Source organism: Schistocerca nitens, chromosome 9 (genome assembly GCF_023898315.1).
Source record: "Schistocerca nitens isolate TAMUIC-IGC-003100 chromosome 9, iqSchNite1.1, whole genome shotgun sequence".
In the NCBI taxonomy this organism is placed as follows: domain Eukaryota; kingdom Metazoa; phylum Arthropoda; class Insecta; order Orthoptera; family Acrididae; genus Schistocerca; species Schistocerca nitens.
In genome coordinates, this window is record NC_064622.1 from 322,321,541 (window position 1) to 322,393,629 (window position 72,089).

Genomic DNA, 72,089 nt, shown 5'->3' on the forward strand with positions numbered 1-72,089 from the left:
CTTTGTTTAAATTTTAAGTGAAGCTCTCTTTGCTTTCGTACCTGCTTCCTAACACGGTTGTCGAACCGCGGCGGATCTTTTCATCTCTCACAAGTTTGCTCGGCATATACCTGTCTAAAGCGTATTGTTAAATGCTCCCAATTGTGTCCATTGATGCTCAACGTTGTCAGTGCTGGAGATGAAATTTTCTTGTTGACATTTCATATAATGTGAATTTTCTTTGACAAACTGCCTATTGGCTTCTGTCTCGGGTTCTTCGGCCGACGTTCATCTAATGATTTTTCTGACGTTTCGCCAGCACGACAGGCTGGCATTGTCAAAGCTTCACCCTCCATTGCCGGTGGTGAACTGGAGCCGAGCTCGCGGCCGCAGACTATATGTACCTGGCGCGCCAACGTCCGAGGGCTTCTCCGCGGTCATTTCCGGTGCGGTTCTCCTCTTGCTACCTGCGACGGTCGTTCGCTGCAGTACGGGAAGCCAGGATCCGTTTACCTTAAGGCTTTCCTCTTTCTTGTTGAAACTGTTCGCGTGTTTTTGGATTTCTACAGCTTCTCTGAACAAGCGCGTGTGATAGTGCTTCTCTACAGCCAGAACTTCCGTGTCGGCGAATTTTATTACGTGGTCGGTCTCATTCAGTGACCGACCACGTAATAAAATTCGCCGACACGGAAGTTCTGGCTGTAGAGAAGCACTATCACACGCGCTTGTTCAGAGAAGCTGTAGAAATCCAAAAACACGCGAACAGTTTCAACAAGAAAGAGGAAAGCCTTAAGGTAAACGGATCCTGGCTTCCCGTACTGCAGCGAACGACCGTCGCAGGTAGCAAGAGGAGAACCGCACCGGAAATGACCGCGGAGAAGCCCTCGGACGTTGGCGCGCCAGGTACATATAGTCTGCGCCCGCGAGCTCGGCTCCAGTTCACCACCGGCAATGGAGGGTGAAGCTTTGACAATGCCAGCCACTCGTGCTGGCGAAACGTCAGAAAAATCATTAGATGAACGTCGGCCGAAGAACCCGAGACAGAAGCCAATAGGCAGTTTGTCAACAAGTGGCCACGAAAGCCTTAACAATTTTGAATTTTCTTTGTTGTCCCACTTCCTAAACAAAAAGATCTTCCTACCTTTTGTTCTATGCTGAGTCGAAAAGCTCGAGTCTCTCACCCGAATCGGCTCTGTGGGTAACTGCTCATGAGGTAATTTTTGGACAAAGCACTGAGGACAATTTCGTACGTTTCCTTGCTATTACTATACCTCTTAATTACTTGAGTCTCGCACACTGTAGTTGGTTAAGTTGAAATCGTCTCCTAAAACTCTATCGTGACCAGCAAACTTACGCGAAATGTTCTCCAAGTTCTCCCTCAAACGTTACGCCACTATTTCTGCTGATGCAGGGGGTCTATAGAAGCATCCGGTAACTATGTTTGTTCTACCTTGAACACATATATATGATCTACATGTATATATCTATAAACACACCTCCGCCTCCAGCGTTCAATGTATCTTTGCAATACAAATTAAAATCGAAGTTAATATTTCGTTTCTGGAAGGATATGTTATGTTTTGCAACACAGAACTTCAAGGTTTCTAAGATACTTGTCGCATGAACCATTCGCAGCCATGTAACTAGACACATTCTTTCGATCGATCTGTGCTTCAATGAAGATTCCTTGCTTACTTCTGGTTTTAAATCTTGCAGTATTGAAACAACACTACAATCCTTCAGTTCTTCAGTAGACAGTTCCTGGATAAGTGGAATAATTGCTTCTTTCATTTAACCCAAAAAACTTTGCAACTTACCTTGTGATTTTGTCATCGCAAACTATTTTTCTTATCAGTAACAGAGATGAAGGCCACAGAGTGAGGTTGAAATTCTTCGTATTACGTAAAGCAAAGTCTGCTGTTCGACACATATTTCCTAGAAAAACATTGTCACAACTATAGTACGGGTCTCTATGACGCTAAGAGGCAATATAAATCATCATCATCATTGCCTTGGGCCTTTGTCCACCTCAACGCGTGATCGGCCATGTTACTATGGATTTGAAGATGTTAGTGTCAGAGGGTGGCCAGATGCCCTTCCTGACGCCACCCAATACCCCTCGGGACAGAATTAGTGTACCCCAGCTGTCTGTGTCTAGTGTAACTGAGGTGGGACTTGGGGACCAGCCTGGTATTCACCTATTGGGATGCGGAAAACCGCCTACAAACCACATCCAGGCTGGCTGGCACACCAGCCATCGTCGTTAATCCGCGCGGGCGGATTCGATCCGGGGCTGGCGCGCCTACACGAGTCCAGGAAGCAGCGCATTAGTGCCATCGACTAAATCTGGCGGGTTCTGTTGGCAATATAAATACTAATAAGAAATGTATAACTTGAATTTGCAAGTGTGTAAAAACTCATTTCATTATTTATTGAGAAGCAGTGGCATGTATGAGCGAACAATACCAAATTAATTCTTCATGTGTCTACATTGCTCGGTACACTTCATTTTCCGAACTACACGCATTTCCAGATTTGTCTAATACACTCTAAGACATAAAACGGAAATATCCGAATCTGGTGGAAATCGTTAGATGTGATGTACATGTGCTGACAACAAATAATTACGATTTAAGCAAAATCGGGTAATTACTTCAAGAGAAAGAGCCTCGCAAATTGAGTAAGTCAGTAACGTGTTCATCCACTTCTAGCTCTCATACAAGCAGATATTGTGCTTGTAATTGGTTGATAGATTTCTTGGATGACCTCCTGAACGATATTGTGCCAAATTCTGTCCAATTGGTGCGATAGATGGTCAAAATCCCGAGAGGGTGGGAAAGCCTTGCCCACAATGTTCCAAACGTTCTCAGTTGGGGAGAAATGTGGCGACGTTGGGCGCCGAGGTAGGGTTTGGCAAACACAAAGACAATCATTAGAAATTCTCGCCATACATGGGCGAGCATTATCTTGCTGATATGTAAACCCAGGATAGTTTGCCAAGAAAGGCAACAAAACTGGGCGCAGAATATTGTCGTATCACTTTAAGGGATCCACGGATAACAAACAAAAGCGTTCTGCTATAAGAAGAAATAGCACCCCCCGACCATCACTTCTGGTTGTGGGGTTATATGGCAGGCAACAGTCAGGTTGGAAGCCCACAGCTGATTGGGACGTCTCCAAACAAGTCTTCGGACGGGAATCTCACTGAGAACGGTATAATCCCCTTCAGTGATGAAACCCGCCTAAAATTTAGCACCAGTGACAAGCGAATCCATGTCTGGAGACACTCCGGACAGCAATGGGATACCAACTGACTGTCGCTCGCCACACCCTGACAACCAGGAGCGACGATCTGGTGTTCCAGTTATTTTCATGGCATGAGCCATTTAGATATCAGCGGCGTCATCCTTACATCACAGCGGTACGTCGACGATATGCAGCGCCCCGTTTTGTTGTCCTTCATGTCAAGCCATTCTTGGCTTACATTTCAGCAAGATATTGCCCCCCTGTCCACGGTGAGGGTTTCTGCTGCTCGTCTTCGTGCTTGCCAAAACCTGCCTTGGTGAACAAATTCGCCGCTTCTATCCCAAACTAAGAACATTTTGAGTATTATGGGCCGAGCCTTCTGACTCTCTTGGGATTTTTACAATATAGCACCCAAGTCGAGGAGAATTTGGTGTGATATCCCTGAGAAGGAAGTCCAACAACTCTGTCAACCAATGCGAAACCGAATAACTGCTTGCATAAGGGCCAGAGGTGGGCCAATGTTTTACTGACTTGATCGATTTCTAAAGCTCTTTCTCTTGAATAAATCATTCAATATTTCTGAAATTTTAATCATTTGTTTGTCAGTACTTGTGTAACAATTCTACCGATTTCTGTCCCATTCGGATAATTCTTTCGTGATGCATCCTTTTTTTCTCTTTTTTTTCTAGTGTAGTTTGAATATCGAATAGGCAAACAGACAAGGGCTGTTAGAAATCATTGGATAACGTACGGGATATTGAATATGAGATATGAATTTTAAATCTGAACGGAAGTGAGAAGGAAGTGCAAAAAATGCTTGAAAACAAGCAGACAAAAGAAAATAGAGAGTCTAAAAATGAATATGACAAGAAGTCCAAATTGTCCACGCAGGCTGTGGAAGCATGTACGACTATAGACAAGCTTCACTCTCTGATCGAAAGCATCCAGAAACCACTATGTAGTGCTCAGCTGACCAATAGTCCTCACTAGGGCCGTAAGTGTAAAAAGTGACAGGGTGTATTTTTCTGGTTGGTTGGTGGTGGTTGTTAGTGTTTAACGTCCCGTCGACAACGAGGTCATTAGAGACGGAGCGCAAGCTCGGGTTAGGGAAGGATTGGGAAGGAAATCGGCCGTGCCCTTTCAAAGGAACCATCCCGGCATTTGCCTGAAACGATTTAGGGAAATCACGGAAAACCTAAATCAGGATGGCTGGAGACGGGATTGAACCGTCGTCCTCCCGAATGCGAGTCCAGTGTGCTAACCACTGCGCCACCTCGCTCGGTTGTATTTTTCTCTAATTAGATATGCAGTAACAGGAGATTAGGTCGGCCAGGAAAAGTCTTTGAACCTTGAGCAGTCAATGGATGTGACTTGAGTAACAAATCCACCAGACATATTCAGCCCTAGTAAAGCTGCCTAAGTCGACTGTCGGTGATGCGACTGTGAAATGGAAACGCGAGAAAACGACCACGCACAGACCTCGTGCACTGACGGACAGCGGTGTTGGACATTTCAAAGTGTAGTTTTAAAACGTCGTATGAAATCAGCGGTAAGACTGCTCGTGAGTTTCAAATTGCTACTCGCAGCCCTTTTAACACAGTGACTCAGCGTAAGAGATTAAAGAGAATGGGGTGCATCGGTTCAGTTGCATTACATACTTGTAGGCAAATCTGCTCATTACCGCTGAAGTAAGTTAGGTGTCATATTCACCTTCTTGTTATGATGTATAAAACTCTAATATAAGTTGCGAAATCGACCTGCATTTATTCCGCCACTTTACACATGGAACAGACTCAGTTCTCTGGCTCAAACAGAACCGATCACTGACTACCACCAATGTTAATCAGTTATACCTATACATAGCTCATCTGGCGTATACATAATGTATCTGCAAATTATTTTCACACAGCTACTAAAACGATGCCTTACATATGTAACCATAATACGGAAGCTATACTGAAAATAACTAGTTACACATTGCTCCATACAAGCAAGCCTTCCTTAGCAAAATTTCAACCTAGGCCTTGCTTATGACACGTATTTTTGTGTGCTGTATAATTTAGCGGATAAAATCATTAGCCGAATGTTCACTCCTTTATTTAATGGTTGCAACCAGTGTCACATCGTCTGATATTAATATTTTTTAACCGTATTGTGTTCTGCAATCAACACACATCGTAAAATATTAAAACGTTTGAAACTAATTCACCCTTAAAACAGGTGAATTTCACATGTTTACCATGTAGTTAGAACACTCATGTTAATGAATGACATACCTTCAACAAATTTAATACATTGGCTGATCAGAAAGAAGACGTGATTTACACTTTGTTATACGGAATATCTTCATTGCTTGAATTTGTGTAATTTTAATATATAAGTGACCCAAAATTATCGTAGTGTGTGTTACATTTAGTGGCAAATTGTTAATCACAGAAATACAGCGCATCTTCGTTTGCTCGTTTCTCCTCACGACTAGTCTGCATGGGAGCAGACGCCACACCCTAAGGTATTGTATTGTATTGTATGTGAACCTGGGACCTAGAAACGACGGAGAGGCTTCGTCCCCGCCGCAGCCACAGTGGTCCATAACCCCACGACGACTGCCGCAGTCCACTTCACCCCTCCGCCGCCTCACACTGAACCCAGGGTTATTGTGCGGTTCGGCCCCCGTGGACCCCCCAGGGAACGTCTCACATCAGACGAGTGTAACCCCTATGTTTGCGTGGTAGAGTAATGGTGGTGTACGCGTATGTGGAGAACTTGTTTGCGCAGCAATCGCCGACATAGTGTAACTGAGGCGGAATAAGGGGAACCAGCCCGCATTCACTGAGGCAGATGGAAAACCGCCTAAAAACCATCCACAGACTGGCCGGTTCACCGGTCCTTGACACAGATCCGCCGGGCGGATACGTGCCGGGGACCAGGCGCTCCTAGCCGCCCGGAAAGCCGTGCGTTAGACCGCACGGCCAACCGGGCGGGCACACCCTAAGGTAGGCGGAATGGATTCTGAGAACCGCCTATGCGACAGGCGAACAGTTGCTGGGCTGTTTTAATGGGCTGTCTCAGCTTGCAGGGATGCTAATTCGCTTAGCTTTTATTTCAGACATTCCATAACGATACCAGGAACTGTAGGTTTCCTCGTAATTTTTCCTCTATTTTTATTGTATCCTTGCTGTGGAAGGCAGCAGCTTCCTTGCGTATTCTATTTCATTGCAGATTCGTTTGTCCACAGCTGTATTTCCGATTCTTGGAAGAATGTAAGGTGACATGATCATACCTTTCCTCAAAAAATACGGTATGAATTCATTGATTTTTATTTAAAAACATGAAATCACGGAAGAAAGAGAAGACTGTAAAAGCAATACCAGGAAATTATGTACGTGACAGCAAGACAGGCGAAGAGGAAGCAGATGGTGAGAAATAAATAGGTGCTGTAGTTTGAGATTTTTACTAAACGAGGCAGTGTTCTCAACATAAAAACAAAGCCGCAACTGTGCTACGATACTTTTAGGAACGTGATATTCAACTCACGATGGTGATTTGTACACCAAATCACACTATCTGAATGTCCGCAAATGGCCTCCAGTAATTTACGGGAATTACGTGACCTTTGCGTAAACACCTGGTGCCACTTAATTTCCGGAAACTAACCGGGGACTTGCCGAAACCGTAACACGCAGAACCACTGCTGTATTGAGTTCAAAAGACGGATCAACGCGTTAGTATGCATGCGGTCGAAATGTTCACCTGTGTCAGTGTGTACGTAATACAATTTGCTTCGGAAATCAAACCAGTTCACTGCAGGTCCTTCCACTCTTGTTACACATTTTTAGCACAGGCCGGAACAGAATCCATGTTCGAGACAATATTGATGTCTTTAATTTGACTAATGCCAGTGTGCATAGATTATTTGTGGCGATTTCTGTAGAGACAGTGTGGCCATACCCTTCTTACATAAGTGATAGATTTGATTTGACGATTATGACCCTTTACTTTGTATTTCCCGATGAGAGGACATTGGTGACACTGGTGTGACATAGATGTTTCCATTTGCTGTGTCTCTCACATAAAGAAACATGACTATTGCGATACCATTACCCGAATCGATTAGGTCATTCTAATTTATGTTCAGTCACACATACAAATTGGGGACTCAACAATGCCTAAATTTCTGTGCTGCAAAGACATTCTTCTGGTTACCTGCATATGCCCTCATGTCAATTCCGTAAACCACGAGATACTTTGCAGGAAAGGAGGAAGATATTCTAGAGTACAGTGCTAAACACCCTCGCTTTTAAGTCCATCGATGTCATCACATACATTCACATTCCGGGTAAGTAAGTACCCATCTATAATATGATGCACACATTATTTCGTTTCTCATGGTTGCTTGTTGAGGGAAGTTCACGCTATGCGACACCCCAACAATGTGAGTCAACAAAATGTTGTTCTTGTTTAGAGCATTAGAATTTTGGCTGGTTTGATGCAGGTTGCCACAACTTCATCTCCTTTACCAATACCTTCATCGTAAAGCAGCATTTATACCTTCAATAACATTTTTTTACTTTTTTAGAAACATTCTAATGTTTGTCTTTTCCTACAGTTTTTACTGGCAATGGCTACCTCTGTTAACACAGGAGTAACCTCCAAATGTATTAACATATGTCCTCTTGTAACGTGGGACCGAATGGAGTCCATGCTCCATTCAATCTCGTTCCTCCTTTGTACTAATTATTGAGCAGTTAATTTAAGAAGATATAGTAGGAAACCATTGCTGAATATTTTGTTTGCATGTAACTAAGATCCAGTCATTCACCACACTAGGATGTATGAACAAAAGCATTGGCATCCAACATGGCCGACTTTACTCTGGCGACCGGTTTCTCCATCTGGAAGCTTCCAGAATGTTGGCATCGTGGTAATGCCGCGAGCTTCTTTCAATTACAATGCAGTTTCACAGATAGCGTCTCTCTTCCCTATAAGACTGGGCCATCCATTTAACCGGGAGAAGAGGGAGGGAGGGATGAAAAATAGTACCTTTTTGCATTTTACATGTACTGTTCTTAGAGGTGGAGAGAAGGACGCATGGTAAAGAGCATATTTTAAAACTGCTTATGTTAAGAATGTCGAAGCTCATAAGTCTACTCAGTTTTCATTATTTTCTTTCTTATTATAAAGATATGTTAAATGCTTCGATTCTTTTCTGGTTTTCTTTCTGTCATTACGCCCATGGAAATTTCTTCTTAAGTTTGAGGATTATGTTACCTACCAGTTAAATATACTTAGCGAGAAATTTCCTGTCTTCCTCTGTTATCCTGTCGATCATCTCCTTATTTCTTCTTCTAATATGTTAAATTTTTCTTCTAAGGTAGCAGAATTCCTTCTCTACATTTACTGCATGGTCTCCAGTTTTTGACTCTACATTCATCCTTTTTTAGTTAAGTACCAGTCCACATCCTGAACTCAGACGCTGTTTATTACATTAAAAGGTCGAGAAATTTATCTTCCCTTTCAGCGAGAGTATCAATGCCACCAAAACTTCTTATTGCTAAATTCCTTCTACTCTGAACTTTATCTCCACTCTTCAGTCTTCATTTTATTACTGTTACTGCTTAAACAGTACGAAATATATTCTGCATTCTTGTCTTTCGCCCTTTTTAATCGGTGTATTTCTCTGGCGTTCCATCATTCTTATATTCGTACTCCACTCTCAGCGGTTTTAGATGCTGGATACTACTCGTCTTTCCCCAAAACCTTTATCCATTTCTTCAACAATTTACTGTATCTTGCAGCATTTTATTTTGTCGGATGCTTTCTCTGAGTTGACATATCTCATAAAATTTCTTCACTTCTTCAGTGTTTCCCTGCATTATCAATAGTAACGTCAGAACTACGTTTCTAATGCCTTTTAATATTCATAAAACGAAGACGTGTAATTTTAAAGTTTTAATTATCGCCTCGGAAAAATAATGTCTCAGGTAGCATCTGATAAAGATAGCATGTCACGTTGTAGAAATATGGTGCAAGAATGAGGCAGATATCTAGCAGAATACACGACAAAAATAATGTTACCTATTTAATGCTTTGTTTAGTTAAGAATCGAAATCACCACGAGATAATGGTGTGATGTGTCACTAGAGCATTGAGATCGTTGATAAAACGGAGTATGATGCGGTAATTCGTGTAGTGTATTTTCCGGTGAAACAGTCACGCTCAGTTACAGGGAATACATAGTGACAACACACCATCATACGGCACTGGGATTAGCTGATATAGAGGCTTCCAGCCTGGTCCAACAAATCTGAATAAAAAACAGTCATACACCATTTTTCATCTTGCACGACATTTTGAACATGACATTTGTTTCGTGACTGCTTACGCTAACTCAAAAACCACGCGGAATTGAGGCAGCTGTGAGAATATGCAGCAGTGCCTAGTCTACATACTGTAGATGATTTCTGTAGCCGCCTATTCCCTACGCAGGATTATTTTATGCATCACACTACCGCCCCGAAAGAAAGGAGCAAAGCAGGTAGTGGAAACATAACGATTCAGCAACGCCGAAATAGGTCCAGACTACCATTATCGAGCAAGGTTAGGTTGATTGCTTTTGGAACTGCTATGTTGTGATGCTAACATATTTTGCCCATAAAGAGCGAACAACAACAAGAGCGCATTACCGAAATCTCCTGATAAATTTACTGGGTGCAGTGAAGACGAAGTGTCGTGGAAAGCTGTCCAAGGAGGTGTTTGTGATCCACGATAGCGCCGCAGCTATTGTGCACAGTGCAGTCAAACACGTTGCCCCTTTGCCGCATCAGATTTTGTTTCACCCCTTGTATTCTGCTGACATGACACCAATTGCCTTCTCCCTCTTTCCTTGTATGAAGAAACCATTGACAACGAGACGATTTCGAGCTGAATCTCTATCTGGAAAGCTGAACTGCATTAATAGTGTGATTCCGAGTGTGATGCAAAACTGTTGTTTCCACATTTCCACGAACGACCAAATTGGTACCTTCGGGGCCTGCGGTGTTTTCGGTAGTATGTACTCGCTGTCTAGACTCCAACTCCAACACAAAGATGGTGAGGCGATGGGTAGATCGTTATCGTCTATTGTCGAAGACTTATAAATTGAACACTTTGAAGCAAAGGCACTAAAATTGTCAGACTGAAACCAACGTGTTTCATTCGATGTGGACGCTACGTTGCTGTTGTGGCCACAAGGGGTGAAAATTTAAGAGGCAGTCAAACGAAAAGCGAACATCTGCTATACCACACAGATGGCGCGACAGATGGCCCTAGCGTTGTTATGTTTCGATGCTGTCACCGTTAGGATAGGAAAATGGCATAGTGCCACACCAAAGGTGCACACAGTCGTTGCGCTATGACCTTGGTTATTGGCGGATTGGCCTAGTTTAGTCGTCCAGCTGACATGGTATCGTATGGCTGGCGCCCACGATTCGACTACACTTCAGACAGCTACGTAGCAGACGAGGCCTGCTTTCACCTCCTCGCTGTGTGGGGTCCGGCGATCATATGGAAACAAATTCCTTAAGTGTGGAAATAAAATCAATCGAATGCTACGTTCCAGCAATTTGTTTGGGAACCACTGCAACATCTTCCGCACAGCCCGAATCTTTCACCGTGCGATTTTCATATCTTTGGCGACCTGAAGAAGGACATGTTAGGGGTCGAGCGGCTCTAGGCGCTAGTCTGGAAACGCGCGACCGCTACGGTCGCAGGTTCGAATCCTGCGTGGGGCATGGATGTGTGTGGCGTCTTAGGTTAGTTAGGTTTAAGTAGTTCTAAGTTCTAGGGGACTGATGACCTCAGCAGTTAAGTCCCATAGCGCTCAGAGGCATTCGAACCATTTGACAAGTATGGGCGTCGGCTTCAATCAGACAAGGGAGTGCTAGAGTGGGAGCGGTTGTGAATTCCTTAGCAGCCGACCGGGTTCTAGGAAACAAGAACTGACCTTCTCGTCTGCCAGTGGGAGAAATATCAGTGCGTGTGATGATAAATTTTGAATGGAACCACAACCATTCTATGGTATCGTGGCGGACGATCAGTTTTCATTTGACTGCCCCTCATACTTGAACAGTTCAAATGGTTCAAATGGCTCTGAGCACTATGGTGCTTCTGAGCTCATCAGTATCCTAGAACTTAGAACTACTTAAACCTAACCAAAGGACATAACACACGATTCGAACCTGCTACCGTAGAGTTCGCGCGGTTCCAGACTGTAGCGCCTCAAACAGTTCCTGGAACCTTTAAACTCTGTCATCATAAAATAAAATTCAATATTTAATCTGAAAAAGAGTGTCAGCAACATTCCCTCGACGTGTTAAGAGAACTGAAGTGTTCAAGAGTCAGGCTTACATAGTCGTAGAAAGCCTCCACACACTGACCTGCATCTTCAAGCCTCGGCTCATTGCTGTCCGTCACAAATAAATCCATACATATCGAACTCCTCCAAACAACGATAGCCTCGCCGAAGAATTACACCACCTACGTATTACGTTCGGAAAGAATGAGTATTCAGAACATCAAACTGAACGGGGGTGAAATCAAAGTCGCTTGAGAAGGAGTTTGAGACGGAGACCGAGGAAGAGAAGCTGAAGATCGTTACTCTACCTTATGCCGCCTCAGTATTCAAAAAATATCGGTAGACTCCTAAGAAACCGTGTCATCCAGTCTACCTCTTTCCCTTCATGTTAGATAAAAACTTAAAGGCTATGTTGGTCTCTGAAAGCCGGAAGTGTGTCGTGTTCGACGCGAATGTGGCATTTCTTAAGTCTGGCAGTCTATTTGAACGATCTAAGAGAGATGGAAGGAACATCACCGACACTCTAGACTACATCAAACAAGTAAATCATATGTCGCTGAGCACTGCCTCGAATATAATCGTGAAATGAAACACGATGAGATCAGTCTCGAACAGCATAATTATGGAGTTTATGGAGATAAAGATTTCAGAAAACCTAATAAAAAGGGACGGAGACTTCAGTCTAAAAAAGATTTGGGGTCCGGCACTCAGTTTATTAATGGCCCAATCTCCACAGTATGCCTATAAAATAAGCGACTTCTGTGATTGTTTGGGGAAACTAATGGAGCAATCAATCTAAAGGTTCCCGCAAATTGTTTATTTGTTCTTGGACGTAGTTCTCTGATTTTTTAAAGAAATTCGGTCATCATTAAGGTATCCTAGGGGTTAAAGTTGCTGTGTGCGAAATGAGATGTGTCCATGACGGATGTCCTGCAATCTGGGAATTTTATTTTGAGTCAAGAAACAATTTTCTCATTCTATAGGACACTGCGCACTCAGTAGCAGCACTCTTTTTAATCTGAAAAAAAAATGATAAAGTGGCGGACATTTGAAACAAAGATGTAGCTCTTTTGTGTGTTTTTGTTCACGTTTCTTACAATTGCCAATGATACAGTGTGTTCCAAGCTGACGAAATGGAAAGCGGGCACACTAATAAAGATATCTTTCTGAAATTTCGCTGAATTACTCCTCGGGTATATCCGCAAGGAAGAGGCTAGTTCTTATTTTTAGTCATTAGTTATTACAAGAAAACATAACCAAAAAAAATACGACAAAATTACATATTTGTTTCAAACGTCGGCCATTTTATAATTTTCTGTTTTTCAAATTTAAAAAAATCTGTCGTCTGTGATAAAATCCGTTCCAGTTTTTACTTTTTTTTTTCTTGAACGAAAGGTGATGTGTCCTGCCTTCAGGTACACATAAAACGCCAGTCCATAAAAGGCGAATACAGAAAGGTAAATTAACTTTAAGTCCAAGAATCAATAAATAATGTGCAGAAAGATTTATTCTGATTGCTTTATTAAGATCTCACTGGTCATCACAACTTGCAGAGTTGGAAAACGCTCAGAGAACATGCGATTCACGAATACCAGTGAGGACTCTGACATATAAAAGAGCATCGAAGGACATAGTGGAAGAGAGCTCAGCTATAAATGATTGTAATCAAAACATTATCGGCCGGCCGAAGTGGCCGTGCGGTTAAAGGCGCTGCAGTCTGGAACCGCAAGACCGCTACGGTCGCAGGTTCGAATCCTGCCTCGGGCATGGATGTTTGTGATGTCCTTAGGTTAGTTAGGTTTAACTAGTTCTAAGTTCTAGGGGACTAATAACCTCAGCAGTTGAGTCCCATAGTGCTCAGAGCCATTTTTTGAACCAAAACATTATCATCGGCTTTCGTATTGCGGGGGAACAAAGACGGAACCTCGCAGGCCCGTTGACGGCTGCCGCCACAAGCAGCACGTGGGCGGCGCGGTGGGGACAGCGGATCGGATCCCGTGCCATCTATAACAGAGCGGAGGCGTCCCTTTGATCTCGGCTGTCAGGCGGCGACGCGGCGCCCCCGCGCGTGTCCTGGCTCTGCACTTTGCCTGCGGCCGGAGTCCGTCACTGACCGGGATGAACTGACCATGAGACGGACACAGCTGAACGTCCTCTCTGACGTCGTTTCACTATTCACTGGGCATGTGGTTGGTGCACCGTCTGATGGCTGCTGCGAGGAGGAACTAAAAACTGTCGTCGTGACGAACTGTCAGACCTGCAAAAGCATTTGTTTGGAGAAATATCATTCGAACTTTCAGGAATATTGATGGTGATGCTGACGTCTACACGGATTTAGAAGTTTCTGGAACGCTGGAATGTATCTTTGTGGGTGGAGGTGATGGGGGAGGTAAATTGCTATTATTTCTATTACTGTAGTACTCGATTCCAATGTTTATAAAAACTCTCGACACTAATTTACATCTGAATTATACGGCAATGTGATCACAGGTAAGTAATTATTTCCTTCAGCATGTAACAAATAACAGTATTTCATTTGATCTATAGTCAAGCGCAGAGTGTATAACAGAGTGATATATTTAAGGTAAAGAAAATAATTAAAAACGAAAGAGTGTACTATTGATCCTAATAACACTATGTACTTTCTTTACACTGTCGATTAAGTACCAAATGTGTAATCAGTATGTTACAGAAACTGTCGAATTTTTAGTAAAGATATTTCGTGTAAAACTTCATTAATCAGGTTTTAGTTATTAGTATAATAGTGTAGTAAGTTTTATTAGATCATTTTACGTAAAGGAATACGATAAAACTAAGATATCTGCAAAGTACGTGTCACCTATAATTTCTACGCTGGTGAAAATTATTTGCATTACCCCTCACATATCTCAATTCAAAGTTTCTTTTCTCCGCCTTTGAAAGACAACTTTTTTCCAAAAGCAACATATTTGAGAAGTTACTGATAGCAAAAACTTCCGCAGCCCACAATATTCGTTCGTAAACTTTAATAACATTTGAATAACCCCACACTATATCCTTTAACAGTAATTATCAAGGTTGTAAAAACGTATTTTTTGGTGAAAAGTACTGTGTTGATATTACAAAATTATCGAAACTGAAAAACGTTTGTGTCTCGAGAAAATAAAAGCGAGATACTAAATATGGGCGTTGCTCGCCATTTCGAAGAGCCTATGTTCAGCTTTCTACCTGTAAAGATACTCTTTGAGTGTCTGTGATTATCTTCCTACTTGAAAGATACTACGCCAGTCGTCTGAAGATCTTTGACATTTGACTCACTTCTCTGTTGCAGATGTATGGTAAAAAGTTGATCAGCTGTTAAATGAATGACAAAAAAGTCTAAAATTAGTGTTTTGAGTCATAGCATAACAAAACCGAACTGATCTTATACAAAGAGCAGAAAGCAAGAGATAAAGTAAATGAAACATATTTTGTTCGTTATCATATCTTCCCACTAGTAACTTAGTACTGGAAAATGGTGAAATACCCAAAATACCACAGCTATCATTGTGAACAGGTCATAGTCTCGTGGTTGATTCTTGATCACGGGATCCTTGGTTCGAATCCTTGTCGGGTCTGGGGTTTCTTCCGCTCAGAACTGTGTGTGTGTGTGTGTGTGTGTGTGTGTTTGCGCGTTTTGTAGTTATCGTCATCATCGGCGCGCAAGTCGCTGGATTGGCGTGCATCAGTCGGGGTCTCCAGCTAAGCCATACACACTTTTACTTATTTTCGCTTCCTTCCAATGATATTTAATTTTGTCACATATTTATTGGAATGGAATATTATAATGTGGATATGTGTAGACCTATGAGGTGCATATCTGCATGTACATCTAGAATCAGCAAGTCCCCTTCCTTGTGACTTTGATTTGGTTCTGAAGATTAAGGAATCACTTCGTGGCATTCGCTTCAGAACTATTCCAGAGATTCGACAGGCAGTAAACCGCTCCATTCGCACCATCAACTGAACAGGCTCTGCTCAATCCTCAGAAAACTATATTATCAACAAAAATCGTTTGATGTAAAGTACCGGAAACTAACAAAACAATATCTACCAATAGAAGGACAGGGGTATGTATAAATAAGTTAAAGTGAAACTAATTTTGGAGACGAACCGAGCAGGTGGTTAATGGCATTGGAAAACACTAGTTAAACGAACGCCGAGCTTCAGCGCAGAAAGGGATAAGTCCAGAACTATACATTATTCCTTTTAACGTAAATACGGCGGGGACCGAGGGTAAGTGGCTGTATGGCTTTAAAAGGGCTAGCAGCGACCCTGCAAGAAAAATAAAAAGGAACCTCTAACGAGACGGCGGTTGGCTGAAGCCATACTGAGCGACGCGAACATGACATGGTGGGGAGATCTTCATTACATAAAATCATATTAAGAACTAAAAATTTCTAGATCTCTTCCATCTCGCGGCACGGGCTGCCATAGGATAGATTAAAATTTCTCTTTACTTTGCTGTCATTACTGTGTAGTCGAGGCTGTCAAGCTATTTTCAAATGACTGTGTGAAAAATATATCAGATGTGAAATACACTCCTGGAAATTGAAATAAGAACACCGTGAATTCATTGTCCCAGGAAGGGGAAACTTTATTGACACATTCCTGGGGTCAGATACATCACATGATCACACTGACAGAACCACAGGCACATAGACACAGGCAACAGAGCATGCACAATGTCGCCACTAGTACAGTGTATATCCACCTTTCGCAGCAATGCAGGCTGCTATTCTCCCATGGAGACGATCGTAGAGATGCTGGATGTAGTCCTGTGGAACGGCTTGCCATGCCATTTCCACCTGGCGCCTCAGTTGGACCAGCGTTCGTGCTGGACGTGCAGACCGCGTGAGACGACGCTTCATCCAGTCCCAAACATGCTCAATGGGGGACAGATCCGGAGATCTTGCTGGCCAGGGTAGTTGACTTACACCTTCTAGAGCACGTTGGGTGGCACGGGATACATGCGGACGTGCATTGTCCTGTTGGAACAGCAAGTTCCCTTGCCGGTCTAGGAATGGTAGAACGATGGGTTCGATGACGGTTTGGATGTACCGTGCACTATTCAGTGTCCCCTCGACGATCACCAGTGGTGTACGGCCAGTGTAGGAGATCGCTCCCCACACCATGATGCCGGGTGTTGGCCCTGTGTGCCTCGGTCGTATGCAGTCCTGATTGTGGCGCTCACCTGCACGGCGCCAAACACGCATACGACCATCATTGGCACCAAGGCAGAAGCGACTCTCATCGCTGAAGACGACACGTCTCCATTCGTCCCTCCATTCACGCCTGTCGCGACACCACTGGAGGCGGGCTGCACGATGTTGGGGCGTGAGCGGAAGACGGCCTAACGGTGTGCGGGACCGTAGCCCAGCTTCATGGAGACGGTTGCGAATGGTCCTCGCCGATACCCCAGGAGCAACAGTGTCCCTAATTTGCTGGGAAGTGGCGGTGCGGTCCCCTACGGCACTGCGTAGGATCCTACGGTCTTGGCGTGCATCCGTGCGTCGCTGCGGTCCGGTCCCAGGTCGACGGGCACGTGCACCTTCCGCCGACCACTGGCGACAACATCGATGTACTGTGGAGACCTCACGCCCCACGTGTTGAGCAATTCGGCGGTACGTCCACCCGGCCTCCCGCATGCCCACTATACGCCCTCGCTCAAAGTCCGTCAACTGCACATACGGTTCACGTCCACGCTGTCGCGGCATGCTACCAGTGTTAAAGACTGCGATGGAGCTCCGTATGCCACGGCAAACTGGCTGACACTGACGGCGGCGGTGCACAAATGCTGCGCAGCTAGCGCCATTCGACGGCCAACACCGCGGTTCCTGGTGTGTCCGCTGTGCCGTGCGTGTGATCATTGCTTGTACAGCCCTCTCGCAGTGTCCGGAGCAAGTATGGTGGGTCTGACACACCGGTGTCAATGTGTTCTTTTTTCCATTTCCAGGAGTGTAGTTAAATTACAAAATACAAAGCAACTGTCGGTTGATGAATGTTCGATTAGAGGAATGACACAAAGTGCTTCTTGAAAAACACTAACGCAGTATGCCAGTTAGGAATGTAACAGTGTGCTAGTCTACTTCAAGTGGAACCTGGTGGCCAATTGATCAGACAGAAAAGTGAACGAAAACATTTGCTCAGTGTGGTTCTAATAATATTACAAGACCCTTAGCTAATTGGCGTAGCGAAATATGTGCATTGGCTGGAGAGAAAGAAGCATTAGTGTTTCTTTATTCTGTGTACAGCGTTCATAAGCGAGTTGTATCTACATCCATCAGATTTCCTGTACCTTGGATATTTCAGGCCACAGCATAATTCCTCTCAAAGCGATGAAGTCCATCATTTGTAAGCCACTAAATAACAGATATCATGTAGCGGCTTAACAAAGTCTCGGATAAACCATATTATATCATGAATAATGTCTACGTCTGTCTTCGATTGAATTCACTCACAGACAGCGTCAGGTTTAAATATGTGTGATTTATCAGGAACAGAAACCTCGAAAACTAATCATAAGAAATTAGAGAACTGTCTGTACTACATCTTAGGTACAATGACAATTTTTCTGAAAGACTGCATGGTTTTAGGTTATGAGCTTGAAGTATTCGTTCCCGAACCGTTCTGCTATCTACAGCATTCATTCCATCTTTATTTTGTGCTTGAAGGTCAGCTGATAACGGTAATTACGCCGGAGGTGGTCAGAAAATGGCATTCGTGCACATACTTAGAGTATTTCCTGCCATCCATTGCTACAACCTAGTATTTCTGTAACAAGAACGACGAGTAAGTGTGTGTCTCTGAAATAAATAATTCCCTTCGAAGAAAAAAAAATCCGAAGACGACAGTAAAAAAGATGGAAGTAAATGTTTCTTCCTGACTCTCTTAACTGTCTGCAGATAGCTACTGGTCTCACAAATAAAAAAAAGCAAGAAATGTAAATAAGTAAGAAATTATTGCAATATGACGGGTGATTTATGGTAACAGACAAATGATCTGAAATTAATCATCAGATGAAACTAATTTGTTGCTACCCGAGCACCAGAGGGCAACCACAGAATCGTACATTCTGCTGCTAGCCTGAGGGATCTGGTTGTCCGCTGTTCGTTGGTCCATTCTGAAATCTTTTATGTAACAGAATCCCAGAATAATGGAAGATTAATAAATAAATTACAAAAAAAAAATGGTTCAAATGGCTCTGAGCACTATGGGACTCAACTTCTGAGGTCATTAGTCCCCTAGAACTTAGAACTAGTTAAACCTAACTAACCTAAGGACATCACAAACATCCATGCCCGAGGCAGGATTCGAACCTGCGACCGTAGCGGTCTTGCGGTTCCAGACTGCAGCGCCTTTAACCGCACGGCCACTTCGGCCGGCAATAAATTACAAAAGCCTAAATAAATGTAAGTTATTGAACGAAAATATATAGGAATAGTCCGTTAGGACAAGGATGCACCCCGACAACATTGTTAACATGCAATGTCAAATTTTATTTAGTCCAAGAAAAAGCGATTTTGAACGGTGGCCTTACAGTCTAATATTATACACAGTGAAACAAATGTGATACAGCGTTGCTATCAAAGCATGCCGAGTGTACGTAGGCAATGTTTGACTTGTGCCAGTGGCATCGCGCGGCGCTTCACATCGTTAATCTACGCTAATTCCCACATCCAAATTGTTCACTCTAGTCTATTTGGAATAACTACTCCATCAAAGCACAAGCCATTAACAAATTCCTGTGCTAGCACTCAGTAATTATACATTATTAATGTTGCAAAGAGATGCACAAGGTTCAGTCAAGCTCAATATCACCCTGTCACTTAACACATGCAGCTCACAAGCCGCACAAGAACACTGAAAATAGATCCCAGTACATCCTCTCATGTGACTGACAACATTACTAAAGAAGTAATTGCATGTTATTTGTTTATAACTTTTACAAATCCTAAATATGTACAGTATACATCTTTGAACAATTCCAAATCAATATCATTTCTTTTTAGTTTCACGATGGAACATAATAGACATTAAAATACATTTTATTCTTCCCACCAGCTAAACGGTTATGGGTAGTCAACAGAGTATATTTATTATTTTCAGTGGTCCCTCAACATGTTATTCAAACGAGTATTTCATAAACACTCATTCAAAAATTTCTTAATAAATAAACAAACAGTTCGAAACAGTAAGACAAATGTTTATGGAGAAGCTCATCTTTTCGAGAAACTGATGAGAGCTCTTGACACTTTATAAACAATTATATAGTTATTTCTTGGTAATAATAGCTAGTTGGTTTGTGGTTATGTTAAATATGCTCATTTTATGTATCATTTCATACTCTTTCAAATGGCGTATCATGTGTAGTTTAAAACTTAGGTGACTTTTGCTATAAGCAATTTTAGGAATAAAGTTTTCTAGCTTTCCTATTATTTGCTGTATACGTGTGGTGACAATTTTATTGGAATCGTTATTCTATTATGAATTTAATTCCGTAATCTTATTTGCTGCAGCTAGTCTGGAATCAATTTCATTGTTTTGGTTAATATGTCAGTCACCAGATGTTGGCACAGTTGAACATTTGGCCATGTTTGCTTGTCACTCACAAGCAGGCTGCTGTAACCGTTACGGGAATTCCAAGAAGCGCTACTGTTTGGCGTTTCCGGAGAAAATTGTTCATGATATAAGTGGAGAGAGCAACAAGATGGTCAACTGCAGAACGATGCTTTCGGAATTCGCATTGGGCAGGTGTTAAAAGACTGCGGGATTCCAGCCACCAAGCTAAACGGTAATTCACCATACGCTCCAAAACCTTACAGACACTACTCGTGAGAGAAATGGGGCGATAGCTAGAGGGGAGATGTTTGTCCTTTCCACGTTTCGGAACAGGAACGACGATAGCTTCCCGCCATCGTCTGGGAAAAGTACTGTCGGTCCAAATTCGATTATAAAGGCGAAGGAGGTAACGCAGACTATGGGTTGATAAATGCAGTAACATTTGGACGTGGATACCATCCGGTCCTGGGGCGGAGGAGCGAGAAGAAGAGAGTGCATGTTGGAGTTCCCGCATGGAGAAAACAGTATTGTAGCTTTCGCGATTTTGTGAGGTGAAACCAAGATGTCGCACTTCCGCTGCACGTTTCTTCGGGAGAAACGCTGGCGGGTAATTTGAAGAGCTCGAAATCTCAGCAAAGTGCTGACCCAATGAGTTAGAAATTGCGACGGGGTCCACTAATGTATCATGCGCGACATTGAGCCCAGAGACCGGGGAGAAACTAGGCGCGCCTGAGAACCGTCGAAGCCGACTCCAAACTTCCGAGGAGGGAGTGAAGGTGTTAAATGAGCTTGCCTTCTTGCTATCGCGGATGACACGACGGCATCGCTCACGGAACTGCTTATAGCGGATACAGCTGGCCAAAGTAGGATGGTGGCGGAAAGCGCGAAGAGCACGTCGCCGCTCACGTATTGCGTCACGGCATGCCTCGTTCCACCAAGGAACTGGGGGGCGCCGGGGCAATTCGGTGGTGTGTGGTATTGAACGTTCCGCAGCTGTAAAAATAACGTCGGTAATATGTGTGATCTCATTGTCGACGCTGGGAAAGTGACGGTCATCGAAAGTCGCTAGAGACGAAAAAAGTGTCCAATCGGCTTGGGCAAACTTCCAGCGTCGCGGGCGCATATATGGCAGTTGAGGCTGCAGTCTAAGGACACATGGAAAGTGGTCACTCGAGTGTGTATCATCAAGGGCGAAACATTCGAAGCGCCGAGCTAGCGGAACAGTACCGACCGAAAGTTACAAATGAGAGAAATTTGTCGTGGAGGCAGACAAAAATGTAGGGACCCCAGGGTTGAGGAAAACTAGATCCGTTTGGTGGAAGACGTCTAGCAATAGTGAGCCACGTGGACAAGGATGTCGAGATCCCCAAAGCGGGTGGTGGGCATTGAAGTCCCCAACCAGCAAATATGGGGGTGGAAGCTGACAAAGAAGATGAAGGAGATCAGCTCGTGCCATTGGTGTGGACGATGGAATGTATACAGTACAAAGAGCGAACGTGTATCCAGTAAGGGAAAGACGGACGGCGACAGCTTGGAAGGAAGTGTTTAAGGGGATTGGGTGATAATGGAGAGTTTCATGGAGAAGAATCATGAGTCCTCCATGGGCTGGAGCGCCTTCAACAGAGGGGAGATCAAATCGGATGGACTGAAAATGGGGGAGAACAAAGCTGTCATGGGGACGCAGCTTTGTTTTCTGAAGACAGAAAATGACCGGCGAGTAGGATCGTAAGAAGATCGACAATTCATCCCAATTGGCTCGAATGCCGTGGATATTCCAGTGGATAATGGACATAGGGTGAACAGAAAATGGAGGAATGTGACCAAGGTTGCCGTCAACTCAACGACTGCTCAGAGCTTGCGACCGACAGCATGGAATGGCATTCAGCCAAAGGCAGAAGATCCTGATCCATAGGTTGTTCAGGAGCAGCTCCTGCCACCAGCGATCGGCCGGTTGATTGGCGGCCAGCAGTGCGCCTCAGCGACACAGAAGACAGCCGAGGGCGATTTCCGCCAGGTGGTGCTGTAGATGGGACACGCCTTGGCGGAGAAGGAGAGGAACTGGGTTTCTTTGTAGCCTTCTTGGAAGGAAACATATTCAGATAATATCATTCCTGCTGACTCAAGTCATCCTAAAGCTCATAAACTGGCATTTTTTCATTCCGCCATTCACCGAATGGTAACCACTCCTCTATCGCCTGCGGATCAAAAAAAGGAATTGAATGTCATCAAAGCGATTGCGGTTAATAATGGGTACAACCAGAATATGATCGATTACCTGCTCAATAAGAAAAATTCCCAAAATTGTTCGACTTTGAGAAATAACCTCCCCACAGATACCACAGAAACTAAAAAATTTATTTCCATCCCTTTCTTGGGTAACATATCGTATAGGATTAAACGTCTTCTAAATAAAAAATGTAACTGTAACGTCTCCTTCTCTACAGATAACAGTTTAAAAAGAAATCTTGTACAGTCAGTAGAGATTGCCAGGGATTGGTTTTCTAATTCAGGTATTTACAAACTAACCTGTAATAACTGCCCCTCATATTATATTGGTCAAACAGGCAGAGCTGTGAAAACACGATATAAAGAACATCTATTAGGTAAAAAGGGAATGAATATTCACAACTCTACTTTCGCTGAACACCTCTTGATAGCCGGCCATACGCCTAAACAGTTAGAAGACACGGTTATCCTACACAGACAAGTCAAAGGACGGAGACTAGATCTGTGGGAAGAGTTATTTATTTTTAAACATCTAGAGCTCAAAGACGGCAATATACTGAATGATCAGTTGAACCTTGCCTGTAGACAATTTTTCGAAGGCTTTAAACCCGTACTGTTTAATATATAACATTAATGCTAGTAACCTCAGTAGTCTATTCCCTCAGGATGCTATAATGCACTTTCAAATTTTTCAGCTCACTACCTTTTATATAATGTGTTTTTCTCACGATGTATGGCTTCCACTACATAGGCCCTCATGTAATTTTCTCTTATTCTAAAATGTGTATTAACTGGAATGTGGACCAGGTTTCGTAATATATGTCTTAAGAGCCATTACTGATTTTTCTTAAAGTTTTGACTTATATACGTTCTGTGTGCTTCACTAATATGGTAATATAACTTTTATATTCTGGCTGTATATGCCACTGCATTTAACTCACGACGGAAGCGCCACCTGCCTTTTTGATGTATGTATCTACGTTATTGTTCCTATAGCTCCCACAATGTCATAACGGGAGTGTTAAATGCTTTCCATTTATTTATTGTCACTCTATCTAAGGACGCATTTAATATTGATATTTCACATGTTACTTCAGTACGCCAATCGGCACATAGTTCGCGACCTGAGCGCCACCTGCCCTGGCCGCAGTGCTACTACGCTGGCCGATTTTACTCAGTCGCTTATGCGCTCTCCAACTTCCATGTACTTATTTTTATTTGTCTGACAAACCCTGTACTCAGGGCTATATTTTATTTGGACTAATGGAGCTATGCAGATGTTTGTAAAAATGACAAAGACATATCACTCCATGTTAATGTAATACTGTAAGTACCAGGAATCTTTCTCACATTTTGTAATACAAGATTCTCATAATATATGTTATACTTTATTCTCGACTCATGTTTCATACCTTTTAATATAAATTATGATGTTCATTGTCCTCAGGCCGTCTTCTGAAGAAGATAGATTTAAATCTATCGAAACCTAGGTAAAGATTACTTTATCCTTTGCAACTGGTCGGCTGCTTTTAATCTTATTACTTCTTGGAAGTATGATGTTTAGAGGCAGGAGGAACCGATGGTTGGGAAGTTGCCGTACGTAAAAACTCTTCACGAGTATGCTCTTTTTTCGAAGTCTTGGTGTCTGACTTTTGGGCTCGAGATTTAGCAGAACCCGATGAAGGGTGAGCCAGAGAGTGGGCAGGCGAAAGTCGTGAGGTTGAACGGGCGATCTTTGCGCTGGCCGATCTGACGACCGTGGCACTAAAGGTGAGGTCGCAAGTCTGCATGGCCGCCTCCTTTGTTGGCCGAGGAGAAGCAAGGACAGTGCTGTATTTTCCTGTCTGAGGCACGGTGGGCTGTCGACTGGCGAATAATTTTCGAGCAGCAAAGGTCGACACCTTTTCCTTCACTCTGATTTCCTGGATGAGCTTTTCGTTCTTAAAAATGGGGCAATCTCGAGAGGAAGGAGCGTGGTCACCCATACAGTTGATGCAGCGAGGGGATGGAGGTGGACAAGCACCCTCATGGGCATCCTTGCCACACGTAACACATTTGGCCGGATTGGAACAGGACTAGCTGGTGTGATTGAACCGCTGACACCGATAGCAACGCGTAGGGTTTGGGACATAAGGGCGAACGGAAATTATCTCATAGCCTGCTTTGATTTTCGATGGGAGTTGAACTTTGTCAAATGTCAAGAAGACAGTGCGGGTCGGAATGATGTTCATGTCAACCCTTTTCATAACTCTATGAACAGCCGTTACTCCCTGGTCAGACAGGTAGTGCTGAATTTCTTCGTGAGACAATCCATCGAGGGAACGTGTATAAACGACTCCTCGTGAGGAATTTGAAGTGCGGTGCGCTTGAACCTGGACAGGGAAGGTGTGGAGCAGTGAAGTACGCAGCAATTTTTGTGCCTGGAGGGCATTGACTGTTTCTAACAACAAGGTGCCATTCCGTAATCTGGAACAATACAGGACCTGCAATTGTGTCGACACCTTTCTGAATAATGAAAGGGTTGACCGTGGAGAAGTCGTGACCTTCGTCAGACCAAGAAACAACAAGGAACTGTGGCTACGATGGAAGAACTGTCTGTGGCTGAGACTCAGTGAACTTATGCTTGTGAGCAGACATAGTGGAAGGTGAGGAAACCATTGCGGAAGAATCCCCCATGATTACCAGCGTCTCCGATGGCGCGCTCCTCCCTTGTGGGGGCCCTCTCTGAGGGCACTCCCGCCTTAGGTGATTGTTCACACCTCAGGTCACACCTCCCAACAAACGGACGGAGGGACCAATCGGCACTTTCGGAAGGTATCAGATCGGGTAATCACCCCTCCCTGGGCCTGGCCATTACCAGGGGGTACGTACGTGTCCTACCTGTCTACCCGGGGCGGGGAATTACGCGTTACCCCGTCACCGGCTATGCACAAAAATGCGTGGGTCGGCCTTCAGACACGCACAGGGAGGAGGAAAGAGAAAGAGAAAAACAAAGAAAGGGAAAGGAAAGAGGAGAGGTCTCAAACGCCGCAGCGGAGAAAAGGGTAAAGAGAAGAGGTAAGGAAAGGAGGACAAAGGAAGGATGAAGACATACAAGCAGAGAAGGCGAAGAATGCGGTACATTTACGAGCGTCCGTCTCCGGACGTAGGCACAAACCATACTCCCAGAGGGGGAGAAAGGGAAGGAAAGAGCCAGAGGTGAGGGGAGGAGGGGCGAAGATGGGGGAGAGGGAAGGATGTGGAAAAGGAACGTATGCAGCCCGGAAAGGAAGGAGGTCACGTGCTTGCAACGCACGTATCCACAAAAGAGTTGTGGACCCCCTGGGGAGGAGCACCAGTTTGCTTTTGTAGAACAAAAGCAAACTTGTACTTTTCATTTATTAATACTGAAAATGGTTGGTTTCTTTCGGTGAAAATAAATACTACATAGAACATCTATACAGGAAATAAATTTCTGAACCTTATTTCACTGCTAAAAATTAAAAGAGGAAACAAATCATTTCCTTTTAAATCAATATGTACAAGTTTTAGATGTAATAATAGGTTTGTTTATAAATGAATAAATCTTCTCATACCAGTCATGATTTTCCTTTATTTTACTTTTCGCACGACGCGTTTCGAGAAATAATTCCCATTTTCAAGCGCGTTTTTGTGTGTATTAAGCCATTTCTTGTGATGTTGTCAGTGTGAGTGAGTCTGCTTCATTTAGTTGACTTTTACTGTGATACATAAAAAACTCGCGATTTTTTAGTTGGGTAACAATTCTTTTTGTGAAGTTTGTGGCTAAAATTTAGAAGAACTTATAGTTACAGTTTTCTAATGGTCCATTTGTGCAGAGTCTCACACATACTTAACATCACACACAACTTGTACACTTCACACATCGAAAATATCTTATATAAACAAAACAGTTACAAAGATGTTCTTACAGGTAGTCCACAGAGATAACATTATAGGTCTTCCACAAGAATATGATATGCTTTTGTACAAAGGTTATTTATCTTAACCATTTGGCTCATAAATTACTTATATTGATTTTACAGTTGTGCTTATTTCTGTGTTTTACTATTTTTATTTAAGTATGTTATCGAAACATCTGAAGAAATTCACTGATTCACTCTCAAGTTTTTCATTTAATATTTTATCTTAATATTTTCTGTAATGTGAATATATCTCCAGTTCTTCAAGCAAATCCATTTTATGTCCTTTATTTAGTCGGTGGAGTGCTTTGACATTTTGCTCTATTTTTCTAAATGGGTGTTCTGTATTATGTACGTGTGTTGCTATTGTCGATGTAGTGTGTTTGTTGTGTGTGTATGCTCTAATGTGCTCTGCGTACCTGGTGTTGATAATATAAGTAATTTATGAGCCAAATAACTGAGCGTGTTTCCAATGGCTGGGTATAGCTTTTTCAAACTGGACGCCACTTAGGCGTGTGGCGAATCTATTACCTACTCCTGTTATCCGAACAGGAAAAGGGAAGCTACAGTTAACGTGAAATCTGAACCAATTTATGTTCCTGGCAACTCTTCACATCGTTGGGACGTGAAGGTAATTTAAATGCCTCGTGACAGCTCCCGTGGTTCGGCAGAGCCCCGCTATCCGCTACCTCTAGGTTTCCAGTGATGCGGTTTAACGCTTACGACAAGTGGAGATGTGGTCGGTGAGGGAGCGCGGAAGCAAGAAGACGCGGAGGATCTTCCATTCATCGCCTGCTTGGTCTGCTGACTTTGAATCTGACCCTGACTCCCTTCCTTACGTTCGTCGTTACTTCGTAACTTATTCTTTTTCTGTTGTTCGTTTAATGGACTAATACTTACGGTCCAGTTCTTGGGAATGAATCACTGGACTGAGAACAGAATTTCCTTCCTAACATCCGCTTTCCCACGATGCGATAACGCTGCTTCGGGCACGAAACCCACAGCGACCCGCAAAACGTGGAGGCCGGTCCGGGCCCTCGCTACGCAGCCGCGCGTCACCAGGGAGAGCGGCCGACTCGCGCCGCTACTTGCTGCACAGAGCCAGCCAGCTTCTGCCGCCGACATCGCCACACGACAAATAACGAAGAAGAACGGTGAGGTGATTCAGTACCTCTCCCTAAACAACCGAGTCGTGTCCACGTCCAGTCAAATCGACTGAGATTTGTAATTTAATGTAGAAAAGGTGTTGCAGTAAAAGTTAATATCTTACACTTTATTCATCTAAACGATCTGTTCCATTCGGTGATCGATCCCATAATCTTGTAACCTTTTGCTGTTTGATTTCACTCAATTATTAATGTCAATTTTTGGCGCCCAATGTGATATCATTAGTAATTTGCACGCTATGTGGTATTACAGAAGAGTGTTTGGAAGGATGAACTACATTTTTGGCTACCAAGGTGGGACAATATAATTTAATAGTAAGCATGTTATTTTATGCCAGAGTAGTATTTTTGATGCAAGTATGGGGCAATATAATTACTAATCTGCATACCATTTCATGCAAGAGATCAAAGAAATCCCAATTTACTATATATTGATGCCCAATGTGGGGCGATCTATTTGATAGTTTCAATGCTATGTGACATCACAGATAATTTTGAAAAATTCACAACATTTTGTGGGGGATATAATTATTAATCTGCATGTCATTTTATGAAATGGAATAAAGCGTTCTCAATTCATTACAACACGTATTTCTTGAAAGAGTTTTAATCCCTGAAGAACTGAATTTCTTACGGGTACAGCGATAAAATAATTTTAGTATGCAGTCACATGCAGGTAAAGGGCATATTTTAAACGTTTCATTTTAATAATCTGTTGCATTTATTCTCAGCGTATAAATAACAAGCACCTGTTCCCATTAGTTTCTCCTAAACTGAAGAGTTTGGTATTTCTGCAAGCACTCAGTATCTGGAGTGTGCCAAGATACAGCAAACAATATTAAATATATTCATGTACTCGTCCCGAAAGGGAAACTCCACACTGGTGACTTTTCTCCAGGTTAGTACTACCAGTCAGCTGATTTTCGGGAAAATTTCAAACTGTACATGGCGAATAGAGAGATTGGCAATGGCTCGACGACTTCTGCCTCTACATGCAATGCTCAGGGCGCTGTTCGGCTAATGTCAGCACCGTTGGACACAGCTCACCTCATCCTTCATGACATCTGCTATGGCGCTGGTCGATTTGGATGAACTGCAGAGCCGGCAGAGGTCCGTGGTTTGACGCTGCAGTCTTAAGGTCAGCATGGGTGGTACGACTGTTCCGTTGTCAAGGCGGGCTGTGAGCATATTACCTTGCTCGCTCTGTTGCGGTCGTACTATCGATTTTTTACTGTGTCTTATGTGTCCACAACCAACCAGGAGGGGACAGACTACTGCCTCCCAATTTCATTGTATGATTCGCTGACACGCGTTCAAGGCGGCAGCGATGGGGAAATGGAGGCCTTGCTCTGAACCACAGAAGAGGAAGATCATTCAGGAATGTTACTGGCTCCAGCACGAGGCTTTGAATGCAATGTGTATCAGGGAAGTCTCACTAAAGCGTGTACTGCATTTAAACATTACTATAATAAGTGTATGAACATTAATGAGTAACTACGTGAAGTATAATGCCATGAATACGTCTTATCTAATTAATTATGTCATTTACTGCCTTTTTAAAGAGGAAAGTCATTTGATGATGGACACTGTGTTGTGTCAGTGATGTTATGTTACGGAGATGCACTATTTTTACAAGGAAAAAGAGTATTATTTAACGGAAAGATGAGAATCATATCCACATTTGACCATATGCACGATTAAGTTTTATGATAATGTGTGGAGGGCTCTCAAATCATTTCAAATGCGGTGTGGTTCACATTATCTCTGACAAAACTATAAAGGGACTTTTATTCATTTCATAGCTATTTAGCAAAATTTAGAAAGTAGTATTTAGGTTATAAACTTAATGAAATGGAAGAACATTATCTATTTGATTATTTGTTTCTTGCTTAAAGGAAAATAATGAAGCTAAAGGGTTCTGGATATTACGTAGTGTAAGAAAAGTTACTATTGGTGAACTGCATTCAACTTCTAAACCGGAAAGCTAAGCCATTATAATAAGATAATTGTTAGTCTAGAATAACAAATCATAAGTTTACACAAAATTCTTCAGGCACTACAGCGTACCTGCATAATTAAGGCAGTAGTCGTTTTAACAGAGATAATTAGTAAGCGAATGTTGAATAAAGCCTTTAAATTGATGTCTGCGAAAAATAATTAAATACTAACGCTAAATAAGAGTAATGCATTACACGCACGAAAGATAATCCTTGCATTTACAACTACCTTGTTGTTTTAAGAGTAACGTGTGTATATTATGTCTAGCAGAGAATAGGATGAAGTTATATTAGCGCACTTACAAACGTAGAGTGGAAGATTTACTCCCACTACCTACATCTGAAATGAATTGGATGACGAGGTAGCAATAGATGGTATAGTACAAGAATGGATTAACCTATAGTAACAAACTTAGACACAGAGCTGAAGATTTCTTCCAGTAACGGACGCCTAAATTAATATTAAAATTAAAGTTATTTACGAAGTAGATCCTCCCCCCCCATGAACCATGGACCTTGCCGTTGGTTGGGAGGCTTGCGTGCATCAGCGATACAGATAGCCGTACAGTAGATGCAACCACAACGGAGGGGTATCTGTTGAGAGGCCGAACAAACGTGTGGTTCCTGAAGAGGGGCAGCAGCCTTTTCTGTAGTTGCAGGGGCAACAGTCTGGATGATTGACTGATCTGGCATTGTAACACTAACCGAAACGGCCTTGCTGTGCTGGTACTACTACCGGTTGAAAGCAAGGGGAAACTACAGCCGTAATTTTTCCCGAGGGCATGCAGCTTTACTGTATGGTTAACGATGATGGCGTCCTCTTGGGTAAAATATTCCGGAGGTAAAATAGTCCCCCATTCGGATCTCCAGGCGAGGACTACTCACGACGACGTTGTTATCAGGAGAAAGAAAACTGGCGTTCTACGGATCGGAGCGTGGAATGTCAGATCCCTTAATCGGGCAGGTAGGTTAGAAAATTTAAAAAGGGAAATGGATAGGATTAAGTTAGATATAGTGGGAATTAGTAAAGTTCGGTGGCAGGAGGAACAAGACCTTTGGTCAGGCGAATACAAGGTTATAAATACAAAGTCAAATAGGGGTAATGCAGGAGTAGGTTTAATAATGAATAAAAAAAAAGGAATGAAGGCAAGCTACTACAAACAGCGTAGTGAACGCATTATTGTGGCCGAGATAGACACGAAGCCCACGCCTACTACAATAGTACAAGTTTATATGCCAACTAGCTCTGCAGATGAAGAAATTGAAGAAATGTATGATGAAATAAAAGAAATTATTCAGACAGTGAAGGGAGACGAAAATTTAATAGTCATGGGTGACTGGAATTCGGTAGTAGGAAAAGGGAGAGAAGGAAATGTAGTAGGTGAATATGGATTGGGGCTAAGAAATGAAAGAGGAAGCCGCCTGGTAGAATTTTGCACAGAGCACAACTTAATCATAGTTAACACTTGTTTCAAGAATCATAAAAGAAGGTTGTATACATGGAAGAACCCTGGAGATACTGACAATTTCAGATAGATTATATAATGGTTAGATAGAGATATAGGAACCAGGTTTTAAATTGTAAGACATTTCCAGGGGCAGATGTGGACTCTGACCACAATCTATTGGTTATCAACTGTAGATTAAAACTGAAGAAACTGCAAAAAAGTGGTAATTTAAGGAGATGGGACCTGGATAAACTGACTAAACCAGAGGTTGTACACAGTTTCAGCGAGAGCGTAAGGGAAAAAATGGCAGTAATTGGGGAAAGAAATACAGTAGAAGAAGAATGGGTAGCTTTGAGAGATGAAGTAGTGAAGGCAGCAGAGGATCAAGTCGGTAAAAAGACGACGGCTAGTAGAAATCCTTGGGTAACAGAAGAAATATAGAATTTAATTGATGAAAGGAGAAAATATAAAAATGCAGTAAATGAAACAGTCAAAAAGGAATACAAACGTCTCAAAAATCTGATCGACAGGAAGTGCAAAATGGCTAAGCAGGGATGGCTAAAGGATAAATGTAAGGATGTAGAGGCTTATCTCACTAGGGGTAAGATAGATACTGCCTACAGGAAAATTAAAGAGACCTTTGGAGGAAAGAGAACCACTTGTATGAATATCAAGAGCTCATATGGAAACCCAGTTCTAAGCAAAAAAGAAAAAGCAGAAAGGTGGAAGGAGTATATAGAGGGTCTATACAAGAGCGATGTACTTGAGGACAATATTATGGAAATGGAAGAGGATGTAGATGAAGATGAAGTGGGAGATATGATACTGCGTGAAGAGTTTGACAGAGTACTGAAAGATCTAAGTCGAAACAAGGCCCCGGGAGTAGACAACATTCCATTAGAACTACTGACGGCCTCGAGAGAGCCTGTCCTGACAAAACTCTACCATCTGGTGAGCAAGTGTATGAGACACGCGAAATACCTTCAGACTTCAAGAAGAATATAATAATTCCAATCCCAAAGAAAGCAGGTGTTGTCAGATGTGAAAATTACCGAACTATCAGTTTAATAAGTCACAGCTGCAAAATACTAATGCGAATTCTTCACAGACGAATGGAAAAACTGGTAGAAGCCGACCTCGGGGAAGATCAGTTTGGATTCCGGAGAAATGTTGGAACACGTGAGGCAATACTGACCTTACGACTTATCTTAGACGAAAGATTCAGGAAAGACAAAGCTACGTTTTTAGCATTTGTAGACTTAGAAAAAGCTTTGACAATGTTGACTGGAATACTCTCTTTCAAATTCTAAAGGTGGCAGGGTTAAAATACAGGGAGCGAAAGGCTATTTACAATTTGTACAGAAACCAGATGGCAATTATAAGAGTCGAGGGACATGAAAGGGAAGCAGTTGTTGGGAAGGGAGTAAGACAGGGTTGTAGCCTATCCCCGATGTTATTCAATCTGTATATTGAGCAAGCAGTAAAGTAAACAAAAGAAAAATTTGGAGTAGGTATTAAAATCCATGGAGAAGAAATAAAAACTTTGAGGTTTGCCGATGATATTGTAATTATGTCAGAGACAGCAAAGGACCTGGAAGAGCAATTGAACGGAATGGACAGTGTCTTGAAAGGAGGATATAAGATGAACATCAACAAAAGCAAAACGAGGATAATGGAATGTAGTCGAATTAAGTCGGGTGATGTTGGGGGTATCAGATTAGGAAATGGGACACTTAAAGTAGTAAAGGAGTTTTGCTATTTGGGGAGCAAAGTAACTGATGATGGTCGAGGTGGAGAGGATATAAAATTTAGACTGGCAATGCCTAGGAAAGCGTTTCTGACGAAGAGAAATTTGTTAACATCGAGTATAGATTTAAGTGTCAGGAAGTCGTTTCTGAAAGTATGTGTATAGAGTGTAGCCATTTATGGAAGTGAAATATGGACGATAAATAGTTTGGACAGGAAGAGAATAGAAGCTTTCGAAATGTGGTGCTACAGAAGAATGCTGAAGATTGGATGGGTAGATCACATATCTAATGAGGAGGTATTGAATAGAAGTGGGGAGAAGAGGAGTTTGTGGCACAACTTGACAAGAAGAAGGAACCGGTTGATAGGACACGTTCTGAGGCATCAAGGGATCACCAATTTAGTACTGGGGGGCAGCGTGGAGGGTAAAAATCGTAGAGGGAGACCAAGAGATGAATACACCAAGCAGATTCAGAAGTATGTAGGTTGCAGTAGGTACTGGGAGGTGAAGAAGCTTGCGCAGGATAGAGTAGCATGGAGAGCTGCATAAAACCAGTCTCAGGACTGAAGACCACAACAACAACAACGAAATAGATCAGCAAATAGCTGCTGAATACACTATATTGAGATAGGTTAGTTAATGTTTATAAGGGGACAAATGTGATATTTACATGAAGGATATTTACGTGAAGCTGATTCTATTCTGATTTGAGATGAAGATGAATCGACAGTGCAATGTATTAATGTTATTTGTACTTATGACGACTTAATTGAAGCTCTTATACAGGGTATTCCAGGGGGAATGGTCAATATTCAGGGATATGACAAAACCAATCATTCAGATCAAAAATCCGTTAAACGCAGGCTCTAAAGCAGTACCTAAAAAACTATGAGCATTTCTTCGTCTTCGATACTGTAAACAAATGTTTTCTACTGTAATCTGTTTGCCTTCCATGATTTGAGATATCGTAGTTCTAACATTCTGCGTGGTGTCTGTTCTAAGTCGTGTCTCCCTACCACTTTCGTGCAACGACGCTCTGAGCGTGTTTTTTAGGGAATTGACTAGTTTGAATCTGGGACCTGTTGCTGGTAAGGAGACGCCAGACCACACATGACATTTAGAGTTCAGAAGAGTTCAGTGAGACTAGCGATGATATAACCAAATACTTAATGATTTCAGCGTCAGCTCCACTGCACTCCTGTAAAGGAATCTTAATACTAACTAAATTTAGTGGAAGGGGTTCAAGGCTTTTCTATTTTTAGTTAGCTGGTAACATAACGTCTAAAAAAGCAGTTAAGTTTTCCATTGGAAATTTTATTCTACTCACAAAACATTGTTTATAAATTGCACTATTGATAAAAGGAAATGTTTTACTACAGGATGATAAAAACTAACTGCATTCAACAAAAATGTGAACGAATATTCCTTGAATGGGTTTCCAAGTTCTAGAATTGTTCGAAGGATGACCTATGCCAAATCACATCCATAATCTAGGTTTAAATTAAGTTTCACAAAAGAGAAAACTATCAAAATGGTCTACAGTGACCCTCAATTATCTTTAATTACTTATCTAACTTTTCGTAAATTACAGTGGCTGATGTCGCTTCTCAATAATTATATAACAGAAAAATCATCGCGTTTCAGATTTTAACTTCATGTAGCAAATGTGAACACCATGAGATTTAATTGACGATCGACACTAGTATTACGTAAAAAGGGGGTGTAACAGATGAGACTTCTGCAGTTCTGAGTGAAGCTTTATGCGCTGTTAAGCGGCGTTGCGTGCGTTCATTACCTTGTCGTTTGTTAGGCAGCGTCAGGGGGCAGCGGGCGGCACAGCTCCACACACCTTGCCGTCTCCGAAGCAACTGTCTCCTAACTTCTCCTTACTAAAATTTACCGAAGTTGGTTTTAAAAAAGGTATCTGGCTGTGTTTTCAACTGACCAATCTGCATCTCAATGTCAACTTTAAGCTCCGCCTACAAAAATTCTGTCTATCCAATGAGAAACATACTTTTCGTGGTGGGGCAATGTTTTTAACGTTTGCAACGTAACAGAGACGCGAAAAAGTCTCACGCAAAAGTTGCAGCTGGTGTGGCCCTTTTAGTGTTATCGTAAGATCTATACTGTTCTTCTGGAGGGGTCTATCTTTTAACATGGGCTGGGGGGTGGTCCTGGTGGTCGGCAGGCGATGTGGGTGTCCGTCCCTTATCGTAGAGCCTTCTAGCTTAACACGGTTCTGCTCTCGGCTTCTGTTCTCGTTTCTCCCCTCGGAACTGCGTCTGTTTCACGGTGGGAAGGTATGACGTACATTTAGGCATTCTTGTGTTAGTCTGTGGTATTCCATTTGCCCACTCGTTAATCGTATTACTTTGGTTAATTTGATGTCACGATTTATTCGGAGCTATGTGACATACTGCTGGATTTGCTTATCATGTCAGGGTTTTCATGGAAGGTGTTGGATTTGCCTGACACCTTACATAGTATCGACAAAACAAGAAAAAAATATGTGTTAAACATGGCCTCTGAAGTACGTACCTTAAAAACTATGAGCAGTTGTTTATCTTCGCTGCTGTGAAACATGTCGCTTCTGCTGAACTAGTACTCATAGCTCTTAAGGCACGAGTTTTAGAGCCCATTTTTACTGGACTTTTGGCTTCGAGTGATCGTTCCTATCATACCCCTGAATATTGACCATTTCTCCTGGGACATCCTGTATCTTCTATGTATAAGTGTGAGGTATTTATGACGGTTAGGGCGAGAATACAAATTTCTGTTAACCCACCACAGTCACGTTTATGGAGCTGTTAAACAGATATCGTAGTCATTGGGTGGATCTGCTTCAAATGAGGACTGAGGCACGCTGCAGTTACCAGGTGCAGCCGTTAAACCATGTTGCAGCCTCTTGAGCCAAAGTGTCAGGTGGAAGGTGCGGTCGCTAGTATGGAGCTGTATGAGGAATAATGGTTTTAGTTACTGGTTTTAAAGCAGAATGAGAAGAAGGGTGCTATGAGAATTAGACGACTTGTAATCAGGAGGAAATATTTATGATTACAATTAAAGCCAATTGTGATGATGATTTGTGAAGATAAAAGTTATTACAAAGAAGTATGAACTGGCATTTACTGGTTAGGAGGTAGTAACATTCACCTGTAGGGTGAAGAGGAATATGTTGAAGGGGAATTTGTTGAAATGAATACAATTAATATTATTGAGAATAAATGTGTTTATACATTTGCAAGTAATGATGCACAAATTATTTCTATAATTCCGAAGAAATACAACTGTTATTAAGTAAGATTTTATATTTCTGCAGGCGTATTCACAGTTTTCCTAGAGATTGTGGCTTGCTTGGCTGACAAAGGTCTACAATATTTTGACTCACGTTTAAAGTGAGGCGTGTGATGGTTTGTCCATGTCGAACATTGGCAAGGCACTTTTATTGCTATAATAAACAATGAAGCTAGGATAATGCATCAGAAATGTTGATGAGCGACCAGACGAAGTCGCAAGTCGGTGATGAATATTGTGTTAATATTTTTTTAAACATGTTTTAGAAATGGCTTACAGTGACACCCTTCAGTATGCTGAAGCGCTATGGAACGGAGTATTTGACTATAAATACGTGTGTGGTGACAATAGAGTGATTACACCCCGCTCACCATGGAGGTGGGTCTCAGAGAGCTGTCACTGAGTTTCTTGTGTCTTAAAACCATACCATAGGAGATATTTACACGTGTTTTGCACAATGTGTACAGAAACTGCCGGGGAACAAAAGGCCGGTTAGTAGTTGGGCGAGGCGTCTGTCATTATTGCAGAAAGGTCGCATAAACCTGTCCGATCTCTCGCGTACTAGCCAGCCGCACCCAGCTGTGACTGCTGCAATGCTCGGTCGTGCAGATACTCTCATTCACCGAGAGAGGTGGCGCAGTGGTTAGCACACTGGACTCACATTCGGGAGGACGAAGGACAGTTCAATACCGTGTCCCGCCATCCTGACCTACGTTTTCCGTGATTTCCCTAAATCGCTTCAGGTAAATGCCGGTATGCTTCCTTTGAAAGGGAAAGGCCAACTTCCTTCCCCATCCTTCCCTTATCCGATGAGATTGATGACCTCGCTGTTTGGTCTCGACCTCCAAATCAACAGTACTCGCTCTCGTTCGCGGTGTTCAACGGATCACAATCAAACATCTCGCTTCTCATCTGGACGTCGGTAATGCTGACACACACGTCCACTAGTTGGGGTAATCAAAGGTGTGCCCGCTGTGTTCCTCGCCGCCAAACAGAAGACCGTAAACAGCAACGAAGGACCATCTGCGCGTTACGAAGCTGATCGTGACAATTTTTTGTCAGATGTTGTCACAGGCGGTGCCGCCAAACAGAAGACCGTAAACAGCAACGAAGGACCATCTGCGCGTTACGAAGCTGATCGTGACAATTTTTTGTCAGATGTTGTCACAGGCGGTGAAACATGGATTCATCACTTCGAACCGGAAACGAAACGCTAATCCATGGAATGGCACCACACTACCTCTCTTCCAAAAAAAAAAATAATGAAAGGATCGCCTACATCCGGTAAAGTCATGGCGACTGTCTTTTCTGACCATAAACGGCTTATTAGTTTCAAATGGTTCAAATGGCTCTCACCACTATGGGACTTAAATTCAGAGGTCATCAGTCCCCTAGAACTTAGAACTACTTGAACCAAACTAACCTAAGGACATCACACACACCCATGCCCGAGGCAGGATTCGAACCTGCGACCGTAGCGGTCGCGCGGTTCCAGACTGTAGTGGCTAGAACCGCTCGGCCACCCAAGGGGCGCTTATTACTTTGCTTTCTCATGGTGTAGTCATCAACTCTGAAGTGTATTGTGCTATCCTCAGAAAGTTCAAGAAACGACTTCCTCGTGTTCGTCGCCACACAAGTGCTAACGAACCTCTCCTTCTGCGTGACAACGCAAGGCCTCACACAACTCTGCACACCCGAGAGGAGCTCACAAAACTTCATTGGACTGTTCTTCCTCATCCGCGCTCCACCCCGGATCTCTCATCCTCCGACTTCCATCTGTTTGGCCAAAGGAAGTATGCACTCGGCAGGAAGCAGAAGGTGGATGATGGGGAGCTTGTTGATACAGCAAGTCGTGCCTCCGATGTCGACTGGTAGAGTGGTACCATGCGATCATACAGGCCCTTTGCCTCACAGTAAGGTGACGTAAGGCCCAGCAACGAGGCGTAAAGCTATCGTACTGAACGGAAATTACGTTGAAAAATTGGTTGTGTAGACAAAAGTGTGTGGAATAATATGGTGTATGGAATCTTCAATAAAACCAGTCTGCTTTTAGAAAAACAAAGACGTATTGCATTACTTATTGAGCGCCCCTCGTGCAACACATTGCAGTTACTTTTAACGCCGAATCTATGAAACAACGTTATTAGAGCTTTCTTTGGTTTATTCTCCATAACGAACATCTACGTTTGGATACTCTGTGACGTGCTTACACTTAGATGATGATCAGTTATACCTGCGATTTCAAGTTTGACACACTTCCTCTTTTACAAGGATACCTATTTGGTTCTGTTAATATTGATCAGTTCAGATGGGACAGTAATTATATGCATTTCTATATTGATTGATACGCCATCACATGTAATTAATATTTGGTCATTTGTAGGTGTTCATTTGTACCACCTGTCTGTAACTGCCCCCCTCCCTCATGAACCATGGACCTTGCCGTTGGTGGGGAGGCTTGCGTGCATCAGCGATACAGATAGCCGTACCGTAGGTGCAACCACGACGGAGGACTATGTGTTGAGAGGCCAGGCAAACGTGTGGCTCCTGAAGAGGGGCAGCAGCCTTTTTAGTAGTTGCAGGGGCAACAGTTTGGATGATTGGCTGATCTGGCCTTGTAACATTAACCAAAACGGCCTTGCTGTGCTGGTACTGCGAGCGGCTGAAAGCAAGGGGAAACTACAGCCTTAATTTCTCCCGAGGGCATGCGGCTTTACTGTATGGAAAAAATACATGTATAACTGATTGGATGTTATGCATTTACAGTTTTTGCTTGGTTTGTTTCGATGCATACAGGTACCATACCGGTGGTCATCATAAAAAAGACGATTAAGGGTAGAGGTAGGGCAAAATAGCGGAAAAATCAAATTTTTTATTGTTTAATCTGTTAGATTGATATTTTAAGAATGGCATGTCGAAGTTTCATAATCTAAATCTGTCTTAAAATACGTTTTAAATCTTTTCTGCGCTTGCACACTCCACTTTTCCCGTTCCTCTTTACGTTACCCATTTTTTTGTATTAATTTTGTGTGGGATGTGATCAAAAGCGAATAGTTGCAGACCTCTCAGACAGAAGAAAGAAATGAAGGTCAAGAATTCAGAAGATGAAAAGCAACTAGGAGGTGCTAACAGATTAACAAACAAAGAGATTCGCACGTTACAAAAGTATTATGATAAAGCCACCAGGGACTATGGACGTAGTGTGAAAACAATTCGGCAAGCAGGGGGGGGGGGTCAATATTCTTTCACAAACTTTTCACAGATGAGAATCCATAGCACTTCCTCTGTGGCACATCGTGGAAGAAGTCAGTGGAACGCGACAAACGTGGTTTGCAGTTGTTGTTTCAATGTCATAAAGCCTACTTTCAGATAGCTAACCAATCCTGAACTGTTAAAAGAATATCAATGTGGGCTCCAATCACATTGTGGTATATGCGTGCATTGTCCAGAACAGTATTCGTGTCCTCAGATATTGTGAAGATAACTGCATGTGAGGCCTTTCTAGTGTTTAATAATGTCAATATAGGTAGCATTAAATGGCTACAGGGATAACATCCCATTCAAGTGTATTCATACTGAAGGTGTATGATCAGAAGCATGGATGAAACACGGCCTGACAAAGCCCAGGCAACAAAAGAAAATATGCAAAAGGTGGCTAAACAAAGAAGGCAGGAGAAGACAGTACTCCAGAAAGACAAAGAAGAGAATGAAGATTATGGACATGGATAGCATTAGTGAGCAGATGTATAGCAATACTACTAAAAATTAATATAAAAACTTTAAATGAGATTTGAGATAGAGTGATTTTTCTGGGATATAGTGTAGCTTTTTTCAGGAACTCTAAAAGCTAAAATTCTAAAATTTGTCGCAATTCTTAAAAATCACTTAAAAAGTATTTCTATGCGGCACTTTATCTTGAATCTAGGTAGAGTTCTCCTTTACTGTATGAGGAAATAGAGGAGTCTCGGTTAACATAAAACTGGAAGATGAATTTGAAAGTAACTATGAAATTATACAAAAATCTGTTACACGTATAGTACCAGCCTTCTGTACAGACGTAAGCTGTAACTTATCAGCTTTAATATTTGATTAGTTTATGAGGTAAGGTATATTAAATCTACAATGGTAATGAAAAATTCAAATCTTTTTAAAACTGACTGTTCACGAGCGCTATCAAACAATAGCTACACAGAATATTGTGCACTATGTTACGCCTAATAGTCTCAACTTTTAACATTTTACCTGTAGTACCGTAGTAGATATCGATGTTTACATATCAATATGAATTTTGGCCTACGTCTGCCCTTAAATAGCCTCCTTGTATCTTAACTTAAACACTACCTGCAGAATCGTTCTCCACTCTAGTCAAGCTTCATTCCCTTCAGCGTATCATAAATCAACGCGTGGGACGGTCGGGCCAGTCGAATTGCCTTTCATGAATACTAGCATGAGAAGCATAAATGTAAATACAGTCGCGGCTATTGCAGATTCTCGCGCCGGGGATCGGGTGTCTGCACGGCTGCCGAAATCCTGCCAGCGGCAGCGACAATCGGCGTAAGCGGCGGGCCACGCGACATTATCAGACGGTGCAGGCTGCGTCGCGTTGTGCCGTGGGCGCCTGCACAATTGACCACCATTCAGCGCTCCCCCGGGAACGGACGCGCGTGTGTTGCCGGCAGATTCTGGGTTTGTATGTAGGAAGCCACCCGCTGCCTGCATGATTCATGGCTGGCCAGCCGGCGACGTGCCCCCAGTCCAGCCAAGCGGGCGCAGATAACCGCCCGTGTGTGTAGCTGCAGCCGCTCTGATAGCCGGCTGCAGCACACACCACACCCCTACGTTTTAATTGTTCCGCCGCTTTTCACGTGGTCGGCGAGCGTTTTTACACGTCCTCGAGTCTCACAATTTGACGAATTTCCAGAAGCGTCATTCCGAAGTGCTGGAACTACCGGCGACCCGCGAAAATTTATGATACGTACATACTGCACTCAGTGGACGCAGTTTAGCGACATAAATAATCAGGAGTTATTGCACTTGTGGTTTAACGTCACACTCATTCATAAACGTTACCTTAAGCGTTTGCAGCAGAAACATTTTCTACCAGAACGAATTTTCACTGTGTATTTGAGCGTGCGCTGTAGAACGAAAATTCGTTGGGGAAAGAGTCCCTTCGGCTGTGCGTTTGCCGTTCCTCCGCAATATCCTTTCTTCCAGCAGTGCTAGTCCCGCGAAATATATTCTGGAAGCTGGGAGGTGAGGCACAAGTGGAATTAAACCTGTGGGTGCGGCTTGTGGGTCGTGCCTGGATAGATGACGCTGGTTAGTCGTTCATTTGACGACTTTTCAAGAGCCATGATAAACAGGCATTGACCGAATTTTTGTCATTGTAACATCTCAAGTCTCATCTTGCAGTCAAATATGGACCGCGAGTGCGCATTTATCTGCCCTTGATGCTGAAGATAAGTCAAGAACAACATGACAATGAAGAGACTGCATTCAACCCAGCTACAAAATCATATCGAAGGGTCAAGACAGTTACGAGAACCACATAATATTACAAAGAAAATAGATTAAAATGAGGAAGGCGTTGAGACAACATACGTTGAGACGAAATATTATTTGTTGTAACTGTTGTTGCTTTTGTCGTTCTCTGCCCGAAGACTGGTTTGTTGAGATCTCCACGTAACTCTGTCGTGTACAAGCATCTATTTATCCTAATAACTACTGCAACCCACATCCATTATTTGAAACTGCGTACTGTACGCGTCTCTTGATTTTCCTTTGTAGTCTTTACGCCTCACTTTCCTTCTAGTAGTAAATTAACGATTCCCGTATGTGTTAGAATGAGTCCTACCTATCAGCCGATTCCTTCTTTTATTCAAGATACATCACAGATTTCTTCATTCCCTAATTCTACTCAGTATCTCCTCATTAGATACATGATCTGCCCATCTTCTCATCAGTATTCTTCTGTAGCATCTTATTTCAAAAGTTTATTCTCTTCTTGCTGCAACTGGCTACACTCTAGAAAAAGGCTTCCTTACATTTATAGTCGATGTCAACAAATTTCTCTTCTACAAAAATGCTTTCCTTGCCATTGTCAGTCTTCATTTAGTACATTGCCTACTTCTGCCATCATCGGTTATTTTTCTGCCCAAATAGCTAAACTCATCTATTACTTTTAGTGTCTCGTTTCCTGATGTAATTCCCTAAGCATCACCTAATTTAATTTGAGTTCATGCTATTACCATTGTTTTGCTTTTCCTGATAGTCGTCTGATGTCCTCCTTTCAAGACACTGTCCATTTCGTTCAACTTGACTTACAGGTCCTTTGTTGTCTCTGACAGAATTACAATGTCGCAGCAAACTTCAAAGTTTTTATTTCTCCTCGCTGAACTTTAATTCCCTTTACAAATTACTCCTTGCTTCCTTCTGGGTTTGCTGAGTGTATTAATCGATCACTATTTTGTTGCACTTCAGAGTGAGGGCGCTTCGTTGTGCTTATCGTGAGTTTCTGTCGTAATATTTCACGAGGACACGCTGAATCACATTTTACACCTTAGACCTTCAGAAACTGAAAGAGTGTGTTCCAGTCAACACTATCAAAAGCTTTCTCCAAATCTACGTTTACCATAAACGTAGGTTTGCCTTTCCGTAACCTATCTTCTAAGGTAAATCGTAGAGACAATAATGCCTCGTAACAACGTTTCTCTGGCAACGAAACTGATCTTTCCCATGTCGGCATCTACCAGGTTTTCCGTTCGTCTGTAAAGATGTCGTGTTAGTGCTTTTCAACGATGTTTTACTGAAGTGACAGGTTTAGGTAATATTCACAACTGTCAGCACTTGTTTCCTTAGGAAATAGAAATATTATTATGTTCTTGAAGTCTGACAATATTTTTCCTGTCTCATATATCTTCCACACCGGGTGGAATAGTTGTCATGGCTCGCTCTCCCAAGAATGTCAGCAGCTCTGAGGATATGTCGTACACTCCATGGGTCTTCTTTCGACTCACGTCTTTCAGTCTTCTGTAAGATTCTTGTCGCAGCATCATATCTTCCATTTCATTTGCTTCCTCTTCCCTTTTTATAATATTGTCTTCAGGATCAGTTCCCTTGTGTAGCCTCACTACATATTTCTTCCACATTCCCACTTTCTCTTCTTTGCAGAGTTCTGGTTTTCCATCGATATTCATACAGCTGCTTCTCTTTTCTCCAAAGGCCTCTTTAATTTTTCTGTAGTCAATATCTATCTTTACCCTCGTTATACATGCTTCTATATGCCAACATTTCTCCTATAGTTACTCCCGTTTATCCATTTTGCACTTCCTGTTAATCTAAATTTTAGACATTTGTGTTCCCTTCTGCCTGCTTCATTTTCTGCTTTTTTGTACTTTCTGCTTTCAGCAACCAAATTCAATACGTCCTGTGATATCTATGGATTTATATTAGACACCTTTTTACTTATGTGATTGACTGCTGCTTTCACTATTTCATGTCTCAAAACTATCCTACCGTCTCCACCTGCATTACTCTCTCGTGTGCCAATCAATCCTTGCCTAATACTCACTTTGAACCTCCCAACAACCTAAATTTCTTTCAACTTATCCTGGTCCCATCTCCTTATTTTCTTACCTTTGTTGTTTTTTTTTTCAAATTGCTTGGTTTTAATCTACAGCTCATAACCAATAAATTGTCAGATTAAACCTCTGGCCCTGGAAATGTCTTAAGAACTAGTTCCAAAATCTCTATCTTACCATGGTAATTTCAACCTGAAACATTCCACCCCCCGATCTGTAGGAGACGAGTTTAGGTTTTTCTAACGATGGCACACTTATGAGTAGTCGCTACCTAGTAATTCGAGTGGTGACAATTTTACCTCCGTAATATTTTACCGAAGAGGATGCAATCATCATTTAACCACACAGTAGAGATAAATGTCCTCTAAAAAATAATGGCTGTAGTTTCCCCTTGCTTCCAACCTTTCGCAGTACCAGCACAAGAGTGCCGTGTTGTTGGTGTTACGAGGAGAAATCAGTTAATCATCCAGAACTTTGCCCCTGCAACTACTAAAATGACTGCTGTCGTACTACCACATGCTTCTCTGGCCTCCCAAAACACACCGCACACACACTACAGATGTGGGTGCACATACGGTGATACTATCCATCGTTGAGACACGTTAGCCATCTCACAACCAAAACCTCTGTGGTTCATGTAGCAGGGTAACTTCCGCGCGCGCTAAATGAACCTTCTCCTCTTCTTTGCATCTCTTCTGTTTCCTCTATCAACTCAACTGGTGGAGGTCCCACACTAATTAACAATATTCAAGTATTGGTCGAACGAGTGCTTCGTAAGATACTTTGTTGATGGACTACATTTCCTGAAGATCCTTCTAAAGAATCTCAGTCTGATATCTGCAGTACTCACTTCTAGCTCCATGTGGTCGTTCCACTTCGCTTCGTAGGCATCCTCCTCGATATGATAAAGGGTCTTTCTACCTATGTATTAGCAGTACATCACAATATTTCATGTTGGTGGTCAATTTAGAGTCTATGCACCAAATGCCGATTCTCTGCAAATCTAACTACATTTAGCTGCACCTTTCTACCGTGCGACTTCTCTGTATACAACCAGCACCTCCTAATAACGTGCACGACAAGCCTCACGGAATTTCCGACGTTATTTGCTATCTCATTTCAACACATTTTGAAAAGTAATGGTCATATAACACCCCCCCCCCCCCCCCCCCCCCACGTGTCGTAAGCTAATAAAACGCTATTTTCTGTTAGCTAGAAATTCTTCAATCTAATCATACAGTTTGCCCGATATTCCATACGCTTGTATTTTGTTCATTAGGCAGCAGTGAGAACCTGTATGGATTGCTTTCAGGACGTCAAGCAACACCATGTCCTACACATAAATTGAGGGTAGAAATGGAAAAGGAAAAGTAGAGAGGGAGAAGGAAAAGAAAGGGAAGAGACTGATGATGTCATTTGCGTCGGGACATTACGCGGAATCAGTGGTGACGATTGAAAATGTGCAGTGGTTCGAGATTCGAACTCGGGATCTCCTGCACACCAGACAGTTGCGTTAACCATCCAGGATACAGTGTCATCCCATCTGCGTGGACTATCTCGGCACACTTCACGGGTGATCCACATTCTAACCGAGCGCCACATATCCTCTGTCTCTGTTCATTTCCGGTCGCGCGGGATTAGCCGAGCGGTCTTGGGCGCTGCAGTTATGGACTGTGCGGCTGGTCCCGGCGGATGTTCGAGTCCTCCCTCGGGCATGGGTGTGTGTATTTGTCCTTCGGATAATTTAGGTTAAGTAGTGTGTAAGCTTAGGGACTGATGGCCTTAGCAGTTAAGTCCCATATGATTTCACACACATTTGAACTTTTTTTTCTGTCCATTTCCTTCATGCTCTCTACTCTGAAATTCCCGCAGGAGGTCGGACGTATTTCTGCATCTGCACTGAAGAAAGTAGATCCATTGCCCACCTAGACGAATCAGTTATAGGAATGCGTGGTGTCTGTTCTTTCGGACATGTCCCAAAGAACAGATACCACGCATTCCTACAACACTGTACGTACCTGGATGCCTGTATGTACAGCTTTCTGGGTCTCGTGGTCGAACAGAACGAGCTGTGTTTCACACAGTCATTGTTTGGAATCCATGCTAGTTCCTGCAGGGACGACTTTAGGCCTCCAGAAATGCCATAATAGAGGATCATAAGTGATGTTCCAAATTTCTACAACAGAACTATGTCAGAGATATAGACTCATAATTTTGTACATCTATACAACCCTTCTCATAAACGGGAATGGTATGCGTTTTATTTTCCAATCATTAGGAACGTTTCTCTCCTCTAGAGACCTATGGTACAATGTCGCTAGAAGAGGATCAGGTTCTTTCACATACTCTATGTGCAATCGAGCTGATAACCCCTGATGTTCATTGGTTTTTCCTCCGTTGTGCGATTTCAGTTGCTTATCTGTCCCTTGAGCACTTATTTCGATATTTCTTATTTTGTCGTCCGTACGACGATATAAACAAAGAACTCCAATGCGATCTTCCTCTGTGAAACAGTTTTCGAAAAGACGTGAAGTATTTTAGTCTACGTTTAGTATTTTAGTCTTTTCTGCTTTACTCGCTGTGTCACAGCAGTTTGATCGCCGAATGTCTGAACAGAAGCTTTAATTAATTTCATTTCTCATGTAGTTTTGTTACGTGTAAATTTTAATTAACATAATTTAGGACATATAACTCCCATTTACAACAAATATGAACTAATAATTTAAAATATCAATGCAAATATAATATTAGAAATGTAATCATGTAGTACCTCAAGTTGTTCAATTTATTCTTTGTGCGACTGGTTCTGGTCAAAAGCCATTATAGGAAATTTGGAAATTTGTGGAAAGATCTTACGGGACCAAATTGCTGAGGTTATCGATCCCTAAGCTTACACACTACTTAATCTAACTTAAACTAAGTTACGCTAAGGACAACACACACACACACACACCCATACCCGAGGGAGGACTCGAATCTCCGACGGTAGGAACCTTGCAAACCTAGACCGCGCGGCTACCTCGCGTAGCAAAAACCATTATACAACACGGATTTTTGATAACAGCAAAAGTTAAATTCATGAATCAAAAGCACACAATCTCGAAAATGTCATGTTTACAAAAAAAGTTAAATAACATGCCATTCATCTGCCCCTGCTTGATTGAACATTATTTACAAATATTTTATTTCTAAGTTTTATATGCAACTGTAATTGTTAACATAAATCTATTTTGGATACAGCTAGCTTCTGCTGTTGTCTTGCAAGCAAAAGAAATATCCCGAAAACATGGGGGAAACTAGGAGACTAGAATCACATTTAACTGGTTACCAATACAAAAATACTGAGATCTAGTGAGTGGATGGATATCTACTGGTGTCTCTGATGAGCAAAACAGCGTACACAACGTTGATGTCAATATGGAAGACTTAGGAAGACTGAAGACAATTTTCGTAAAACTAAAGCTGTAAGAGGAAGAAATGCATGATTTCATAGCGGAAGGAATCAGCATCATTTTAAAGCGGTATTAACTGTCGACAGGCTGTGATGATTTATGGTTGCAGTCGGTGATAGCAGTTTAACAACACACACTATCACGAGATATTGTGTTTGTTCCTCTGTTTAAGGTCACACTCATTTACAAACGTTACACATAAGTCTGTATCTGACACGTGTTGTTAGATTAAAGATTAGATTAGATTAGTACTTGTTCCATAGATCATGAATACGTAATGATGTGGAACGTGTCAGGTTAATAAAAGGTGTCTGTACAAGATATTACATTAGACAAAATATTACATGACACTCAATTTTTTTTTTTTTTTTTTTTTTTGGAGTTTGGGAAATTACCCACTTACTATATCCAAAAATTCATCTAATGAGCAGATGAGTAGAAGGAGTTGTCATTAAGAAATTCTTTTAATTTCCTTTTAAATGCTATATGGCTATCTGTCAGACTTTTGATGCTATTAGGTAAATGACCAAAGACTTTTGTGGCAGCATAATTTACCCCCTTCTGAGCCAAAGTTAGATTTAACCTTGAGTAGTGAAGATCATACTTTCTCCTAGTGTTGTAGCCATGTACACTGCTATTACTTTTGAATTAGTTCGGATTGTTAATAGCAAATTTCGTAAGTGAATATATATATTGTGAAGCTACAGTGAAGATTTCTAGCTCTTTAAATAAGTGTCTGCAGGATGATCTTGGATGAGCTCCAGCAATTATTCTGATTACACGCTTTTGTGCAGTGAACACTCTTTTACTCAATGATGAGTTACCCCAGAATATGATGCCATACGAAAGCAGAGAATCAAAATAGGCGTGGTAAGCTAATCTACTCAGATGTATATCGCCAAAATTTGCAATGACCCTAATAGCATAAGTAGCTGAACTCAAACGTTTCAGCAGATCCTCAGTGTTTTTTTTTCCAGTTCAACCCCTCATCAGTGCATACACCTAGAAATTTTGAATATTCTACCTTAGCTACCGATTTCTGATCGAAGTCTATATTTATAATGGGGTCATTCCATTTTCTAAGTGGAACTGTATATACTGTGTTTTGTCAAAGTTTAATGTGAGCCCATTTGCAGAGAACCACTTAATGATTTTATGAAAAACATCGTCTACAATTTCACCAGTTAATTCTTGTCTGTCGGGTGTGATAGCTATACTTGCATCATCGGCGAAAAGTACCAGCTTTGCATCTTGTAACTGAAGGTAAAATGCTCTAGGTTGTTCCGCCCCATGAAGTTCCGCTTGTGTTATCTTATCACACAATCGATGTATCGAACCTTCTGCTGAGATCTTCTTCAGGGCCTCATGGTGCTTCCTGTTAGTTGAACATTGCCAGACACCAATGTCGCGTTCACTAACAAAAGCGGTTCTTCCCGCTCTTATTTTGAATAACTGGGGCTACTGAGTGAAATTTTTCCTCCTACAATTGCTAGTCTATCATCAATAGGAGATTACAGCAGCCAGTCCCCAACCAAGTCACTACAAGTAGTAGTATAAAGCCGTTTGTGATGCAATTTTGATGTCAAATTGATATGCAAATTAATTAAATTGATCAATTAATAACCCCCGCCCACCCAATCTTGATGACGCCACGTGTTTTTTCAGCTACATTTGTGACTCAGCACCCTCATCCCCCTCGCCCCTATCAACCCCCATCTCCCCCCAACCTACCCTATTGGCAGGAATTGCGAATTCCGGCGGGAATTTCGAATTTTTGTGGGAATTTCGAGTTTTTGTGGGAATTTCGAATTTTGGTCGGAATTTCGAATTTTGGGGGGAATTTCTTTGTCCCAGGGCTGTGCTGACATCCCCCCTCACCCCCCCTCCCCCCCACAAATTGGGAATTGACGGGAAATTAAACTTGGCGGTAACCTTTATGGGACTCGAACCCTGGTCCTGCTGGGCCGAAAACTCGTGTGTATACCCCTGACACAATTAAACCACCACAGGCACTTGGAATTGATGGGAAATTAAAAATGGCTGTGCTCTTTCTGGGACTTGAACCCTTATTCTAGTGGATGGAAAAACCAAGTGCACTCCCTAACACATGTAATCTGCCCAGAAGCTGGAGAGGAAGTTAGGTTAATCTACTTTATTTATTTTAGGTTGGGGAACTGACACATTTAATCACAAAGATTGGGGCTAATTACACAACTGCATGCATAGCGCTACACAAGGACGGCATAAAAGCTCAATACAGCTCAAAAACTGACGATACCATACAATTGGTGTTATCCTGCCGGGAAAAAATTTCGCAGTACCACTCGTAACTAGCGGCACACACACTCAAACTTTACCCTACACCTACAAGCTGGTGGGAGAAAGGCAGTGGTGTAAGGTACTATCTTTATTGTTTTTGGTGAGGAATACGTTCAACTGATTAGATGCTGGTGTTGGACAGTGACAAATTTAAAAAGCACACAGTACCTATCGCTGTTTGATGTTAGAGTTCGCTACAGATGCCTGCTCAAAAACCATCCTACAGCCCAGGTAATCAGGGCCAATACACGCTACCACAACTAATGGAAAAAAAAGTGTCACAGTTCTAATTACACTTCGAAATTGTTGTGAAAAAACGAGCACTCGTAATAAACGGGTCATAATGCAGTACGTGTACTGGGGGAAAATCGTCGTCCTAAAAGACTACAGAATGCTGAGGGGTGGTAGTTGCATTCTTCTTGATGTACAATCAATAACTGCTGAAAACCAAGGCCTTCTCACTTCCCTTCACACCTCCCCCTTCCCCCCTCTACGATGCTCTGCCACGTGTCTCTCGCCCCCACTACCACCCTGCACTCGGCTTCCAACCATCTGGGCGCCACCTTAAGGCGATGCTCCTATGCCAACACAGCAGGAGATAAAAGGACGACTGCCTCAAGTGCAACTTTTCCTTCTAAAATACAGCGACAGAGCCCCCATGCACCACAGACACATCCCTGCTGCCACTCCCTTTACGCCACTTACGATATGCTGCATGCCCTCAGACCACAGTCCTAGACAACACAAAAGGGAAATTAAGTAGCATAACCCAGCCCGCCTGGACAACGGTCCAGTTAGTCTGCACTACTCGGGTTTCCACCATCTGGCCACCACCTTAAGGCGACGCTCATGGAGCAACACAGTAGTAGATTAAATGTTATGCACATGTGTATTACAAACATACATATAAATTGAGGGAAAATACGCCGAAACGTGGGGAAACTGGGGGAGTACTTGCATGTCTTCTGATTGGTGCAGAAAAATTCTTGTACGTGGGGCCGAGAATACAATAGCAAGAGGAATGCAGGAAAACTGCGAGATGGAAGCACCGGGAACTGGGGACACAATCTTCTATTTTTAGTCAAGATAACATTCTAGTGTATTCCTGTTGGGGTAATAGTGACACACGAGCGTTGACTGCTGTCTTCGATGTTTTTTCTGGAAGAAAGAGAGCCATCTGCCTCTAAACTTACTTGAATATACGTTAAAGGATGACAGAGATTGGATGGAGTGATAGGGTAAGATGGAGCTGTAACAAGGTATGATTTAATGGTAGACTGACGATGCATTCTAGAGAAAGAGAGGGATATGGTGCTGCAGGTCGTTTGACCATTTTTTTTTTCTTTTACGTTGCTCACTTGGGATGTATCAGTTGTGTGACATGACCTGCTTCCGACTCGCATACAACTGTATGTTCTGTGTATGACTTAGAGCACTGTCTACTTGCAATCATTAACATCAGAGGACTTCCATCCTGTTTTCACACATTCCTCTAGACGATCAAAGATTTATGCGAGGCACTCCACACCCCCCCCCCCCCTTTCCCTGCTGCATCTGCAAAATCGAGTCGTCAGTTTCTAAGTTAGCGACAGAGGTTTGTGAGGTAGTACAATCCCCACATAAACATCTTATTGACAGATGTCCTGTTTACGGAGATAGTGGCAGCATGACATGTAATTTCACATGTGAAACACCGCTGCTATTCATTTGTCCCTTTCTTTGTAGGAGGCATTCTCCATTACTAAAGATCTTTTTACATAGGACTGATGCAAGCATAGTACAATTTCTGAACCGTGATCGGATGTGAATAGTGGGGAGCTATACACCCCTGGAAAGCTATATTGTACGTGTATCACAAGGAACCGATGTTTTAAGGAAGTACTTTTTCAAAATTGTTGAGGCTTTCGTGGCCACTTGTTGACAAATTGCCTATTGGCTTCTGTCTCGGGTTCTTCGGCCGACGTTCATCTAATGATTTTTCTGACGGGTACGGCCTTTCTGCCATACATTCCCAGAGTGACGGACAGAATCGGCCGTATATTGCGCAAACATGGCGTAAAGACGATCTTCAAACCGACAAGGAAGATCAAAGAGTGTCTTAGATCGGCGAAGGAGAAAAGAGACCCACTTTCAATGTCGGGAATATACCGCATACCATGCACATGCGGAAAAGTTTATGTCGGGATGACTGGACGATCCATTAACACCAGGGTCAAGGAGCATAAGCGACATTGCAGGTTGGGGCAGGTGGAGAAATCGGCCGTGGCAGAACACGCACTGAATGAGACCGACCACGTAATAAAATTCGCCGACACGGAAGTTCTGGCTGTAGAGAACCACTATCACACGCGCTTGTTCAGAGAAGCTGTAGAAATACAAAAACACGCGAACAGTTTGAACAAGAAAGAGGAAAGCCTTAAGGTCAACGGATCCTGGCTTCCCGTACTGCAGCGAACGACCGTCGCAGGTAGCAAGAGGAGAACCGCACCGGAAATGACCGCGGAGAAGCCCTCGGACGTTGGCGCGCCAGGTACATATAGTCTGCGCCCGCGAGCTCGGCTCCAGTTCACCACCGGCAATGGAGGGTGAAGCTTTGACAATGCCAGCCACTCGTGCTGGCGAAACGTCAGAAAAATCATTAGATGAACGTCGGCCGAAGAACCCGAGACAGAAGCCAATAGGCAATTTGTCAAGTACTTTTTCATTTTACAGTTTATCACCAGTTTATCATAGAGAAACCTGCAAGGAGAATGTATACCATGTGCAGGAAAAATATTTCTTACATTGTGATAGTAACAGTGCTGCATTCCATACGAGTAATTAATCGCAAACAGCAACGATCTAACAATATAGTGAGTTTTAATTGCAGAACATTGCAGCATTAGGAGTGCTTGTGTTTATGTTTTCTCTTACCAATACCTTATTGGTAATGACCCCAGACACGAGAACAATACTTTAGTATTGATAGCGCAGTTGATTTACATAAAACGCAACAAACTCCTTCTGCCTGGAGCTCCATCATACGTAAAAGCCACATATTTCTTGTTGTAAACCGACTGTTATACCATTGCAACAGTTTTATATCTGCTGTATACCGATAAGGGTTGCTAACCTCCTCGACAATCGCTCATCTGGAGAAATCTTGTGCTCTTGGTTGGGTGTGGGACAGCAGTTACATCTGCAGTTCGCATTGTTCCTACCTGAAACGTGGAATGTAGCGGCCTACCCTCCTGGTCATCTGCATGGAGCGTTGGTCAAGGACAATGGGAGGAGATAATTCAGTCTCTAACTTTATTCTAAGAATACGAGAATGCCCTGTGACTTCCATCTACATAGAGAAAGATCATAAGTTACACACTATGATCGAGGTGCTAGAGAGATGTAGGTTGCTGTCTGGTATACTTTGGTGTATATGTTCGAGAATTAATAATGAATGGAGATTCTGCACAGTCATCTACATACATTCGCGACAGTACTTGCAAAGTAGTGGAGGGGCTGTTTAGCGATGATACAGAAATTGGTAAGCATGCTGCCACGTCATTGGTCAGTGTCTGAAATTACGATAAAATTGCTAAAATTGCTCGTACTATCATCTATTATGCTTATTATTACAGTACATTGACGGTATCTTTTCCATTCCAACAGTCCAGGTATGTTGCTGACTACCACATAATGTGACTTACATCGTGCGATGTCTCGTTTCCTGGGGAATCAATAGACCAAACGTGTTAATGTCAGTTTAGAATCAGACACAGACGTTGAAGTCGTGGTGGAAAAAAATATATGGCAGTGTACAATGCGTGTTACAGCAGAAAAGGTGGTGTATCAAACAACGAAGCAGGGTACCTCTCCAGCGACTGATAACATGTGGCCCGCATCTCGTGGTCGTGCGGTAGCGTTCTCGCTTCCCACGCCCGGGTTCGATTCCCGGCGGGGTCAGGGATTTTCTCTGCCTCGTGATGGCTGGGTGTTGTGTGCTGTCCTTAGGTTAGTTAGGTTTAAGTAGTTCTAAGTTCTAAGGGACTGATGACCACAGATGTTAAGTCCCATAGTGCTCAGAGCCATTTGCAACATTTTTTGATAACATGTGGGGGTCAGCACACCGCTCTCCCGGTCGTTATGACGATATTCTTGACCGAAGTCGATACTATTCGGTCGAGTAGCTCTTCAATTGGCATCATGAGGCTGAGTGCACGTCGAAAAATGGCAACAGCGCATGGCGGCCCGGATGGTCACCCATCCAAGTGCCCACCACGCCCGACAGCGCTTAACTTCAGTGACCTCACAGGTACCGGTGTATCCACTGCGGCAAGGCCGTTGCCCCCAATTAACCAATACCTGTATATTTAATAGGATCGCCACTTATGTTTGGGTGATATTAATGCACCCTGAGAGACACAGATCTCGTTCGGACTGTTTGTAGTTTGGAGATGTGTCACAAAATCTTCATCCTTCCACTATGCCGTATATGATGTGTAGTCTTCCTGAAACACCACCATAAGTGCTCGTACTATCTCTCCTATTACCTCGTGTTGCAGGGCAAAGCTTCGTTTGGCGCTGACCTTACACACTGTATATGGTTGGTGGAGCTATGACAACGTGTTCCCATTTCCGCCGAGTGGTCAAAACGCGCTCGTGTCACATTAACTCAGTTCGCCCTCTTTCCCCACAGAATGCAGAAGGTCTTAGATATAGTGCTCTCCGACTTTCGTACAGGTCAGACTAAAGCTGGGACGGTCACATGGACAAAGCTGCAGGTAGGGCGGGGCAGAGACTTAGGAGCAGTTACAAGATGCAGAGAGACTGTCTAAAGACAGCGCTGGAGTTCTTGGTGTATTGGCTCCTTAGCAGGTATGTTCGAAAAAAAAAAAGGTTACTCATTTCCAGATACTAGTGTGGAAGGTACGAGACGAGCTACTGGCGGAATTACAGCTGTGAGGACGCGGCGTCAGTCGTGCTTGGGTAGCTCAGTCGGTAGAGCACCAGCCCACGAAAGGCAGAGGTCCCGAGTTCGAGTCTCGGTCGGGCACACAGTTTTAATCTGCCAGGAAGTTTCATTGAAAGACGTCTCTACAGGATCCAACGCAAATATATGATTCAATGGATAGAAATGGCTGACAGCATTTCTGCCTGAAAGCTTAACACTATCAGCGACTGTGTATGCCTGTAGACTCAAGACCGCTTTTTATGCAGTGTGACGGTAACATATGCGTTATTATCGTGTTTTTAAATAGTGCATTCCTTACACGAAATGTATGTTGTGGGTTGTAGAATCATTTTTTAATAGTGTTCCTCGAAAAGAACATCGTGTTCCCTCTATGGATTACCAGTTGTCCTACTTGGCGAGTGTAATACGACTGCTGAAAAATTTTTTTTCGCCATACAGAGTGACTCTCATGATCGATTTAATTAATTAGCCTATCAAATTGACATCAATGACGTGCCGCCTGACGGGTGGAAGAGACGGTTAGAACACCACAGAATGATTCTTGACAAGCGTTTTTCCCTTTTTTTTTCGTTGCGGCTATATCTTTCAATCTCCCACCTACACAGGGCGAACAGGCTCTCAGGATTTGTTTCGTAAACGCTAGAATGATATAGCATCACACTGGTAAAAGGAGCCCTGTCGTAGAGTACAAAACAGTTACGTTCTCTTGAATTATAGCTTCTTGTTGTCAAACGTAAAATGAATGTGTTTTTTCGGACATGTGTGCCTTTGGCGTGAAAGATTGTCTGAAATGCCTATAATACACACGTGCATGACATTTTATTTACAGACACTGATCGCTCGAGTCCCAATCGGATCATGTAATTTCTTCAACAAGCTGAAAGAAATTGCTTAATATAGATTTTTTTTTCTTTGGCGTTTAAATTATCGCTTTTTCTTTACTCTGTAGATGGTTTCGAAATAACGAGGACATTCTGCGGTTACCGGTAGTTCTCGCATCAAAATAGTTGAAGACTTTTTTTCTCATTTTTCGCAGGGTGGGCGTGTCTCTGCTGATCATTTGTGAGCCGTGGCGGTACACTTCGCTCGACGTCACAAAATAATGAGATGCGACTGCAGTCGAACATAAAAATTATACAGATTTTACTCATAAAACTAAAAGAAAATGTACTTTACCTATTTATTGTGATTGCAAATGTGTTTTTGTGTTTTTCTTTTTTAGGGTGAGGGTCCGGGGTCGAAGGGACGGGGGGCGGGGGGGAGGGTGCATGTCTTCTGTGAAGGTCGCTGGCCACAGCCGCTCTCTGTCTGGGGGGGGGGGGGGGGCGGTCGGCGTGCGGGGGCTCTGTTGGTACTTTTTAGGCGAACAAGTTGGACTTGAGGAGGTCGTCCTTCTATCTCCTACTGTGTTGCGGTAGGAGCGTCGCCTTAAGGCGGCGGCCAGATGGTGGAAAGCCGAGTGCGGGCAGGTCGAAACAAAATTTTTAAATACGGAGAATTTTGTCAACGAAAGTTCACAAATTTGAGAAAATGTTAAATTAAACAACAACTGTTCAATGTAGACATCGTGGTTGGCAATTTTCTGGCTATTTTGTGTTTTTTGTTTCGAGTAATGGTTTGAAACTATTTTTCAGAGTCCACATAGGTGCAATACCTGTGGATAAGGGAACTTGAGTCGTTCAATAAAGATAAAATAGAAAATAAAAGAACAGAGATGAAAAGCATAGGTCAGACGGTTAGTGTGGTTTATGCAACCATAGATAGAACATCAAATTTCGTATAAATACGTTCCACTCTCACAGAAAACACGAAAGGGGTTTGGATCTTTGAGGATCTTCCCAAAAAAAGAAAACAGGAACCTTTGTTGGGAGTAGTACATTATGTTTCACAATGTTTTTCGATAATAAGCTTTGCTGTGGTTCGAAGAAACTGCAGGAAAATAAGGAGCGGTTGATACCTTCTTAGTGTTTCTTAATCAGTCGCCAGAAGAGGTTACCCTTGATCCCTATCGTATGTCAGTGGGAAGGATATGAACGAATCTTTGATACACATTCCTACCATGGTAGTTAGCAGCTGCCTTCCACACGGAAATTTTTGAAACCAGTGTTAGTTCCAATTACTGTCACGCCAGCAGCCCAGTACTGACCTACATAGAGGACTGACAGTAGTCGAGAGAAGTAGGCTGTATGCCGGCATCAGGTTTCCCTCTCTCCCTTCCCTTTGTACAGCAACACAAACCCAACATTACACTCTGCAACCACTCACTACAGTCATCTGCACAGCACAGATTCACACGTGACACTTCATAACAGGTCGTAGGAGGGGAAGAATGAACCACCTCCACTTGGACCTTCCAAAGCACTGTAGTACAGGATTCCTACCTCTGTGCCCCTTCGCACATTTCATGAGTATAGATGTGTTGGTGTAAGTGTCACCAGCACACTGGTCGGCAAAGATGTAGTGTGAAGATCGATAGAAGGGTCCGGTTCAAGCGTACCTAGCAGGAGAGAGGCCAAAGGCATACCGACAAGCAACACGCCACCAACGCCCTCTCTACGCCGCCGCTGACTGGGGGGCCTCAGTCACTAGCTCACTGACTCGATTCAGTGCTCCAGGTTGGCGTCTGTCATTCATTGACGGAGTGGCATAGTCCAGAACAGGCTAAGCAAATACATAGAGATCCAGAATTGTGACAATAGCAAGATTTTCGATTGTGTCTGCAATAGCTCTACTGCTGATGAGCTTGTACCACAATGCACGGAGTCTACTCAAGATAAGCAGCTTCCTGTTTTTGTAAACAAAGGACCGTGTTAATCTACGTGTGCATTTCTGTTGTAGAAAGAGGATTCTGGCCACGTCTAACATCCTCTCCCTTGCTCCCTTGGTAGAAGACACTACAGTGGTGATGAGGATACTACAATACAACTTTGACTTTTAAAAGACTTCAGTTCCATGCCCATCCTTCTTCTGCCAGTTGCCTCATCCGTAAACTTAATGCAGAACGTGATAGACTGACGTTCATTCAGAGCCAGAAACACAGGCCTCCTTCGTCAGATGGTCCATCTAGCCATTGTAGACCGATTCTACACGATCTGAATTTTCTCTCCGCGTGATCTGCAGGTGAAGTCTTGTTTCCTTCCTGTTACTTTCAGTTATAGTCGTGCGACGATAGTGTGTACACGGCCGCTCGAGTAGGAAAGGGTCTCGTATGTCGTGCGCGTCAACGTAACTTGCAGACAGGTTAGAGTTGCAGCGCAGCTCTTTTCCGCCATGAGAATGTTATGTCTTCCTTGCAAACTGTGTGGTTCTTTAATAATGGTTCTTAAATAATAGAACCCAATATGTTGTCCTCGACGGCGAGTGTTCATAAGCGACATCGGTACCGTCAGGAGTGCATTACGGAAATGTGACAGGACCGCTGTTGTTCTGTGTATACATAAACCATTTGACTGACAGGATGGGCAGTAATCTGCGGTTGTTTGTTGATGATACTGTGGTGTACGGCAAGATGTCGAAGTTGAGTGACAGTAAGAAAATACAAGACGACTTAGACCAAATTTGCAGTTGATATGATGAATGACAGCTAGGTCTGTCTGTAAAAAATGCAAGTTAATGCGGATGAGTAGGAAGATCAAACCTGTAATCTTCGAATACAATGTTACTACTGTCGTGCTTGACAGAGTCAAATCGTTTAAGTATCTGGACGTAATGTTGCAAAGCGATATGAGGTGGAACGAGCATCTGAGAAATGTAGCAAGGAAGGCAAATGGTGGACTTCGAATTTATGGGAGACTTTTATGAAAGGAGAACGCAGATAGGACGCTGGTGCGACCTATTCTTGAGTAGTGCTGAAGTGTTTGGGGTCCATGCCATGTCGAACTGAAGCAAGACGTCGAAGCGATTCAGTGGCGGGCTGCTAAATTTGTTCCTGGTAGGTTCGAACAACACGTGTTACGGAAATGCTTCGGGAAGTCAAATAGGAATCCCTGGAGGGAAGGTGCTTTCTTGTCGAGAAACACTATTGAGAAAATTTAGAGAAACGGCATTTGAAACTGAATGCCGAATGATTCTACTGCAGCCAACATACACTACTGGCCATTAAAATTGCTACACCACGACGAGTACGTGCTAAAGACGCGAAATTTAACCGACAGGAAGAAGATGCTGTGATATGCAAGTGATTAGCTTTTCAGAGCATTCACACAAGGTTGGCGCCGGTGGCGACACCTACAACGTACTGACATGAGCAAAGTTTCCAACCGATTTCTCATACACAAACAGCACCTGACCGGCGTAGCCTGGTGAAACGTTGTTGCGATGCCTCGTGTAAGGAGGAGAAATGCGTACCATCACGATTCCGACTTTGATAAAGGTAAGATTGTAGCCTATCGCTATTGTGGTTTATCGCATCGCGAAATTGCTGCTCGCGTTGGTCGAGGTCCACTGACTATTAGCAGAATATCGAATCGGTGGGTTCAGGAGGGTAATACGGAAAGCCGTGCTGGATCCCAACGGCCTCGTACCACTATCAGTCGAGATGACATGGCTGTAACGGATCGTGCAGCCACGTCTCGATCCCTGAGTCAACAGATGGGGACGTTTGCAAGACGACGACCCTCTGCACGAACAGTTCGACGACGTTTGCAGCAGCATGGACTATCAGCTCGGAGACCATGGCTGCGGTTACCCTTGACGCTGCATCACAGACAGGAGCGCCAACGATCGTGTACTCAGCGACGAACCTGGGTGCACGAATGGCAAAACGTCATTTTTTCGGATGAATCCAGGTTCTGTCTACAGCATCATGATGGTCGCATCCGTGTTAGGCGACATCGCGGTGAACGCACATTGGAAGCGTGTATTCGTCATCGCCATACTGGCGTATCACCCGGCATGATGGTATGGGTGCCATTGGTTACACGTCTCGGTCACCTCTTGTTCGCATTGACGGCACACTGAACAGTGGACGTTACATTTCAGAGGTGTTACGACCCGTGGCTCTACCCTTCATTCGATCCCTGGGAAACCCTACGCTTCAGCAGGATAATGCACGACCGCATGTTGCAGGTCCTGTACGGGCCTTTCTGGATACAGAAAATGTTCGACTGGTGCCCTGGCCAGCACATTCTCTAGATCTCACACCAACTGAAAACGTCTGGTCAATGGTAGCCGAGCAACTGGCTGGTCACAATACGCCAGTCACTACTCTTGATGAACTGTGGTATCGTGTTGAAGCTGCATGGGCAGCTGTACCTTGTACACGCCATCCAAGCTCTGTTTGACTTATTGCCCAGGCGTATCAAGGTCGTTATTACGGCCAGAGGTGGCTGGTACTGATTTCTCAGGATCTATTTACCCAAACCGCGTGAAAATGTAATCACATCTCAGTTCTAGTATAATATATCTGTCCGATGAATACCTGTTTATCATCTGCATTTCTTCTTGGTGTAGCAATTTTAATGGCCAGTAGTGTACATTGCTCTTAAGGACCACGAAGCTAAGGTACGATCAATTAGGGCTCATAGTCGTTTTTCCGTCGCTCACCGAACGATAACTTGCTGAGTATCTATATAGATGTAAATGTAGATGTAGAATGGATCCAGGAGCGAGGAACGCATGCTGTTCATAAGCAGAGAATTCAGATATTAATTTGTTGTACATTTAATATTAAGTAGTAAAAATAATACGTAGCTTTGTTGCAGTATTTGCAGCGTCAGATGGCTACACTAGATTTCAATGTAGAAATATGCGCAGGTACAAAAGATTCATAAATCTTTCACTCTTCAGTTGAATGTCTATTCAGATGATGTCCAGCCCTGGCCACTACGAAAGCCTGTAAATGTTATTCAGCTGGCAGACACACAGATGGTGGCACAGTGGATGAATGTTCAAAGTACACCCGCAGGTGGAGCTCCGGAGAGGGGATGCTTGCACCTCATTGGCAGCTGAGTATTCGTTCGTAGCAGCGCCCTCGTGCCGCTGTGACGGCAGAATGAAATGTGGTGGAGCAACTGGTGACGCTCGTATTTGAAAGTGCGGACAATCGCACAACTGCCCGCACCGCAGGAAGCTCATAACAACAACCATCTTTCTACGAGGCACGACATCAGAAGATCCGGGGGCCACGATGGACATAAGATGCGACCGAGACATTCGCGAATGAAAATGTGCCTTACTTAAATCACTTGCTCCAGTATGACAATGTCAAATTTGCTTGAATTTCTTAGACATGCTTTCTGTTTGTGCTCAAAACTTTCTGAATTTTTTTATTTTATTCTCTACAATATTTCACTCTGTATGGTGTAGATTAAGGTGGTCTGCTAAGATCGGATCTTTCCACTAAAATTCTAACAAGGTGAAGGGAGATATGTGCAGTTGGGAAATTTGGAAGAGGATTCTCAGTATGAATAGGGAAACCGCCCAAAAGCCGTGGACGGAACTGAAGTAATGTAAACTATACTTGTTACTCAATTTTCACACCAGAATATGAAGCCTTACTGAGTGGATGTGTATCTGTTAAAGTCTCTAGTGAACAAAACATCCAAGACAAATTCTTTGTCAGGCTGGGAAGGGAGGGGTTATGAGTGGAGATAGTTTTTGGGAAGAAGTCTATGCTTATGAACAAAAGGGAGGAGAGGCATTTTATCACAGACGAAGGAAAAGCACCAAAGGAAGTTTATAAATGTAAATGCTTGAGGTCTGTTGTCACGCCTGACGTTAACAAGTACAGAACTCTGTGTAACTTAACAGTGGTTTGGTCTCTCCATCTCTACCTCGGAACACAAATTTCTTCGGAACAGAGCGGTAATACAGACGTGAATATCTCATCTCCACCCAGTTTCTAGGAATATTTTTCATATGTCAAAGAGAAGAATTCGTTTCCTGATAAAAGCAGATACGAAATAAAAACGTGAAATATAACGGTATGAGGAATAATTTTCCAAGCCCTGTTCGGCTTTCTGAGCACAAGAACACTAGTAAGGAGAATTTTCTTATTTTTGACAAGCACTGGTGTACGAAGTCCGCTGCCTGCATCTATAAGTGTACGGTAAGAGAGGAAGTGCGATTTGCCAAAAATCGTACAAGCACAACATTTCTAATAATGCAACTGTAATATCGTTTAAATTATTTTTCCTTTCCATTCATGTACTTAGCCGTATTAGTATGATATAGTGTATATTTTTTTATTATTATTACAACACAGCTAGCACCGCCAGTGAGTAGGATTTGTTAACTACTGTTATAATAAGAAATTTGTAGGACTGTTATTGGTCATAGAAAATAATTGTCGGAATATTCTGGTTGCATGAATCACAACGAGGAGCAAGTAAAGCAAAAATGCAAAAATTGAGGAGAAAATTTTGAAAAGCAACAAGAATTAGACACAGGTAACGTAAAACTTTCAATAGTAAGCTGTTTTGTTCGGCGCAGCAAAGACAGGACGGCTACGCAAGTTGCTTGCATGATCACGCTTGGTAGCAACTCTTTTGAAGTAAATAGAAACCTTTTCTTCATTAGTACCTTCCTTGAATTTTATTGTGAAAAATTTACAGAAATTTTTCAGTGTGATACACATTGACAGGAAAACATAAATAATGGCAATACAGTAGTTTGCGCATCATAATAGACATAAAACAGGCTTTGATATCACAGAAATTACAATTATCAAGTGTAATAATAAGCATATGAAATTTTAACATTTTTGTGAAACTTTATTTTTGCGTAGTCATAAAGCATGGCAGAAAAATACATGTCCATTATTGATAGCACTCAGCCAAGATGGCGTAGAATTGCGAGATCGAACAATTGAAGTTCAGGCGCCATGCATGCCTACTGCAGAAGGTGTAAGTAGGGCAGAGGTGAGTGTCGCAGGTGTGACAAATGATAAGCGACGCTCCACACCAGAATAACCTAGATGATACAATGTTTACAATTGACGAGACAATGTCACGCATCTCCCAGAGTGTCATACCGCTCATGAATAAAACATTGGAGAGCGATTCCAATATGAATTTTGACAACACGTTACAATCACCACTCGGTCACAACACAGACATTAACTTGGAAAGTACAGCTGACAGCAACCACAGTAGTTAAACTAAAGCACTGCTATGCCAATTATTATCTAACACAAACACGAAATGAGACAGTATCAATACAAATTTTAGTGATATGAAATAAGATATGAACATGGTAAAACAGTAACAAGACACTGATACACAAGATCTAAATACAACGAAACAAGAACAAAAAGAAGTATTTAAGGATTTACAAGACAAGGTCTTACAGAATTTCGATGACTTAGCCAAAAATTTTCGCGCTGAAATTGACGAAAAATTGAATGATATGAAAAAACAAGTAAAGCATGAATTACTTTCTGAAGTCAACAGTAACGTTACGGAGCTAAAACAGAAGGTAGATTCTTTTTAACGACCGTCATGATCTAGTAGAGCAACAGATAAAGAAAATCATAGACGCAAAAACAAATATTGAAGCCTCACAAAACCAGCTGGTTTCGAGAGTAAAAAACGTAATCACTGTCGTTAACAAACTAATAAAGACTATGAAGGTGTACCACTAACTGTAGAAGAGCTTACTTTAAGGATAGCAACATTAGAAGTTGACCTAGCATGTGCTTAAAGGAGACAGGACAATGAAAATCTGAGAGATATCATTAGTGAAGCTGAAGCATGTACGTTAGATAAGGGTAATACCATTGCAGTGAGTTAGTAACCGATTGTAAGTTACACACAGATGTAGTAGAAAAGGCTATTCAGAAAAAAGAAAATGAAATAGTGGACAAGGTAAAGAGTAACGAACAAGCCGCGGAAAATAGGATCCGCAATCTTTTAGAAGAAAATATCACCGGCTCTCGAAATATGCACGTAATTAATACACAGGATGCAGTGAACAAAACACAACCTGTCGATATTAATCCACAAATTGTCACGAGTCCCACAGCAGGTACCACTGACAGTTGTAGAGTGCAAAACGTAAACGTAACCACGACTCCAATACCTGAGCATTTGCCAACTGGAATTACAGGTAACTACAATAACAATGTAAATACGACCGAAAATTCCAAATGTGTATCAACTAGTTTTGCAGACAAAAGTCTGCTGAGATATCGACAGTTTCCTACATTCACTACCGAAGGTAAAAGAATGAATCCGTTAGTATTTATCTCTGCTTTTCGTCATGTATTTCCACGCAACTGGACGAAAGCACAGAAAATTAGATTTGTCGTGGGATATACACAAGGTGACGTTCTTCTATGGGCAACTGAAGTGGCCGAACGTTGCAGCACTTATATAAAATTTGAACGAGCTTTCCTCGACAAATACTGGTCTGAGGCAGTGCAAGAAAGGTTTTCAACCCCACACCATTCAATGGAAAATATGGTAGTCTACGTGGATACATTGAAAAACACCTGAACGATACACGCTACTGGACGAACAGAAATTCACAGGTAGACGTTTACAAAATTTTGAAAAGTCGTTTGCCGGCCGCGGTGGTCTCGCGGTTAAGGCGCTCAGTCCGGAACCGCGGGACTGCTACGGTCGCTGGTTCAAATCCTGCCTCGGGCATGGATGTGTGTGATGTCCTTAGGTTAGTTAGGTTTAAGTACTTCTAAGTTCTAGGGGACTGATGACCGAAGTAGTTAAGTCCCATAGTGCTCAGAGCCATTTGAAAAGTCGTTTACCATCGCACTTTAGAGAAAAATTAGTCACAACGCCAGAGCACGACAATGAATATTTTCTGTCAGTGCTTGATTCTATCGACTTAATGTATGAGGAAAGACCTGTACCCAATAGAGCAACAGAAAATCAGGCACAATAACAACATACTTACGTAAATCAGTCAGTAAAACGCGATCTAAACACACAGCAAGGATGGTACACACAACAGTAAAGTTACATACCCAGAGGTAATGAGTACGCTAACGGGAACGGAAACAACAAACGATTTAAAAGAAACTTTCAGAACAACAGGAGTAATTACAACACACGAGCTATTTACAATCCACCATCACAAGGCCCTATGCCGAACATAAACAGAAACAGTCAACCACATTGGTGGCCGACGCGTGGCAACAATTCCATGCCTTGCGCTGTACCGCAGCCGAACTTTGAGCAGTAAAATAACAGCACAGCAGCATGACGCAAATTGGCGAGGTATCTATACACTGCGACTAACTGAAATTACTCCAGCTAATGAATTAAGTCATACTACGCCGTAGGAAAACACCAACTGGTCGCAGTTAAGCCCCAATCTATTGACGACTCTGGGAGTGGGGGCAAAGCAAACCTGCAAACATTTTTCATAAGGTTTGACAAACAAAGTGACATCAAGGATGATCTGTATCAGCATGCGTTAGATACGACAAATAAAATCCAGGAAGAACAAATAAAGGCAATCATTAAGGTGAATATATTTAATATTGACACAGTTAATTTTGGATACAGGTCTAACTACCAACCTAATGTCAAATACATTTTTTTTTTTTTTGAACTGAAGAAGAGAGGCAAATTCCCAATATTTCCTGTCCAGAATTGCAAGATGCAAACTGCTACAGGCAGTAACACTAAATTACTTAAACATCAGGCATTTATTCCATTAGAAATTGAACATTTTACAGTGAAGTGCAATTTTCTTATAATTGAAAAATTTATACTTGATTGTCTTATTGGTATGGACAAGTTTAGAACATAAAAAACACAGATTGACATAGGTAATGGTAAATGACAGTTTTATGTAAGGGATCAGATTTTTTCTATTGATTTGGTCAAAACACCTGATGAAAGTAACAAAAACAAACCAGAGTCAAAAGTAATAATACAATATTCCTTTACAGCTGTATATTTCACAAACAAATTTATTATTGAACAAGAAGCAAACACTGAGGTTCGTTACGAAATGGTGGAGCAGAAACTAAGTGAATCACAGATACTAAATGATATGGAACGACAAGAACTTTCTAACTTGTTATTTAAGTATACAAAGGTTTTCAGTAAGGAGCCAGGAGTAATCAAAGACTATGAATATAAATTTGAAGTCTATCCACGTGAAATATTTTGTGTAATGTCATATGCTGCACCATGGGCAAAACGAGAAGCAGTAAGGGAAGAAATCAATCATTTTCACCCTATTGTAGTTCTATATTACCAGTAAGTAAACCGGATGGTTCTGTATGATTAGTTCTCGATGATTTCAACAAGACTATTGTACGAGTACGCACAAGACAAGAAAAGTTGGACGAACAGCGTCTAAGGTTTTACAATACAAAATATTTCAGTATATTCGATCTCAAGATATGCTACTGGCAAATTAAGCTCCATGAAGAAAGTCGAAAATATATAGTATTTGATTGTGGTGGCAGAAGTTACGAATTCCGTGTTCTACCTTTTGGACTGAACATTAGCGCAGGCTTGTTTATATCTGCATCGGACGAGGTTTTAGGACCAGAATTGCTTAGTAAAGTCACTGTTTATGTAGATGGCATGCTGATAGCCGCACCCACTTGGTTATAACATATTAGGCTCACTGAACAGGTTCTTCAACAATTTGCAGTTTACAGAGTAACAGCCAATTTATAAAAAGTCTAGTTTTGGTAGAGAGGAAGTCAAATTTTTAGGACATGTTGTGTCAGAACAAGGTATATCACGTAATACGACTAAACTTGATGCCATATACAATTATCCAACTCCAAGGAATAAAAAACAACTAAAATCCTTTTTAGGACCAGCATCCTTTTTTCGTAAATTCGTACCACAGCGTCTGATGAACAGTGATACATTACTCAATTTGTTACGAAAAAAAAGGGTTTGGTTATGGGATCATAAGTGTCAGGAGGACTTTAATAACATTAAGCACGCATTAGTCAATGCAAATATTCTTAGCCACCCTGATAAGTCCAAGGATTTTTGTGTATGCACAAATGCCTCATCTCAAAGGCTGGGGGCATGCCTGTTTCAGATGCGAGAAGAAGAAGGTAAAGAAGTACCTAAGGTCATCAGTCTTACTACTCGCACATTATCAGAAGCTGGAAGGTCTTACTTGGTGTCAGCTGTTATATGCGCATTTAAAAAGCTTCAATATTTTTTGTGGGGCAAGAATACCAAAGATTACTGTGAACATCAGTCAGTGTGATTTCTTTTAACATGTAAACTATTGCACCGTACATTAGCTAGGTGGTGTCTATATTTACAAGAATTCCATTTCGACATCATATTAAAGGAAGTCAGAATGTTATTGCTGATGCCTTGTCTGGGTTACCACAAGGTTTAGAGCAATTTGCTGAATTAACATAGCAAGATGCAGAAATCAAAACGTTAATAATGCAAGGTACAACGGAACAGACTGATTACCATAAGTTTTGTAAGCAAATGAAAATTATACAACAGCAAGATCGCAGATGGAGTAAAGTCATGCGAAACCTTAAACAGGATGAAGGTGGAACCGTAAGTAAATTGTATCAGGGGCCAAAGTGGTTTTGTGTCATAGGAAACATGAAAAATCTGACTAGTGGTGTGTGTGTCATCCTGAAGATTATATCGACGAATTTTTAAGGCACACACATGAAGTATGGGTACATTGTGGACTAGGAAAAACGTACTGAAAAAATTGCAACACTTTTCAAACGCCTGGTTAAATCTGCAGGACAGAACAGGTAATTGGAATTGTGGAAAGGGACTAAACATGAGCTTTCTTTCCACCTGACCAGTACGCAAGAAACACCAATGCCAAAACGTAAAAGACGTAGCCGCCCACAACCAAGTATGCATAACCTGTCAAAACTACACACACGTGTTGGACAGTGACAACACGGTGAGGAAAGGACACTGCGTCAGCGCCCAGGGCAGGTCACCAGAACGCTAACGGCCACAAGGCAGAAAATTCCGCTGGTGCACTTGGACCTCAGAGGGCATAAAACATGTATTAGTAAGCCTTTTTCACACAGAAGCAAGCCCAGCAGAAGGAGTCTTTAAAGAATTTAATCTTCGTTGATCCATTATGGATCGTGGGACGACGGCTGACATGAACTTCTTGATGCGCCGCATGTATTGTAGAAAGTTGTTTCATTTTATGAACTTCTATGTGCTACCAGTTTCGTCATAACATTGATGCCATCTTGAGGCCCTTGTACAATGAGTAGAAGAAATGTAATATTATAAAAAATTACAAAAAAATATAGTACATACGTTAACAATTGACAGGTATCATGTTAAATATGTAAGTGGCTCAAAGAGATATGTTGTATATCATTAAAACTATATGTAACATTAGGGCACATATGCTTCTGCCTATGTCATGCTGTTGTTAATAGTTTTCCCTGTTTTAATCAAATAATGCATGATATATGAACATATGTGTACGCTATTATTCATAAAACCGTAACACACAGTTGTAATAGGCCATCCAACACATCAGATGTACTGCATAGATTCGTATGTCCAGTCGAACAGTGCAAGAATTTTTTTAATAACACTCAACTAATATAAATAACAATAAAATAAATTAAAATACAAGAAAATGTGACAACCATGTCAGAATACATAGTTACTTATGTGTGGTGTAGGTCGTATTATGTGTGGTACGACAAACAGCTGCCGCAATATCAACGATAAAAAGCATAAAAGAGTTTGTCTTAAAATCCGATTGCATTACCAAAGCAAACCAATGCAATCGTACTATAAAATCATCAAACACCTGGTCATCATAGACACTTCATTAGGACCCTTATGTAGTACAACTCCACATTATACTGAGTGGATTAATGCAACGCCAGTAGCTGCCTCATGTAGTCAAGGTTACGAATAAGTTTCTCAATTTCTGTATATCAATAAATGCCTATCTTCCTACATATAAGTCGTATACAATTATGCAGGATTATACCAAGTGGAATCGATTGAATAAAAAGGAAAGGAAGAAAAGAGAAATATAAGAGGCCGCCTATATGTGTGAAGATAAATCTCCAAATGAAATGTATACAATCCCTAAGACTAAGGGTATGACGAATAGCCATGCCAAATAATTCTGAGGTTGCATTAAGGTCAGGTGTAGTAGTGTATGAGATGACTATCCGGATCTTAAGTACATCATCCAGTGTCATCATATTCTGTCTAATGACGTTAATGAGTCAGAAACTATCTGCATGGGTCAAAATGTCACGGTACCTAAAAACTGGTCAAAGTATTTGACTGGTTAAAGTCAGACAATAACGGAATTAGCTGAGTGTCAGGAAATGCAATATTACATCAAGTACAAAATTGGTTAAGTGGCAACTCAAGAGTGCAACGATAGTTGAACAGTACAGTAATCTAAAAGGGTTAGAAAATGATGTTGGACACATTTGTAAGTTATGCCAGTGGACAACTTCCATGGGAGGCGAAAAAGTGTAGTATTGACCATAAGTGCCTTATATTGGCAAATATCAAAATAGCATTCTAAGTATAGTACACAAAATTCCAAAGTATTATACTACAATCCCCATGAACATCAGTACTCAAGTATTGTAAGTATCTCATTTGAAGATGTATGGCAACATTGAGCTAACAATATCTATGAGAATATAAATAATTTTGCTGTTACATCACTGATGACCTGGACCAAAGTTGAAATATAAGTCACTGTCTATTTATGCTGAAAACAGAGATGATACTATTGTAAATATTGTCATTTTTGTCATTTAAGGTGGATTCTTCGTTCTACAAAAGGCTGACCGTAGTTCTTTGCATTTAAATCACGTAGAAAAAGTTCAGGCCATTAAACATATTTATATTAACGAAAATTACAGAATATCGCGGAAAAACAGGACAAATTCTATTACTTAGCAAATAAAAAAATATGAAAACGATTAACATTGGCTTCAAACAGTTCATTACGCTTATGTTCCTTGCGTAAGCATAGTTACGCAAAATGACTTGTACTAAAGATCGAAGCTCATTACACTTTTTCTAGCCCTGTTACGAAAATAAAAGATTAATTTGGAGATTCCTTTTCTATACAGGACTTTACACAGTTATTACACAAAACAGTGTACGTAGTTTTTAAGACCAATACCGAAGAGATACATTCTAATACAAGAAATCAAACTGAATGTTGCGGTGTAAGAACGAAAAACAAATATCTCTCTCTCGTCTTGATTTCAGCTGATTGTGTGCGTGTATTGTTATATATGAAATAACACGTGCGTAATTTGTGTAGAAGTAAGTGAAGATGTATATGTATCACTGAAGTTGATATCTACGTGTATGATGGGCTCATTCGGCCTTAGCTTGAGAGTCAGGACGTGGTCACCCGTACTTGATCATTTAGAACTAGGTGAAGGTTTTGAGCTAAATGATTATTGATTTTAAGCGATACCTCGTGTTTGTAGTACCATGAAATAGAATTTAGGAGGCTCTTACAAAAATGCACCTCCATCTACGTGTGTAAACATCCATTTTTGTTTAAGTCTATACAGTATTTATACTGATATTGTGATACTGACTACGTACTGCTTACATTCTACTGATTATTTATGTCAGTGTCCCCATTTCTAATTAACACAATTGCTATAGATAACAAAACCCCTCGTTCTGCACTTACGTGTTACACTCGCCATTAAGCTTCTGGCAGCTAAGCGCAGAAACATGAACTTAGTTCGTGAGCTCTTAAATGGATTTTCAGTAATCGAGCGCGCAATCGGATGCGTAATTCGCCTCTGGGAAATTAGAGCCGTGTAATTGACCTGCACGTTACGTCGCAGAGATAAGACACAGCGCCGTCTGGGACCAAAGTTAAACGACTCAGTGTGTGGTACACCACAGGGTTACTGCATCACAACACAGTCTGGGACGATAGTTTCCCGCAGCGTATCAGAATTTACTGTTATACGAAACAGCACTATCGTTCAAAGGAAATTCTGTAGACATCTTCAACTTTTGTAGTCCTGTCTTCCTCAGTTGCGTGTAATATTACGGTATATTGATAATTTTTACTTATGGACCGTCTGACAGCAACTGAATAAAACACAATTTTAGTGCCATACGCGTTTCACCTTTATTTTCTGCAAGGCATCATCAGTGGCCTGGAATATGTACATATGATTGCTATTTTATTTACATTTTTGTCACTGTGCCTATAGGTTATAAACAGTTCTGGTGGTTGCTATTTCCTATTAAGTAGTAATGTTTTGAACTGTACTTACAGGTTGCGTGGACAATTTCTTACATATTACTCTCCTGTTACATTTTTGGTGTTGTTCTTCTTCTCATGAACGCCAATTTGCGGTTTTTTCCACATTCCACAGCACTACGCACTGAACGCTTGTTTTAATGCAATGTTTTGGTTTCTGTTGCCAACTGTCAAATGTTCTTGCCAAAGATCGAAACTTATGAGTGTAATTATTGAAGTATCTGTGGTCTGTTCGTGTATGCATTTGGCCGGCCGAAGTGGCCGTGCGGTTCTAAGCGCTGCAGTTTGGAACCGCGAGACCGCTACGGTCGCAGGTTCGAATCCTGCCTTGGGCATGGATGTGTGTGATGTCCGTAGGTTAGTTAGGTTTAACTAGTTCTAAGTTCTAGGGGACTAATGACCTCAGAAGTTGAGTCCCATAGTGCTCAGAGCCATTTGAACCATTTTGTATGCATTTGGGTGTGCGTTTGTGATGATGCCTTGCAGAAAATAAAGGCGAAACGCGTATGGCACTAAAATTGTGTTTTATTCAGTTGCTGTCAGACGGTCCATAAGTAAAAATTATCAATATACCGTAAAATTCTGTAGAACTTGTACTTTTCTGACGTGGCAAAGAAGTGCACTCAACTCTAAGACATCCGTTAGTCCCCCGCCCTCCCGCTCCAGCCCCCCTCCCCCAAAGATACGAATGTAGCAGCTGTTATTCTGATGCATTCCAGGTCATGTGAGAACTGTATGGAACTAATGGGTACAGAACGCAGACAAACATCATGTAGCACTGTGTATAGACTTTCGCAGTGGTCGATTTCCTGTCGCCAGACACTGTTTATTTTGTTCTTCCAGTGTGTAAATCCGCTGTAATGTGATTCATATGGAGAACAATATGTTAACTTTCATCATGTGAGTCTTTTATTTACTTTTTTTTGTTGCTTAGCCCAGTTAAGTTCCAACATCAGTCATAGCTTTCTTCCCCCTGTATCAATAAGTTCTCTTCAATGAAACAAAAGTTGGCATGACAACATTTCCCCTTCCGTTTCCAAAGGCTGTTTATGCCTAAGTATCAACTACATACGACATTGGGTGGCGTGCTTCTGTAGTTGTTTAAATCATTCTAAGTTTTTCATAGTTCTTGATGATGGCATCTCAAAGGCAGTCGCAATGTTCAAGGCAGTTCAAAATGTACGTAGTGATTACAAATGAACATAACTATTTAACGCGCAGCGATTAAGCTATAAGAACTAAAGAGTATGTACTAATTCCATGGAAATCTCTTGATGGCTAAAAACTTTATTTATGAAGCGTTTAGAGTAACAGTCATCAGATAAAATATGCTCAGACAGTCTGGCATGTGACGTCTCGTCAGCTAGCTGAAGAACTTTAATTTTTCTCGTGATAACAAGTGTTACATTCTTAAATTTTGACAAATTAACTTAGGTCGATTTTTCATTTTCGAATCAAATGTTGGAGTTGTGATTTTCACTAATTAACTAGAGTTTTTGCGGGTTAACTTGAATAGGACATTTAAAATTTCACCAGGTAATTTGGCTGAGACTTCAACATAAGCTGTGGATTTGTACTAAATTTATGATAATTCGCTACTATAACTCAGTATTTGACGCCAACGTGGTGTGCGCCTGTTAGCAATCTCTTGTAAGGTATTTGATAATTCGTAGTGTGAA